Source organism: Manis pentadactyla, chromosome 12 (genome assembly GCF_030020395.1).
Source record: "Manis pentadactyla isolate mManPen7 chromosome 12, mManPen7.hap1, whole genome shotgun sequence".
In the NCBI taxonomy this organism is placed as follows: Eukaryota; Metazoa; Chordata; class Mammalia; order Pholidota; family Manidae; genus Manis; species Manis pentadactyla.
Window position 1 is genome coordinate 17,828,703 of NC_080030.1, and position 68,144 is coordinate 17,896,846.

Here is a 68,144-nt window from a genome sequence, read left to right on the forward strand (position 1 = left end):
CCCTGAAGAGTCCCTAAACGCGGTGGGGCCACGCCTGGCGCATAGCAGGCACCCGATAAATGACCCCTTTCTGCGAAGGGGAAGCCGCACCCCGTGGTGGGAAGGTGGCCCCTTCACACCTCCCAGGCTGCAATCTCACCTCCCTCGGGTCTTATGCGAGGAGGAGGTTCTTCTGCCAGTGGGTCCTGAACCCAGCACCCCTCGTTCCTGCCACCTCTCAGCGTGTCTTTTCCGTAGACGGAGACCCTGGTGTCTTGGGCAGATGTCGGGACCCTCCGTCCCTATCGTCCACACACTGGGCCACAGTTCTTAAAACTCAGATCCTGTCAGTCTCCTGCTCCAAACTCTCCCATGGCTCCCTATTTTGCTCAGAGTAAATGCCCAAGTCCTCACCACCACCCACAAGGCCCTGGAGGGTCTCTTCTCTTCTCCATTCTCCCCCTGACTTCCTTCCTTCCAGCCCCACTGGCCTCCTCCCCCATTCCTCACACACTTTCAGACCTTTGCACTTGGGGATCACTTTGCCTGCAACACCCTTCCCCAACCCATCCTGGTGGGTCACCTCTTCAGGGAAGCCTTCCCTGATCTGTTCCTCTCCTCCCCAGTCTCAAATGGCAGTTGGTACCATCTGGGATTACTGTGATCATTCGTTCATGGGGTCAGTTGTGTGTCTGTCCCCAGGTCTAGGAAGGCTGAGACCCTCTCTGTCCTGCCCAGACCTCATGGGAACGTTAAGGGCTTGGAGTCTGGAGGCAGGCTCAGCTATTTTGTAGTCTAGAACTCTGGGCAAGTAACTGCTTCCCCTCTGGGCTCAGCAGCCCCATCTGTAAACTAGAGCAAGGACATACGGTGAGCACTCAATAAATGTTAGCATCTGTGCTGTTGGTCAACAGTGTGTCCCCACAGAGGGATTAGGGGGAGACTCAGCTCAGGCCCTATGGGTCCCAGGCAGCCCCCCCAGCTCACTCCCACCCCTGTCCTCCCAGCCAAACCTGGTCTCTTCCCAGGGGAAGGGCACCCCTGGCTTCCCACTCCTGTCACAGCTCGCCTGCCTGATGCATGCCTGGGCCAGCACACCTGCCTGGCAGGTTCTGCTGCCAGGGCCCTCGCCCACAGGGGTTGCCCCACCTGGTCTGCGCCCACTCTCAGAGCTGCATCAGCACAAATGAAGGCACAAAAATGCCTCCCATGGTCCCCTCAGACCCCCACCCACCTACAGAGGCAGAGGACTACAGCAAGTCTTCCAAGGCCCCCCTCCATCCTCTTTGGCCCGATCTGGAGGCATGAATGTGGCTGCAGGGAGGTGCGAAGCGGACTGATAACTTTTCTATGGCCAGAGACCAGAGTAGTTGTGGTTTGTGGGGGAGGGCAGAAACTGAAGGTCCTGACGGCCACCACATAAGGCTTGTTTGCTTAGCTCAGAGGTTTGCCATTCAAACACTGTACTTTAGTTAGTGAATTTGTTTCTCACAAGAGTACAGGTTAACAATCCTGGAATGAATTATATTCTAGCATTGAGTAAATAAGTACACATTTGTAGATATTGACAGCCAGGTCTCACACTATTGCAGAAGGAAGTTACAAATAAGCATTGTGGCTCTGGACTGGAGATATCAGTAAGAAATATTAATTTCAATAACTAGATATGAAAATAAATATAGATACGTGTGTATGCATGGGTTAGTACACACCTATTTCCTAGCTCTGGCTGTGAAGAGCTCAGAAGCAGTGACACCCCGATAAAAATGAGCATACTCAGCACCCAGATCTTGGTTTCTAAATACCTTTTCCAATATAAAGATCCAGGGTTCATCAAAGCAATGGCTTATTCTAGGGCTGGAGCAGAGAAAATACAAAGCAAGTCTGGAGTATCTTTCAGGGCCAGAAGGTGCTAAAAAAAATAAAAAGGCAAAACAAAATCTCCAGAGGACACATGAAACAATTTGAGAACAAAATAAATAGCAATGGCTTTGGATATAACCCAGAGAATAAAATATATGTCCACAAGTCCATACTGATAAAAATGCATGAGTAAATCAATTTTAAAATGCGGAAGAGGGGGCAAATCTTGACAGAAGAATTCCAATTAATAAACACCGAATGAATGCTGAAAATAGAAAATCATTGCTGCAGGCAGCATCCCATGACAGATGAGAACAATGGGCAAACTTTTTGCATCCAGACAGTGGAATATTATTCAGTGCTGAAAAAAGATGAGCTGTCAAGCTATGAAAAGACATGGAGGACCCTTGAATGAATATTACTAAGTGAAAGATGCCAATCTGGAAAGGCTACATATTGTGTGATTCCAACACTATGACATTCTGGAAAAGCCAAAAATGTGGGGGGAGTAAAAAGATCAGTGGCTGTCAGGGGTTAAAGGGTGGGAGGAGGGATGAGTAGGTGGAGCACAGAGAATTTTTAGGGAAGGGAAACTACTCTGTGTGATATTGTAGTGGTGGATACATATCTATACATTTGTCCAAACCTGTAGCATGTACAACAACATGCGTGACCCCTAATGGAAACTACGGACTTGGGGGGGTAATGCTGTGTCACTGTAGATTCACCAGTTCTACCAAAGGTACCACTGTGATGTGGGATGCCCGAAATGGGAGAGGTCGTGGTGGACAGAGCAGTGGATTTATGGGAACTCTCTGTACTTTGCAATTAATTTTGCTATGAGCCGAAAACTGCTCTAAAAAATAACGTTTATTTATTTAAAAAAAGAAAAGTAAAAAAGCATCTGCCTGAGAAATGCCTAAGATCTGCTCCCCAGAGGGCAGATGTTCCCCAGCCACACCACCTGGCGGCTTTGGACATTTATGTTGCCAGCCTGGCCCGTGAAGATAGATCAGTTTGAGACCCCGGCTGTGATGGCAGGAGTGCGGATTTTAGAGCAGGCAGATGGCAGGCTGACTTTCGGGTGTCTAAATGTCCTTGAGCTTCAGTTTCCTTATCTGCAAATAGAGACACACACTGTGCCCTGCCCACTAGGGGCTTACATTTTAGTGGGGGACAAAAAAAACCCATATACAAATGAATAAGATAATTCCAACTCTACAAGAAGATATATCAAAGAAATAATCAATCTTCCCATGTTTTCTTCCGCCTGCTACTTCTATAGCTTTTCTTCTTCCTTCCTAATTACAACCCTTAAATAGAATTCGTGCCTCATATCAAATTTACCGAGTATCATAATTCTTCCAAGTGGTAAAGATACCTCAAGACAAATGCTGGGCATAGAAGCCACAGGGCATAAATATGCAAAGAAGTAAAAAGCTAACTTTTTCAAACAATAAGGCTTCTCTCTCACTTACCAACTTCACATTTCCCTGTATGGCCCCGGAAGATGACTGGTTAGCCAGAGACGGGTAAGATTCCTCAAGGGAGGAACAACCTAAGACAGGCACAGTCGCAGGGGGGCCATCAGGTGAGAAATTGGGGATCAACAGAGGTGAGGCTTAGAACCTCACCCCCCCGTTCTGAGAGAAATCTTCTGTATACGTGGATGTTTTATTGCCCTGGTCTAGCTTGGATTAACACATAGTCTACAGGCACACACCTGATCATCTACATGTGCTCTCTTACAACACTAAACTATGTTTTCTACCTTTATCTTGTATCTACCTACCACTTCAGCATTTTATTAAAAATAATAATAATAAAGAGAGAAATGTGGTATCCACATATAAATCAAGTATAAAAACCAAATGAGTATTCATATTTGAACTGACTGTTTAGAGTTCATAATGCATGAGCAAAACCGAAAGTTTCTGTGATGACTGCCCTTGTACTGTTCACTATGTAACTTATTCATTATGTAAGAATTTGTTCTACATGTAAAAACTTGTTTGTTATGCCTCAGAAGATTGGAGACTGACAAAAATTAGGCTTGGGGTGGAATAATGATTGTGCATTGAGCATTGACTCCCCTATACAGAATTTTATTGTCGTTAACAACCATTTGATCAATAAATATGAGAGATGCCCTCACAAAAAAAAAAAAAAAAAAAAAGAAGGACAGACTTCCAATGGTAAAATAAATTAGTAACCGGGATGTAATGTATAGCATAAGGAATATAGTCAAGATATTGTAACAGCCTGGTAGGGTGATAGCTGGAACCTAGAATTATGTATATAAATGTTCTACCACTGTGTTGTACACTTGAAACTCATGTAATGTAATACTGTGTGTCAACTACCCTTCAATAAAAAATAATTATTAAAAAAAAAAATTGAGAAGAATAAAACAATAGCAAAAATCAAAAAAAAAAAAAAAAGATAATTCCACCTAGTGATGTGTGCTGTACACAAATAAAATATCACAGTGTGATGCTAGAACAACTGGAGGCGATTTTAGATTCGGAGGGCAGGAAACACCCCGTTGAGGAGGTGAAGTGAGCTGAAGCCAGAGCAGCAAGAGGGCAGCGGGGGAGGGTGTTCCTGGCAGAGGAACCATCCTTTGACTTTATGTTTTAAAATTGAGGGGATAGTAAAATTAGCCATTTTGAAGGAATAGCTCAGTGTCACTGTGAGCACATTCGCAAGGGTATGCAACCACCACCTTGAGCTAGTTTCAAGACATTTCCATCTGCTCCAAAGGAAACCCCATTCTCATTAAGCAACCACTGCCCGTTCCCCTTCCCCCACCCCAGGCAACCACCAGGCTGTGCTCCGTCTGTACGGATTTACCTATTCTGGACATTTCAGATAAGTGGAGTCGTACACTGTGTGGCTTTTTGCATCTGAAATTGTTGCCCTCAGCATGTTTTGGAGGTTCTTCCCTGTAGCAGCAGACATCAGAACTTTATGCGTGTTTTACTGCTAAATAGCGTTCTTTGTATCAGTGTACTTCTTTTTTTAATTGACGTATAGCTGGCATTATATCGGTATTAGGTGTACAACCTGTGATTCGACAATTATATATGTTACTAAATGCACCCCGTGAAAAGTGTGGTTCCAGTCTGTCACAGTACAAAGATACCATAATATTATTGACTGTATCCCCTACTTTTCATCCCCCTGACTTATTTATTTTAAAACTGGAAGTTTGTACCTCTGATCCCCTTCACCTATCCCCCCACCCACCTAAAGGTTCTAAAAGGCTCCAAAGAAGAGGCTTTGGGCTGGGGAGAAGAAGGCAGCTTGGTGGGGGAAGATTACCTTGTCCCAGGGTACTGGGCAGATGCACATCTCTCATCTCCCCACCTGCTCACCCCAGGCCTGGCCAACTGCCTAGGGGAGAAGAGGACCTCATCCTCCTCCCCGCACACGTGCACACATGTCTCCAATTACAGCTTAGGTTAAACCCAGGCCAGGGATTCCAAAAGCTGTCGAAGTGGGTCAGGGGCCACATCCCCGAGATGCAGAAGAGGCAGACCCCCATCTTTTCCTACAAGCAGCCCCTGCAGGTGCCCTGCTCCCTGAACACCCTCACTTCCCAAGCTTTAGGCTTGCAGCCTTGGAGTCAGCCATTCCTCTTTGTTGCTCGCCCCCTCACACTTAGACATTAATTTCACAGACTATATGGGAGGGGATTGCAAAGAACAGCTGGACAGAGGGATTAGGTCAGCACCTGCAAAGGCCTGGAGGCTGGAAAGAATGTGTGTGTAAAAGAAACAGAAATCATGTCAGTGGAGCCAGAGCTTGGCTTAAGGGGAGGAAAGGCGGGGTGTGGGAAACTAGGGGTGGCAAGGGGCAGGTCTGGTGGGGCTCCTATGCCAGACCTCCAGTGTCAGGCCATTGCCCTGCTGTGTGACTTGTTCAACCTCCCTAGTCTCAGTCCCCCTACCTGTAAAACGGACTCTCTTTCTCACAGTGACCTTGTAGGTACAAATGCAATCATTGGTGTGAGAAGTTAGCACATTGCCTGGTGCAGTTAACCACTTGATAAATGTCAGCTGTAATTTTTTAACAGCTTTATTGAGGCATCATTCACATACCATACAATTCACCCACTTAAAGTACACATTTCTACTGGTTCTTAGGGTACTCACAGAGTTGTGTAACTATTGCCACAATCCATTTTAGAACATTTCTTCACTCAAAAAGGAAACCTCATAGCCACTGACAATCACTTCCATTTCTCCCTTCCCTCCAGCCCCTGGAAACCGCTAATCTACTTTCTGCCTCTCTGCATTTGTCTATGCTGGACATTTCTTATGAATGGAATCATACACTGTGTGGTCTTTTGTGTCTGGCTTCTTTCACTTGGTTGAATGTTTTCAAGGTTCATCCCCCATCATAGGATGAATCAGTTTGTCATTCCTTTTTATGGCTGAATTACCTTGCCTGGTATAGACGTACCATATTTTATTTATCCATTCATCAGCTGATGGACACTTGGGTTATTACCACTTTATCGGTTGTATCCAGAAAAGCTGCTATGAGCCATTATGTGCCAGATTTTTGTGCAGACATGTAATTTCACAAAATTAGATCTCTACCTAGGAGGGGAACTGCTAGGTCATGTGGTAACCCTGTGTCTAACATTTTGCAGGCCTGCTGCCGTTTTCCAAAGTGATTGCACTATTTTACATTTCCACCTACAGTATGTAAGGGCTCTGATTTCCCCCCGTCCTTGCTAACACTTGTTATTTTCTGCCCTTTTTTATTACAGCCATCCTCCTAGGGGTGAAGGATTATTGTGTTGTGGTCTTAGTAATTATTACCTTTTGTTACTATATTTATTTGATTCCACTGCCCACACTGCAATCCATCCTTCCTCTTGTCCTTCCCCAGCTCACAACCTCCATAATTCCTTGGTGTCCTTTAAAGAAAGTTCAAGAGCCCTGGCCATTGACACCTGGCTCTTGGCTCCCCTCCCACTTCCCCCATACCTTACCTCCTGCCTCTGGCAACTGCTGGTCATGGTCAAAGAGAGGCACGCTCTGAGGTCAGACAGACATGGGTTGGAATCCTGATTCTGATGATCTTGGGCAGGTGGATTCACCTCTGTGAGTCTCAGTTTGCTCAGCAGTTAAATGGGAATCATGATTATTCCCTCTATCATAGCGTTCAGTGAGACAGTTCATATAATCTCTTAAGTGCAATGCCTGGCATTGAGTAGGGGTTGTATTAGTCAGGATTTGCTCAGTTTGAAGTTCCAGAAAAACAAAAACAAAACTAACTTCAACTAAAAAAAAAATTCTCAAATTGGTGTGAGGAAAAGAAAATAAACTGGCCCATAAAACTGAAAATCTAGGGATTGAGGAGTTGTTTTGCCTTCAGGCATAGCTGGATCAAGAAGCCCCATTGTCAACTAACTCGCTGTCTCTTGGCTTGGCTGGGCTTTCATCTCATCAAGTTCCCCTGTGGGTGACAGAGATTCTGCCTGGCACTGTAGATCCATTATACCCACTCAGTAGCCATTTGGAAAGAAATACCCAGAATTTCAACATTAGTCCAGCACTGGATTTCATTTGTCCAGCTATGATCACGCATCACAACCAAGCCAATCACCTGGCCTGGGGGATGGATTGTTCTGAGCATCCAGGTTGGAGAATGTGGGAGGGGTCATCTTACATTGGTCTGAGCACCTTTATCTGGGCCACTATGAGTCCCCAAACCTTGGCAGGTTGTGTTTCAAGGTGGGAAGGCCATAGAGCTGGAGGAAAGGTCAGGAGTTAAATTTGGGGAGCTCAGTTTGGGACCAGTTGAGTCTGAGATGCCTCCCAGCCATCACACTGTGCCACTGAGTCATCAACTGGATATGAGACATGCATATGCCTGGTGTCTCGGTGACTTACATTCTTTTTATTGCTTTTATGGAAATATAATTTCATTTCCTTCTGAAGGATTCAATTTAGAAGTGTCATTATTATGGTATACAGTTTCTTCACCTGGAGGTAATTGCCTATTTCTTTTTTTACTTAGCTGTCTTTCTTAGACATGCTGGTAGTGCATCTCAATTAATCTTTCCAAATGATCACATCTGCCAGATAATCTATAGGTAGCATTCTGCTTTTCCTGGGATCTTTCTGTTGGGGAATTCTTCTTGCCACACTCCTGGGAGTTTTCTTCAACTTTCTCCTTTGTTGGGACCCCTGTTTCTCCAATCTCATGGTTTCTTTTTTTCTTGGTTTGCCCCCTTGTTTTGGTGGAGTACATCCTGCAGTAACTTTCTGAGAACATAGGAGCATGTGAGAGAATATTTTTGACCCCTTCTGTGTTTTAAAATGTCTTTACTACCATTTGCAACAACATGGATGGAGCTAGAGGGTATTATGCTTAGTGAAATAAGCCAGGCAGAGAAAGACAAGTACCAAATGATTTCACTCATCTGTGGAGCATAACAACAAAGCAAAAACTGAAGGAACGAAACAGCAGCAGACTCACAGAACCCAAAAATGGACTAACAGTTACCAAAGGGAAAGGAACTGGGGAGGGTGGGGAGGAAGGGAGGCATAAAGGGATTAAAGGGCATTATGAGTAGCACACATAAAGTAGGGGGTGGGCATGGGGAGGGCTGTACAACACAGAGAAGACAAGTAGTGACTCAATAGCATCTTACTATGCTGATGGACAGTGACTGTAATGGGGTATGTGGTGGGGACTTGATAATGGGGGGAATCTAGTAACCACAATGTTGCTCATGTGATTGTATATTAATAATATCATAATAAAAATAAATAAATAAAGACATAAAATGTCTTTACTTGCGCCTAACATTTGATCAATATTTTGGCTGGAAATAGGAGTCTGGGTAAAAAATCCTTTTCTGTAAGAATTTTGAATCCATAGCCCCATTGTCTCTTTGCTGCCAGTGTCTTCAAATACATTGTTCGTTCTGTCAGGAATGCACTTTCTTCCTCTCTTTCTCTAGCTAATTCCTACTCATCCTTTAGATCCCATGATGGACATTTCTCTGATAAACCAATGTTCACTGAATGAAAAACTACTCTTTGCAATTAGCTGGCTCCCTTGACTAATTCTGATCATTGAAATGTGAGTGTAAAGGACATACATCCCTTATGTATGTCAGCCACTTCTCTGCGCAGGGGCATTGTAAGCCCACATATGTTTCTCTAGTTTCCCTCTTGTTCCTCTGTGGCACCTGAAGCAGTGAGTTCCCTAGGGGGCAGCTCCAAGATGGTAGTTGCTCCATTAGCCTGGGCCCTTGCATGATTATGTGGAGCTGAGACTTTGAGATCCCATGCAGGATGGGTGACATGAGGCAGAAATAAATTTTGGTTGTGTTAAACCACTGAACTCTTGACTTGTTTGTTACTGCAGTGAAACTTGACCTATTCTGACTAACACAGGGTTCATCTTAAATGTAGATTCCTCAGAGAAGTCTTCCCAGATCACAGACCCCAAACTAGATTATTTCCCCCCTATTATAAGCTTGTATTTTCCTACATGACACTCACTGCAATCATAACTATGTAATTATTTGTATAATGGGTTCATCTTTCTCCCATATCCCACCTCCAAGAACCCAAGAGAACACAACAATATTTGTGTATTTGGTCATTGCTGCAGCTCTGAATGTAGCAGAGCCTGGCACACAGTAGATGCTCAGGACATGTTTGTTGAATGAAAGAAGTTTTGCATTCTTGCAGCCAAAAAGGCAGCAATGAGCAGAGTTCACTTCTAGAGCATTCTCTCATGCAATTCTCGATATAGTAGATCTGTGAGAGATGGGACAGGATGGCCTCAAGGAAGCAAGCAAGGAAGTTTGGCAAGGAGAGTGATCTATCGTGAGAAAGCATTTCTCTGCATATTTATGTTTTCTTCAAGAGCGTGTAATTTATTCTAACAACTTTTAGCCTGAGAGGGATTTCCAGGGAGTAGTTTATTTCACGAAGGGACATGGGAACTGGGTGGAAAGGCACGGAAACATTCTTGGAATTGCTGAGACCCATGATAAAATTCATGCATTGACGCCAAAATACAGTCACCAGAAGACAATCCTACCTTCCCAAATTCCACTCGAATGCAATTTTGCGTTTGTGTCCTGATGTTGCCATACGGACTTACTTTTTCAACTTTATTATATGTATCACTGACATACAACAAACTGCATGTACTTCATATGTTCTAGTTTCTCTACATCTTTGCCAGCACTTGGTAGGGTCAGTCTTTTTCATTTTAGCTGTTCTGGTGGGTTTGAAGTGGTATTTGATTGTCATGCTAGTGTGCATTTCCCTGATGGCTCATGATGATTTTCATGTGTTCATTTATCTTCTTTCATGAAGAGTCTGTTTAAATCTTTTGTATGTGTTTTTATTGGGTTGCTTTCTGAGTTTTAAAAGCATGGTGACTAGGAAGATTACCTCTGGGGATGAGAGCAGCTCCCCTACTGTATGACCTCTATGTCTGAGCCTCTATTTTGTCGGCTGGAAAATGGGGATAATCATTGTACCTACCTTACAGGGTCATGCTGAAGATGAAGTGGCTTAAGACAGGTAAAGTCAGTAGGGCAGAGCTTGAGGGAATTGATCTGGAGCCCTGGAGAAACCAAATGGGTAACTTCAGGAACAGTTAGGAGGAAGCTTTGAGGATGGCTAAGTTCTGTAATCAATCATCTAGTCATTCAACAAACAGTTACTGTGTATCTCATATTCCAACATGAGAGGCACAAGGGAGCAGAGATGGCTGGTTCTCTCTCATCGTTGCTGGCCATTGATGTGGGCATGCTATAAGTGATGATAGATGTTCTGGAAGGAATAATGCTCAGGACAGTTGTAGCTCTTGTCGTTGTGGGGGTGTTTGCCATTACATGGGACACCGGGATTAATAAGCAATAACACAGTTGATTAGGGATTATTACAGTTGTGATCAGGGGGAGACTGAGGGCCCATGAAGGGTGGCTAGCCAAGTGGAGGTCAGGTCAGGCCCTCTCGAAGCAGGGGATGGGCAAGCCGGGCTTTGAAGGTGGGAGGCATGCACAGGCTGTATTAGTGCCCCACAGCTACTGTAACAAATCGCCACAAGCCGCAACAATCGTATTCGGAACAGAAATGCTTCTCTCACAGTTCCAGAAGCCAGAAGTGCCAAGTCAAGGTGTCAGCAGGGCCGTGCTCTCTCTGAAGGCTCTGGGAGAGGGGAGGTGTCCTTCCTTGCCTCTTTCCCAGCTTCTGGTGGATACCAACATTCTTTGGTCTGTAGCTGAATGACCTCAATCTCTGCCTCCATGGTCACCTGACCTTCTTCCTGCGAGTCTCTCTCTGTCTTCTCTTCTAATGAGGGCACCCTAACCCAGGATGACCTCCTCTTCACTCATTACAGCGGCAAAGACCCCATTTCCAAATAAGGCCACAGCCACAGGCACCTGGGATTAGGACTTGAGCATACCTTTTCCGGAGAACCAACTCAGCCCACAAGGCAGGCTGGCCTGTGATGATGACTGGTCCTTGGAATTTAAAGTTGTGGCCACATTTGGGACCAGACGAGCCTAGGCCATCCCAGAAAGGGGGTTCCCAGGGTGGGGGGTGCCTGGCAGCTGGTTTCCTTAAGGGGTGGGGCCTTGCCCAAGAAGGAGAAGGAAGAGAAGAGGAGGGAAGAAGGGGTTGGAATTGCAGGGTGGACACCCATGGAGAGAGGGAATGGGAGCTCAGCAGCTCAAAGCGGTCAACCCCGATTCAGGCAAAGGTTATCTGAGGACAAGGGAGGACAGACCCACGGGGCCGACTGCAGCTGGGATCTTGACGTGGGCAGTGGTCGTATTTCCCATACTGTCTGGTACGGTAGCCATTAGCCACATGGAGCTATTGGACACTCTGAAATGTGGCCAGTCGAAATTGAAATGTGCTATGAGTATAAAATATGCACTGGATATCAGAGACAGTTTAAAAAAAGGTAAAATAGCTCAATAATTATTGCAGACTGATTACATGCTGAAGTGACATTATTTTGTACTTAGTGAGTTAAATAAAAATCATTATTAAAATTAATTCCATCTGTTTCTTTTTATTCATTTTAACTGAGATATCATTGACACAAAATATGGTATCAATTTTAGGTGTACAACACAATGATTTGATGTATGTATATATTGTGAAATGCTCACCACAGTAAGTTCAGTTAAAATCAATTACCTCACAGAGTTACAAGGGTTTTTTTCTTGTGGATGAAAATTTTAATATTTATTCACCGAGCAACCTTCGAATAGACAGTATAGTATTGTGAGCTATAGTCACTGTGTTACACATTACATCTCCAGGAATTATTTGTCTTACAACTGGAAGTTTGTATCTTTTGACCCCCTTCACATTTTGCCCCCTGCAACCACCAATCTGTTCTCTGTATCTGAGTTTTGTTTTGTTTTTCACTTCCACATATAAATAAAGTGGTGACTGCTTTGCACCAGGTAGTGTTCTAAGCATATTGCATATTCATTTCATCTTTCTCCCAAACCCTAAGAAATACACTACTACTACCCATTTGGCAGATGAGGAAACTGAGATGTAGAGAGACAAAGTCATCTGTCCAAGACATCTGGCTGTAGCATCTGCCCAGGTGGCTGTGACAATTGTGCCACTTTGGAGGTATGGGGACAACTGGGGACAGATTAACAGGTGGACAGACTAGTAAGGGACGCAATGGAGGCTGGGGTGGAGGTGGAGGTGAGGTCATGGAAGGAAAAGTCAGTGAGGGTAAAAGTCAGGACCAATTAGAGAGTCAGGGGACACCCCAGGGGGCCACACAGATGGCAGCTAGACCCTGAGCTGGGGACAGAGACCTAGGTGGGGAGCTGATGTGGCTGTACTCACTGGGGAGGGTGGTGAAGGGCAAGAAATCCAGAGCTGCACCATAAAACACCCCCCTCCTGGAGGGAGGAACCAGTGGTGGCCATGGGGAGGTGGTCAGCCACCAGATCAAACAGAAGGAGGTCACATGGATGCCAGGGTTCTTGTTCGTGGAGCTGAAGAATGAACTTAGCAAACACTCAAGGTAGGAGAGCCAGGTCGAGGCTTTTATTGTGAGATACAGTGAGAGGACAGAGCTCCCAGCTCATGCCAGGAGGGGACAAGAGAGCCTGGGGTGGTGCGTGGTCTAGGGGTTTTACAGGTGGTTGAGGATTTTTGGGAATGGGCTTAGGGTGTGAACTTGTACCACCTGCCCCCACCCTCAAGGTGGGCTAGGTTGTTGTCTGTTTGCTAGGACTGTTTACAATGAAGTCACAGGTTATACCAGATACCTTCTTTATTTGCGGAACACCCAAACATTCCAGGCCAAGTTGCTCCTGGCCTTTTGAGCTTTAACTGATCTCACTGAAGATGTCTATATTCCTAGTCTGGTATCTTTACCCTAGAGAATTAGTGTGACCTTAACTTTGCATAATGCTGAACACAGTTTCGATAGGGACTTCTTTGCACATTGTTAGTCACACTGCTCTGACTGTAAATATCCTGCCTTGCTTTTTCCAAAGGCCCTCACCTTATTCTGTCTAAGCCCATGGTCCCTGTCTCACATGGGGCTCCCAGAGCCCATCTGTCCCCTGTGAAGCTGTAAGTTCTCCTTCAGTTGTCTGTTGCACTTACTGTGTCATCGAGCACCTACTGTGTGCCAACCCACATGCTTAGTGTTAAGGATCCAGCAGTGACCAAGATGGACAGAGACCCCTGCCTTTGTGACATACTGGGGACAGAGTAATAAACACAGAAATATAATCAGGGCAATGGCCTAAATGTTTGTGTCCCCCCCACCCAATTTTTTTTTTTTTGAGAGGGCATCTCTCATATTTATTGATCAAATGGTTGTTAACAACAATAAAATTCTGTATAGGGGACTCAATGCACAATCATTAATCAACCCCAAGCCTAATTCTCAACAGTCTCCAATCTTCTGAAGCATAATGAACAAGTTCTTACATAGTGAATAAGTTCTTACGTGGTGAATAAGTTCTTACATGGTGAACAGTGCAAGGGCAGTCATATCACAGAAACTTTCGGTTTTGATCATGCATCATGAACTATAAACAATCCGGTCAGATATGATTATTCGTTTGATTTTTATACTTGATTTATATGTGAATCCCACATTTCTCCCTTATTTATTTATTTATTTAAATAAAATGCTGAAGTGGTAGGTAGATGCAAGATAAAGGTAGAAAACATAATTTAGTGCTGTAAGAGGGCAAATGTAGATGATCAGGTCTGTGCCTATAGACTAAGTATTAATCCAAGCTAGACAAGGGCAACAAAACATCCACGGATGCAGAAGATTTCTCTCAAAATGGGGGGTGAGGTTCTAAGCCTCACCTCTGTTGATACCCAGTTTCTCACCTGATGGCTCCCCTGCGACTGTGCCTGTCTTAGGTTGTTCCGCCCCCCACCCAATTTATATGTTGAAATCCTAAGCACCAATGTGATGGCATTGAGAGTTAGGGCCTTCAGGAGGTGAGTTGGGTTAGATGAGATCATGAGGGTGGGCACCCTCATGATGAGATAGACCTTATAGAAAGAGGAAGAGACCAAGATCTCTCTGTGCGCACTTGCACCTAAGAAAGGTCATGTGAGGTCGAAAGCAGGGAGATTCCCGGCTGTTGTGGCACCCTGATCTTGGGCTTCCATTCTCCAGAACTGTGAGAAATAAATGTCTGTTGTGTAAGCCGCTCAGCCGGCAGTATTTGTTACAATAGCCCAAGCAGAATCAGACAGTCGGGCTGTGGGAACTGCTCTGAAACAATATATAGCAAAGAAGGGGGAAGGAACCCATGAACGTGGGTGTGGGGGTCACCCCATAGGGGGGACTGTTTAATAAAATCCTGGGGAGGTTGAGGGGGAGCCATACATCTGTCTCAGGGAAGAGAGGGCTACACAGAGGGAATGGCAAGCGCGCAGGTCCTGAGGTGGGACTTTCAGGTTTGAAGAAGGAGGCAGGTATGGCTGCAGGGAAGTGGGCCCGGGCAGAGCCAGAGGAGGGTTTTCTCCTTCACATTCCACACCCGCATCTAAATCTTCATCTGCTGAGGACAGTCGCCCTTGGGCTGGCCGCTAGAGTCCATTCTCTGGGACTTAACGGGGTCACTACACGGTCATCCAGCCTTTGATTTTGTGGGTGTCTTTCCCCCCAGCCCTCACTGTACCTCAAATGCCACGCTACCGCGCTTTACCCGGATGACCTCATTTCATCTTCCCAGCGTTCCTCAGTCAGATGCAGTGACTTTTTTTTTTTACAACTTTATTGAGGTGTAACTGACATACAATAAACCACACACATTAAAAGTTACAATCCGATGCGTTTTTACATCCTGGAAGCCACCAACCCAATCAATATCCACCGTCCCAGAAAGTATATTCTAGCCCTTTTTTCTCCGTCCTTGTCGCCTCTCCCCACCCCACCCCCAGGCAACCTCTGATCTGCTTTCGGTGGCTATAGATGAGGTTGCATTTTCTGGAGTTTTATATAGATAGGACCAGAGGATGTATATTCCTTTTTTTGTCTGGATTCTTTCCCTCCTCAAAATTGTTAGAAAGGTTTGTCTATGGTGCTGCTTGTATTTCATCTACCTTTTGCTCAGGAGGAAACTGAAGCACACAGAAGTGTGGCTTGGGGTCGGGTAAGGAGGGGGTGTCTTACGCATGTCTGGCCTGGATCCGAGGCGGGTCCGGGGAACGCGGCCCGCGGAGGGGCGCCCGGGTCAGGGGTGGAGCTGGGCAGGTGAACCGTACTCGGGTCCCGCAAGGTGCTGGTGGGCGGGGGCACGGGAGGGGCGGGGCCGATGGCAGGCCTGGTCGCTCCACGCCGGCGGGGGCGCGGCTTCTGGCTCTGGGGCCTCAGATAAGGGCCTGCAGGGGCTCGAACGCTCCTGGGCGTTGCGATAAGTCGGACGGGTGTGTGGGCCGAGGGGCGCCGCGGGCAGGAGCCGCGTCTACAGGCCCCCGCGCGGCCCGGAACCAGGCCCGCCGCCCCAGGCTGGGGGCCGGGCCAGGGCGGGGCGTCCGGCCGTGTCACGCCCGCCTCCCTCCCTGCCTCCCGGGGCCAGGCCCGCTAAAATGGCGGCGGCGGCGGCGACGGCGACGGCGACGGCGACGGCGACGACAGCGACCCATGCGAGGCCCGGGGACCTGGCCGCCGCGCCCGGGACCGACTAGCGCCTTCCTGCGCGCCCGCGTCCCGGCCGCGTCCCGGGCCCCGGGGGCGCTCGCGCGCGCTCCCCGGGCCGCCGGCCTCCCTCCCAGCGCGCCAATGAACTCCGTGTCGCCGGCCGCCGCGCAGTACCGCAGCGGGAGCCCGGAGGACGCGCGCCGGCCCGAGGCCCGTAGGCCACGAGCCGTCCGGGCCCCCGACCCCAACGGCCTGGCGCCCTCTGCAGCCGGTGGCCCCGCTCTCGGCTCGTCCAGGGCCGCCCCGGGGGAGCCGGACGAAATGAACAAGTTTAAGGCGAAGTTCCTGAGCGCCTGGAACAACGTCAAGTACGGTGAGGAGGGGGCCGGCCGGGTGGCTGGCTGCTGCAGGCGGGCGGCTTAGAGGTGGGTGGGGGTCGAGGGGAACCAGACCCTGCCCCCTCCGGCTATATTCCCCCGCTTGTTTTCCTTGTGAGTCACCGGTGGTTTCCCCGCCCTGCCCTGTCCAGCCCCGGGCAGACCTGTGGCAGGTCCACCCGGGAACGCATTTTCCAGTGTTGCCATTTCCCCCGTGACCTTGGGCAAGGTATTTTGTTTCTCTGTGCGTGTGTCCGTTTCCTTGCTCCGCAAAATGGGTACAATAATCAGACCTGATTTTCTGACTTAATTCATTGAGAATTAACAGCAGACACTGCCGTGGCTCTTCCCAGGAGCTCTGCCTCCATCTAAGAGGAATATGGCATGGATTTCCCACCCCTGAGATAGTAACTAGGATGGTCCCCATTTCGCAGTTGCAGGAATGGGAACGCTGGTGTCCTAGTGTTAGGTTGTGTGTCCGCCAAGCAAGTATTTCATCTCGCCGGGTGCTACTTCCTGTCTCCCTAGGTTGGGCGGTTAAAAGCCGGACCAGCTTTAGCAAGATCTCCAGTGTCCACCTCTGTGGCCGCCGCTACTGTTTCGAGGGCGAGGGTGAGCTGGCAGCCCCAGGCCAGGGTTGGGGGAGGCCCCTAGGGGTGTTGCTGGTAGCAGCTGACAAGCTTGTTCTGATAGGTGACATCCAGCGTTTTCAGCGGGATTTCATGTCTCTCCTGTGGCTCACATACCGCCGGGACTTCCCGCCCCTGGCTGGGGGCAGCCTGACCTCGGACTGCGGCTGGGGATGCATGTTACGCAGCGGACAAATGATGCTGGCACAGGGCTTGCTGCTGCATTTCCTGCCCAGAGGTGAGCGGGGGAGGGGGAGGGGCCGGCCGGGCGTCCAGCACCAACCACACAGGGCAGCAGTGTGAGCATTGCTGGCAGACCAGGAGTTGAAAGTTATGGTAGAATTGTGTGTGAAGTAGTTTTTGGGGGGAGTGAGAGTTGTTTTCTAAAATGTTTCAGGAATGTTGAAATGATTGTTAAACATGGGGTCTTGGGATCATGAGAATTTTGGGTAAAGCATGAGTAGATGGAACAGTGTCCCCCTCAACACACACCAGCAGTGTTTGACTGTGTACTCCATCCCCACCAGACTGGACGTGGGCTGGGGGCTCAAGCCTGGGCCCCCCTGAGCCATCAGGATTGGCCTCTTCCAACTGGTACCGTGGACCTGCCTGCTGGGTGCCCCCACGTTGGGCCAAGGGTACCCCTGAGCTGGAGCAGGAATACCAACACCGGCAGATTGTGTCCTGGTTTGCCGACCACCCGCAGGCTCCCTTCGGCCTACACCGACTTGTGGAGCTTGGGCAGAGCTCAGGCAAGAGGGCGGGTGACTGGTATGGGCCATCTCTGGTGGCACACATACTCAGGTGAGAGCTGCTGCAGGGGACACGGGAGCCATTGGGTACCCCTTGGAACTCAGGCCTTCTCTCCCGCCCCCAGGAAAGCTGTGGAGAGCTGCTCAGAGGTCACCCACCTGGTTGTATACGTTTCTCAGGACTGCACAGGTGAGGGCCTAGGAATCATGGTCACAGGGTTCTTGACCTGAGCCAGACACTAACTCCTTCAGCTGCCTCTTCGGACCCTTCCTCAGAGGCTGAAACAAGTCTGGGCAGAAGAACCCTTGGAAAGGATTAAGGCTCACACAGTGCAGGTGCTCAGGATCCCTCTACCCAGGAGAGAAACCCCACGGTTCTTCCCCCACAGTGGTAGAGTTAAGGACATAAGTATTTCCCTCTCTCAGGGCCTGTTTCACTCTTACTCTATAAACAGTTCTAACATGTATGAAAGTCCAGTCTCCTCTGCCTCATGGGGTTGTCATGAGGATTAAATGAGGCACCAATCCAAGGTTAAAGGCGGTGCTGGGCACAAAGTATGTGCTCACGTGTTTTTGAACACTGTTATTATTATTCCCTGCCACCTTCCAAGTCAGTTCAGCAGTGGTCTCAATTAACAGGTGCCTCCATGAATTGGTATTAGGAAATCTACAAAACCTGTACATTTTCATGGAAAATAGTAGCGATTTGGGGGCAAGGGTCTATTTTCATGGACAGCCATTATCTTAGTCCATTCTGGCTGCTGTAACAAAAATACCACAGACTGCGTGGCTTGTAAACAATAGGCATTTATTTCTCACAGTTCTGGAGATTGGGAAATCCAAGATCAAGACACTGGCTGATTAGGTGTCTGGTGGAGGCCCACTTCTCTTGTTCATTTTGCCACGTCCTCAAAAGGGACAAGGAGCTCTCTTTTGTAAGGGCACTGGTCCCATTCATGAGGGCCCCACCCCGAGGACCTAATCACCTCCCAAAGGCCCCACCTCCAAACATCATCCCCTTGGGGTTTAGGATTTCAACATAGGAATTTTGGAGGGACACAAGCATTCAGACTGTAACAGCTGTGTCTCCAGGAAGGGCTGAATCCACTTTTGAGGGAGCCAGGAGGAGGCAAGGGAGGAGTTGGGAGAATGGAGACCAGCAGGGACTCCACTGAGGAGGGACACGCAGGAGTGCTCAGCTGAGGGGCAAACTGTTCGGTGCTCCCACTTCCATATTGGCAAAGCCAGGCACTGATCAGTGGGGACCAGTCAGGCCCTGGGCTGGGGAGGTGTCCAGGCTGCAGGGAACGCGCTCTGCCTCCCCTTGCTTTATGCTCCTCATCTAAATCTCAGGGTCTTGGTTGTTCTGCATATAAAATGAGGATGTCCACACCTGCCTGGAGGCCCTGGGATTATCTGAGGGAACTTGGCTCGGGGAGCCCACTGGAAAGACATCCTTCTCCCCTGGTAACAGGAGTGTCACCCCAAGAGGCAGTTGGACCCCTGGGGATGGGGGACTACATTCTGAGACAAGGGTGAGCAAGAATGTGACCTGCTGCCCTGTCCTTCCAGTGTATAAGGCGGATGTGGCACGCCTGGTGGCCAGGCCAGACCCCACAGCTGAGTGGAAGTCTGTGGTCATCCTGGTGCCAGTGCGGCTGGGTGGTGAGACTCTCAACCCCGTGTACGTGCCCTGCGTGAAGGTAGGTTTGGCCAGAGTCTGCCAAGCCTCCGTTGGGTGTGAGGTGTTTATGCTTCCTTCATCCTGTCATGTTTATTCAGTAGTTTATGTGCAAAGCAGTCCTGGCTGCTGGGTATTCAGAGATGAACAGGCCAACATTCAGGCCCTCTGGGAGCAGATACTCTACCAGGATTGGCAGGCAGTGGAGCTGGACCCACACTGACAGCTGTGGCATACAACTTGGACTCTATGGGAAGCAAAACTGACACGATGAAGGGCTGATTGGGGTGGCTGCACAGCCTGGGGAAGCCCCTCTCCAGCCAGGGCAAGTGAGGGGCCAGAATAGTGCTCCAGGCACAAGGAACAGCAAGGCTGGGAAGACCCTAGTGTGCTTACACTCAGAATAAAGGCCAGAGTTCCCCCCACAGCTTACAAGGCCTGGCACCCCGTCCCTGTCCCTTCCTTGACCTTATCTGCCCACACCCGTCTCGCCTCATTGGGCTCCAGCCAGGCTGCCTTAGTGCTCCGGGAGCGTGTTTGCCTCTGGGCCTTGGCACTGTCTCCATCAGCTTGGAGTGCCCTTTCCCTGGAGGTGTACTCCTCAGGCCCTCTCCTCCCCACTTCAGGTCTTTGACAGAACATCACCTCTTGGAGAGGCCTTTGCTGTCTGCCTTACTGAAAATTCCAAAGCCCCTTCTCCCGTATTCTCTGTGGTATCACCTTCTGACTCATAACATAACTCACTCATCTTGTTCCTACTTTGTGTCCTCAGCTACAATGTCAGCTTCCCCAACAGGTGTTGTCTGGGCATTGCTGCCCCCCAGGGCCCAGTGCAGAGCTGAATTTGCACACATTGGGCATTGCTGTTTGTTGAATGACTGTCAGACAGCACCTGCCCTGACTACTTTCCTCCGCCCACTCCCCTTCCCACAGGAGCTCCTGCGGTCAGAGCTGTGCCTGGGCATCATGGGGGGCAAGCCTCGGCACTCACTGTACTTCATTGGCTACCAGGGTAGGTGTGCCCCATCTGTCCCTTTACCCTTCCCCACCCCCTCCACTCATGACTCAACCCTGCAGATGACTTCCTGCTCTACCTGGACCCCCACTACTGCCAGCCCACTGTGGATGTCAGCCAGGCTGACTTCCCCCTGGAGGTGAGCTGGGATCCCCAATGGGGTGGGGTCACGGAAAGGGAGCTGGGACCTCCTGAGCTTCCCTCCTGTGTCTGCCCCAGTCCTTCCATTGTACCTCACCCCGAAAGATGGCCTTCACCAAGATGGACCCGAGCTGCACTGTGGGGTTCTATGCTGGGGACAGGAAGGAGTTTGAGACACTTTGTTCAGAGCTGACCAGGGTGAGCAAGGAGTGGGGGCGGGGCAGGGAGGGGCTGGAAGAGGAACTGTGGTCTGGAGTCCCGCAGACCCCAGCATCTTCTTCCCTGCTGTGCTGGCAAGATTAGCACCCTGGCCACAAGCTGCAAAAGCCTAGCTCTAGCCGGTTCCACCAAAAAGGGCATAAAATGAAAAGTTAGAGCATCACTCCCATGGGGGACAGCTACATCCAGGGCCCTACTGTCCCATCAGGGCTTTACCCTTATGGGGGCAAGAGGCAGCCACCGGACTCTGGGGAAAGGGCAGGGGTGTGGGGTGTGGTCTGCTCTCCCAGATGCAGCATCAGTTCATTGCTTGGCCTGGGTCATATGCTCAGACCGAGCCAATTGCGGTGGCCAGTGGGGGGGGTGGCGGGAGTGGAAGGTGCTGACTGGCTGGACCGGGTCACTGCCTGGAGGGCAGTTGAGATCCTGAAGCACCCGATAAATACACCTATTAGGCTACTTATACCTACAAGGTAATTAGCGTGGCCTGGAACCGTGCCACTCTCTCCCTCCTCCCACCAGGTCCTCAGCTGCTCTTCAGTCACGGAGCGCTACCCCATGTTCACCTTGGCCGAGGGCCACGCTCAGGACCACAGCCTGGATGACCTCTGCTCCCAGCCCACCCTGCAGCTCCCTCGCTTGGGGCGGCACCTCAAGGCCAAACGCCCAAGCTCTGAGGACTTTGTGTTTTTATAGAGGGTGGGAAAGGGGAAGATGATGAGACACTATTTATTTTTTTATTTATGTCACACTGGGTGTGGGAGCTTGAACTCCGGGAACAGGGACCTTCCCATTTTGCCTTGACAAGCGCAGCTGAGACCAGTCCAGGAAACCTCTGGCCGGGGCGTGTGGCCAGGGGCAGCGCCTGCTCCTGGGCCTCTCCTCCTGGGGGCAGGGAGGGAGGGCCCCCGGGCACCCACTCAGGGCCTGACTCAAGTACTGTAGTTTGCACTGGACCTCTGAGGCCACTCACTGGTCCCCAAGCCCCTGTCTTGCCAAGGACTGGTGGCAGTAGGGGGATCCATGGCCACTGGAGGCTAATAAAACCATTTGACTTGACTGTGGCTCTGGATGGGCCAGAACTTGAGCGATGGGGTCCAGGGAAGCTTAAGTAGGCCTCAGCTTCCACACCTGTAAGATGGGAAAACTCCCTCGCCCACAGGTAGACAGGATTATACAGTCAACAGGAGAAGGCACCCAGGGGCTTGACTGAGGGGGAGAGCGCCAAGGACCCTGCCTGCTACCTCGAGCTCAGGGACGGCTCTTGGGCCCCCGGTGCTTCCTCTGTTGCCGGCCCAGCTGGCGGAAGTGCAGCCGTTTGGGGTTGAGGCCAAAGGCTTGCAGCCTCTGGTGGCTGAACTCACGTCCACTAAGAGTCACCGTGGGGCCCAGGAGACGGGCCTTCTTGCCCCTCCTCTGTCTCTGAGGGTCTGGCTTGGTGTGTGACACAGAGGCCACCTCTTCCTGTGCCAGGGGGCTCTCAGGCTGGGGCTGCTTCCTGCAGGCCACATCGGGTGCCAGCAGCTGCCTCTGCGGGCTTGCTTTGTCTCTCTGTGGCTTCTGTGTGGCTTCCGTGGGCATCTCTGTCCTAAGGGAGAAAGCTGGGACTCAGCCTGTTCCTGAGCACATGTCCCCCATTTTACAGATGAGGAAAGGGGAGGCTCAGACGGCAGTGCAACAATTCAGGGACCAGCCTGGGATTCAAACCACAGTCTGACAACAAAAAGGCTTTCCTACTGAACCCCGAGCTTGGACTGTGTGGCTGATAATTCTGGTATCTGAGCCTGGGTCAACACTAAGCTGTTTGCATAAAGTAATTTATTCAGCTTTTGAAAAACTCCATGAGCTTCTATCAACCTCTGCTTTACTGATCAGGAAATACACCTACCAGGCTTTTACTGTTTCAAGTGCTTTCCATTAATTTACCTAATCCTCAAAAACCCAACACAAAAAGGGCCATCTTTATTAACCCCCAATTTACAGATGAGGAAAAAAATCCAGGGAGGGGATGTGACTTGCCTCAGTCACACAGCTATGGCCCAGCCAGGATCTGAAGCCAGGTATCAGAGAAGGGAAGCCCCCTTCCCAAGGTCACACAACAAATGGCTGACAGACGTAAACTAACCCAGCCCACCCTCCCCTGGCCCTAGTGACACTTACTCCTCTGGGCAGAGCGACTTGAAGATCTGCCTCTTTTTCCACAAGTTCTGGGCCTTCTGGCTGTACACTCTCTTGTCCTGTAGCTCCTCGTGCTCTGACCTGTGGGTGCCCAGCACACACGCCGCTGGGGCCTCTGGGAGGTGCCTGGGCTGACCTGCCTGCCTCTCCTCCTCTGGGACACCTGGCCTGACCCCACCCCATCACCTGTACATGCAGGTCTTCTTCAGCGAGCACCACCGGTTCAGCTCCTTGTCGTCAGCAGCGAGGATCTGCACAGGAAGGGGGATCTGCTGTTACTGCCTGGTCTGTCAAGCAGGGGTAGACAGGAGCTCATGGAGTGCATTTAAAGCTGAAGAAGTTAATTTACGTGAATGGCTGAGTGTAGGCCAGCCTCCCTCTAAGCCTCAGTCCCCTCATCAGCCAATGCAGAGTCACGCTAGTACCACTCGGCAAGGAGCCACAGCAGCTGGAGTGAACTGCTCTCTGCAGAGGCCACTGGATGATTTTGGCAAGGGGCACTGGATGGGGAAACTGAGGCTCAGAGAGAATCCTTGCCCCAGTCACATGGCCAGGAAGCGGCTGGTTTCAGATTCCAGTTTCAGCCCAGAGGCCCTGGAATCTCACAACAGGGCAGGGCGTCTCCGCTCCCAACTTCAGGCCTCAGTTTCTTCATGTATGAGGCGGGCATCCTTCTCTCAGAAACTACTGGAAGGTCATCAGGAAGACTGAGTGAATGCAGATGGTATAATCTCAGTAAAATACCACCTATTCTTACTGTGAGGAGTGAAGCACCCACAGCTATCATGGTGAAGGGACAAGTGCCAGCCAAAGAGCCACACACATTCCTTTCAGCCCCACAGCCATGAGGTAGGAGCCACTACCAGGCCTGTTTGACAGGCTGGGGAACTAAGGCATGCAGGAGCATTAAGTCACATATCCTACGTTACACAGTTGGTGAGTGGCCAGGGCAGGATTTGAACCCAGGTCATCTGGTTCCAAAGCCCAGTAAGTCTTAAAGGTCCCCCAGCTGCAGATACACAATAATCAAATTTAAAATAATGTCTGGGCAAAGCACTGCTTAAAGCCCCCTGCCTCACAGAAGCCCTTGAAGGCAAGGAACGTCAGTAGTATGGTCATTGGCACCATTCATCCGGATATTTTCGAGATGAGGAGACAGGCCGAGTGGCAGCATCTGCTGGCTCTGTGTCCCCTCGTGCCTACTGGGTGCCCCCTGGGGTCCTGTGCCCGCCCGGGGCCCCCACCTCCTCGGTGCTCAGCCCAAAGTCGCAGGGCACCACGCTACGGTACTTGAAGCGACAGGGCAGGTCATCGATGACGTCCTCGTAGTCGAGCCGGTAATACTCATCCAGGTACTCCTCAAACGACGTGTCCCCTGCTTGGGGACAAAGCTAGGCTGCCGGGCTGTGCCGGGCCCTACAGAGCCCCAGCCCACCCTTGACCACCCATGGGGACCTCACCTGGGTCGAACACGGGCTTTGCCTGCCCCACAGCTGTGGCGAAGGGCGACCTGCGCTTCTTCTTGCCCATCGACGGGGCCTCATGCTGCTTCCTCTGTGGCTGGCTGGGGTCATAGTCGGCATCCATCTGCCAGATGGCAGGTCAGGCTGGCCCTCGCCTCCTCCCCATTCCCTGCCCCCCTGGGGCCCTTGCCCATGGCACCTACATTGAAATTGGGGTCCTCACAGTGCAGCTCCCGCTGGCTCCAAGCCCTGGCCTGCTCAGGCCCAGCCCACGTGTCCCAGTTCCAGTCATCTGGTTCCAGAAGACAGGCGGGTAGGGCAGGGGTCTGGGTGGGACCTTGGGCTTTGGACCCAGCCACCCCCCACCCCAAGTGGGGTACCCCAGGGACCTCACCCTCAAACCCTTCCTCTTCTTCAAATTGGGGTTTCTCCTCCTCCACGGTGCCATAGTACTCATCTCCGAAGAATTTCTGCAGGGTGGTCATGGGGCAGGGTCAGCAGGGCCACTCCCCTGACCGCTGTACTCCTGCGCCTGACCTGGCTCCTGGGGTTGGAGGGAACCCTTGTGTGTTCAGGCTCTCCAGCCTCCCACTACACTGGCCACCATTCAGGACTGAGGCCCTAATAGGACTCCCACCAGGTGCACCTACTCCCTCTTTGAACAGCTAGCTGCTCAGCTCAGGCTTCTGGTCTTAGCTTGGCTACCAGCCTCAACCCACTCATGCCTGACAAAGCCAGTCGGGGCTCCTCCAGGACCCCACCTCCCCCCGTGTGTCCCCATCACCACTCTCATCCCTGGGGGTTGTAACTGTACAGTTAAGCACCTGCTACTGGGGGCTCTGGGAGCGGAGGGACTGCTATGCTACCAGGTGCTTGGCAAACAGGTGTTCAATGAATGTGAGACAGGTTCTTGCACCTCCATGAGCCCCAAGAGGGCTGAGACTGTGTTGGGCCCTTGCTGGAACCCCAGCATCCAGCGGGGGCCTGGCAAAGGCAGAAATTGGTAACGGTGCCATTTGTTAAGCACCTACGACATGCCCAATGCTGAGCTGCATCTCACAGAGTTCTCACAAACACCCCAGAGATAGAAACCACTTCTATCCTTTGAGGAACTGAAGCTCAGATCTGAGAAGCTTCTAGAAAGTGGAAGCTGAACTCCAACCACACAGCATCCACCTACTCCATTTCACTAGGCCCACCTATGCATCCTCAGTCTCCCCTGACCTCCCAGCTTGTCAGGAACTTCTTCGGGCTTCCACGGTCCCCACTGCTTTTCCCAGACAGCTCTTGCCGCCTGTTTCCATGGCCTGATGCTGTTTCCCCCCCCAATACAACAATAAACAGCTCAATAAATGACTTTAAAGGAACTACAGCAGCCCACTGTTCTTGAGCACCTACCAACTTAATTTTCACGTGGACTCCCCACAGGCTACGCTGACAACAGCCCAGAGATAGATGTGACGGTTGGACCCACTTTACAGACAGGGACACAGGCTCAGAGAAGTCAAGTCACTTCCCTGAGGCCACACAGTCAAGAAACGACCACTGGTTTTAGAGCCACGGTCCCGAGCACGGGGCTGCATGGCTGGGGCAGGGTGCAGGGGCCTCACCTGCATGACCTGGTCATGCCGGGTGGGGTCAAAGTCGTCCTCGAGGTCCCGCTCCTCAAAGCCCAGTGTCTCATTGCCCGTGACCTGCCGCAGCCTCTCCAACTTGGCCAGAATCTCCTTCCTCTTCAGGTTCTTCAGCTGTTTGAGCTCCTCCCGCTTCTTGGCTTTCTCCTACAGGGGGCAGGCAGGGGTGAGAGGGCGGGAGTAGGCCCTTCCTGCTGGCGGACAGGCCTCCAGCCCGCTGCCCCCACACGGACCCTCCTCTTGCGCTCCCGAGTTGCCTCCCTCCTCTCCTTCCTGCGCTCCTCCTTGCGGCGCACCGAGGACGCGATGCTTCGAGGGTAGGTCTTGACCTGTGGGCAGCAGGGCAGCCCAGGAGGGCCACAGAGATGATTCCGGGCCCTCCCGGCCGGGGCCCCGTGGGCTGGACCCTCCCCGGCCCCGGCTCTGGCTACGCACCGAGGCTGCGTCCGGCTCCTCAAATCGGAAGTTGTATTTGTGTTCAAAGTCCTCCTGCTTCTTCAGAAATAGCTCCCCCTCGTCTGAGGAGTCATTCACCACCAGCTGAACTGGGGGGCCGGGGACACTACTGGGCAGGGCGAGGGGTCAGCCAGGGTCCTGCGGGCCAGTGGACCGGCCGTACCAACTCACTCAACCCTCACCAGGACCCTGCAGCTGGGTGCTTGTGACCCTGATTCTGCAAGTGGGGAAGCTGAGGCACAGAAGTCTAGCAGCAGGGCCACCTGGCTCTAGGGCCTGCTCACCTCTGCTCTTCCTCTGGGAAAACTAACTGTACCGTCCATGTGAAAAAGCAACCCCCTGGGGCCCTTTGCTTTCTGGCCAGTGTTGATGTCAGGCCCCTGGGGGAACATGGCCACTCACCCTGCCACCTCCTCCTCCTCTTCTTCCTCCTCCTCCTCCTCATAGTGTTTGTTGAGGATATAATCCCGCAGGAACTGCTCCCCTTCATCCAGCTCTGGGTTGTTCCAGTATTCCTTGAGGTGGGTCTGGGGGTGAGGGGGTGACGACCTGGGTCAGGAACTCGGGGCAAGGATGGAGGGCGGACAAGGGCACTAAGTGGACGTCACTGAAACTTCACAGCCGGCCCATAAGAGTAGGCGGGAGAATCCATTTTACAGACTTAGAAACTGAGGCCCCAAGAGGAGCACCCCCCGTCTTCCGGGTGTGTGCTCTTGGCCGCCCCTTCAAGGTCTCCGGAAAAAGGTTGGATGGAGGCAAAACAAGCAATTTAGTCCTTCATGGCCCATGCCTGGGGACTCACCAGTTCCTTCAGGGTGTCAGGGTTTTCCATCTCCTTCTGCCCCTTCAGCCATTCCAGGTAGCTGGCATCCTCCTGGGCCTGGGGGAAGGCCAGGTGGAGGGTTGTGGGGAGCCCCAGCACCCCCTCCCCACCACCAGCCCCAGGCCAGCGGGGTCCCAGCACCCACCTTCTCCTCCCTGGTTTTAGGACATTTCTGCAGTAACCCAGAGCCGCCTTCCCTGGCACTGTCCTCATCCTCACTGTCATCTACAAATGCCCGGAAGCTGCCGAGAGAACAAGCCTCAGGATAGGCAGGCTGGCCCCCGCCCACTGCCCCAAGATTAACCCATTTACCAAGCCCCAAGCTCTCCTCAAAAAGTTTGGTGCAGGGCTGCGACACACAGGGCATTATCAACCCCATTTAACAGAGGAGGAAACTGAGGCATGGAGAAAGCAAGTGGCCTACCCAATGACCTGTCCTCCCCAGAGCCTCCAGTCCTACACTCTGGCCGCTCACCCTGCTCAGGCTCACCTTTCTTTGAGCTGCTTCTGTTCTTCCACGTAACTTTTCGAGATCTGCCATAGAGAGAGAGTGTCGTGGGCACCAGGCCCAGCCCTGGGCCCCTCAGCCCTCCAACCCACCCTCCACACCACCCACCTGGCATGTCTGGTTGGAGTTCTCCCCGTCTGAATTATCCTCATCGACATATTTGCTGTGCAAGGAAGGATGGGGGCTCAGAATAGACTCCCCACAGCTGATCTGTCCCCATGGGGTGGGGAGCCATTACCAGCAGCTGGTGGGCATGGGGGGGGCAATGAGGCACAGATGGGCCACCAAGGCTTTCTCTGGGATTCCCTCAATCCTGGTGAGTCACCGGCTTCTTCCCACCCCTGCCCATAGGTTCCCAATGTGTCTGCCTGCGCTGGGAAGAAGGGGGTGCCGGGCTGTCAGCTTCTTCCTCACCCTCCTTTCTCCAAGATAACCTTCCTCTCATAGTCCTTCAAGTACATGCGCTGCACCTTCTTCGGCTTCTCCTCGGTTGCCGGCTGCTCCTCGCTCTCTGAGGATGGTGCTGTGGGGCCACCAGAAGACACCTGCCATCACCCACAACCCCCTTCCTTCCACAGGCAGAGAATCCAGCAAGGCAGGGCCAGGGTCACACTGAGGTTTCAAATCCCCAAGCCACCAGGTCCCAGGTGTAAAACAGGTATCCCATTTGCTACTACGTGACTGTGATTGCCAGTGAGTAATTCGTGCTCCGAACAGTGTGGCGCACAGTCATTACTAACTAGCAGGCAATAACCTACGGCGCTGTGCTAAGCACTTCTGACATACACGACAATTAAATAGCCACAACAACCTGTAAGCTGGTGAGGAACCTGAGCGTCAGGAAGGGGAAGCCCCACACCTGTTCTGTGATAGAAGGTGGCATCTTTCTGATAAATGCGAGGGTCCTTCTTCTTCAACAAGGAGAGAGTCCTGTAAAAGTCACAGTCCTGCTGGGGGTCAAATTCCTAGGTCATGAAAAAGATTGGGGACAGCCTTTCAGAAGGGTGGTGGTGTGAGCCCTGGTGGGGGGCTGGGTGCAAGGCCGGCAGGAAACAGCATGACAGGTGGACTGAGACGGTGTGGAAATCAGGGCGGAGGGACAGGGAAGGCACTCGAGGCCTGAAGGTGGGTGGCTGGAGGAGGGCTGGAGGAGTGATCAAACAGGTGGTGGAGGGAGCAGGATGGGCCACACATCAGGCCTGATGCTGTGTGCCCCATGTGACAGAGTGATACCCTACTTCAGGGACAGAGTCGCACACTGAGAAATGGTTAGACTCTTGGGGGAGCAGAGGGCAGGGCGGTCGCACCTCCCAACAACAAGATGGGCAGGTGGCTCCGTGGGGTGAGGGGAAGTAGGGGGAACTGTCCACCCCCTGGGGATGGGGAGGGCGCTGTGTGTCCCTCACTGGAGCAGGGGGTGAGGGTTGGACTCTCCCGATGCGGTGGGGGTTAGCCATCCCCTAGGTCGGGTCAGGAGGCGGTGGGGGGCCTGGATGTGCGGGGCGCCGGGGCGAGGAAGCTCACCACGCGCTCGTTGCTGGAGTCTGACTCGGAGCTGGAGTCGCCGCCGCTGTCCGGGTCCCCGTAGCGATCTTTCACTGCGGGGCACGGAGGGGAGCCCCCCCAGATCAGCCTGGGAGGCCATATCTACCCCTCTAGCACCAGACCGCCCGGCACGCGCCGACGCCCCGCGCGCATGCGTCCCGCACTCACGCCGCTGCAGCTCCTCGCGCTCCCGGTAGCGGCCGTACCGCGCGGCGAAGGCCGCGTTCACCCGCAGGGGTGACGACCCGCGAGGTTCCCTCATGGCGGCCCTGCGGCCCACCGCGCACGCGTAGGGCAACCGCCCCAGGAGGCGGGGCTACCCACGGCCTGCCCTCCGAGAGCTTTAAAGAAGGCGGGGCCTTGCGGGCCGTATCTAGCCCCGCCCTCGGCCTGTCCGGGATTCCGGCCACTCCGCTACTGCAATCCCCGCCCACCGGTCCCGCCCCTGCGGGGAAGGCTGCAACCAACGCCCCCCCATCCTCCCCACCCCCGGGGCTCCAGGCACCCAGCTGACATCTGGGGGCCCTTTCTCCACTCGCGGTTTCCTGCCTCCCTTCCGTTCCGCAGCGTAAACCACTGCCCCACCCAGCTCTCTCGTCTCCGGCACCCTGGGAATTACCACTCGCTCCCCTCCCTCAAAACACCCTTGACGGCGACCCCCGTGCCCACCCGGACAAACGTCCTGGAGGCGCGACTCTCCATCGCAGACTAAAAAATCAGAAGCCACCAGCTCTGTGATCGTGCACAAATCTTAATTTAATAGGTAAAAACATTAAATTATTACACACAACAATTTTTTCACAAAGCTTAATAAATAGAATATTTTTTTAAAAACGCTGTACAAGAGACTGGAAAACAAGCTTCCAAGAAATGTGAATGAACTTATACTACCCCTTTTATTGATTTGGAACACTCCCCCCTCCCCCCATGTCTGAAAGCAGTGCGCACACTTAAGGTCTCTCTCTGGGTGCAGCCGGCCAAGGTCGCCAGGTTCCAGGAGCCCTGGAAGCGATGACCTCACCCGGACTGGGACTTTTAAACGCTCTGTCCTTGGGACTCGTCTGCAGCCCCAGCAGTCTGGGGCGTGGAGGAAACCGAACCGTTTAGGTGGCTGTTGCCTGCAGGAGCCCTTCTCTGCCCTGACACACCAACAGGGGTGAGAAAAACAAATGAAAAATGTCCCTCAAACACACACACCCCAGAAATCAACACCAACAAGCCACAAACTGGGGCCCCTCCCTCTTCGGCGGTGGGCAGGGGAAGCGAGGGGAGAAAGTGTTCTTCCCTCCTTTTAACACAGAACCCAGCCGGGTCCTGTTGCTGGAATAGGTGGCCCCGGGTCACAGCGGTGCCACCGTGTGCCCCTTAAGTATGTCCATGAGATCCTGAGCCCTCCTCCCCTGTGCCAGCTCCCAGGGGAGTGAGGCCCCTGGCATGCCTGTGGAGAAGATCAGATTCAGGAGCCAGGAAGCTGACCACCGCGGTGTGGCCCTCTCGCACTGCCAAATGGATGGGGAGCGCCCCGGTGCCATCAGGAACGTTGACATCAGCGCCATGCTCTACCAAAACTTTCAGGGTGTCAAGAAATCCAGTTCGCGCTGCATCATGGGCTGGAGTGGTGCCAGAGGCATCCTGGACGTTGGGGCTGGCTCCTTGCTTCAATAGCTCCAAAGCAATGATGGGGCTGCCAAACATCATAACCTGTTGTGGGGGCAGAGGGTAGGGGTCCTTAAGGGAAGGATTCCAGGAAAAAGGGTCACTGGTGAGAGGGATCATTCAGAAATAGGGAATTCCAGAAGAGGTCCTCTAGAGCATGGCGAGACCCCAGGGAACACAAGCCCCCAGGAAGCTGTTTGAGACACCAGGGAACTAGGCTTCCTGGGAATAGGGACCCCCAAGAAAATGGTTATCCCCAAATGATAAATGCCCCCAGGGAACCATTAAGACCCTCCCCAAGGAACCGGAGACGACCCCCCTTCTCCCCAGATATGGGAAATCACCAAGAAATATAAACCCCCCCTACCAGGAAATAGGCTTCATAGAATGAAAATGTCCCCAAAGAGACTGAGTCCCGTCGAGGGAAAGGAGATGCCCAGGAAATTTGAAACCCCTTCTCCAAGGAATAGCCCCTCCCATATAATGGGGATGCTCCCAGGGCACTTGACCCCCCTCAAGAAATGCGGTTCCTCTGTAAAATGCCCCCCAGGTAATAAGGATTCCCACGCAATCTGTAACTGTTCCCCTATTCCCCTATTGGAACACCCCATAATATACCAGGAATCTAAAAAAAAACCAAAAACCCAGGAATGTAATTTCTCCCCAAGTAACTGGATATTTCAGAAAATCCTCCAGAAAATGGGGACCCTCCTGGAGACATGAATCCCTCTTTCCAGAGATCGGATCCCATATAGAAGCCCCCCAAGCAACCGGAGCCAACCCTATAACCGGGATCCGAACAAGCTGGGCCCTCACCCATGAAAAATGAATCCTTCACAGCCAGAGAACAAGGAATCTTCCAGAGAAGATGGAAAGCCCTGCCCTCCCCCATCCACTACCTACCTACGAGAGGGAACATTAGGGAGCAACGTCAGCCCAGAGGAGGAAGCCCGGACCCCAGCGGGCCACCGCCGGGGCCAAGAAACGAGAGGGAAGGAGTCTGGGGTCCCGGTCCTCGCCCTAGACGTGGGTCGGCCGGGCCTCACCTGCAGCGCCGTCTTGCCGAAGCGGTTCAGGACGTCGGGGTGCACCAGCTCGTGGTGCAGAAGGCGGCGCACCTCCTGCACGTCGCCTCGGGCCGCGGCCCCGCTCAGCCGGTCGCCAGCGCGGACCTCCTCCAGCAGCATGTCGACACTGGCGGCCTGCGAAGACCCCGCCCCAACCCGGAGCGGTCAGTACGGGGCAGCCCGCTGGCGCTGGCCCGAACGGCCCTCCCGTGGCGAGACGGGCCTGCGCGACGCTCCCGGCTCGGCTCGCCAGTCAGGGCCAAGGCGCGACCCCCTCCCTCCCCGGCTGGCTCCTCCCTCTGTCAGCCGGTGGGTCGCGAGGGGCTGAGCACCGCCCAACCCCCGGATGCCGGCAGGGCCCTGCCCGGCCCCCGCCCCTTGGGGGCCGGCTCTCCCCCCAACTCACCCTCCCTCCTCTTCGACGGGCGGGGTCTGTTTTGAGCCGGCGCCGCAGCAGCTGCGGAGTCAGCAGGCAGGGGACCGAGCCAGCACGCTCGAGGCCCCGCCCACGAACGCCACGGATTTGTTTTCTTATGAACTCGCTACGTTGTAGCCCAGCCGCGCTGCCCCGGGCCAGACCCTGCGGCACCTCGCCCACCATGCCAGCGCAGCCAATGGGCATGAGTCTCCGAGGAACGTAAGCGCGTCGGAGCGGACGGAGCCGCTCCTGATTGGCCGAGCCGCCGCGACCGGTGGACTGCCAGCAATGGCGGGGTTTTCAGTTTTCAAATGCGCCGGGCGGGCGGGAAAGGCGGACGATTTAACTGACCCGGAGGAGAAAGGTCAGGGGCAGGGAAGCGTGGGCTGATCCAGGATCTCGGCACCTCCGGGAGGAAGGGAGGCAGGGGTGGGGCCACCCAGTCGGAGATTCTACCGTCCCGTAACGAGAGCAGCATTTACCTTTACTGTACGCCCAGCGCTTAATTTCATTTATCCGCCCACTGTGTGCTGGAACCGATACCCGCGCACGGAACGGCACACTCGGGGCCACTAAATAATTTTAGATAGCATTAAGCACCTAGAAAAAAATAAAACGGGGAAATGGGTTGGTGAGAAGGAATCACGTTCTGGCTCAGACTGGCCTGCCCTGGCAATGCAAATGCAAGGGCGTGAGGGAAAGTGCACGGTGTAGCTGCCACGTGGTGAGCCTGGGAACGAGAGTTGCGGTTGGAGGCTGCTCTTCCAGAAGCCTACACTCAAATATTTACTGAGCACCTACTGTGTACTGGGCACCCAACTGGAAAGAGAACCAGCTGGATGGCTCCTGCTACAGCATGCCTACTGATTAGGGCGGGAGATGATAGATCTTTTCCCAATGTTAAACTCTATGGAGATGATAAAACACTCACTGTGATAGTCTCGGAAAAGGGAGGCCTTTGGAGCAGAGGTCAGGGAGGGTCACCTTTAAGTGACATTTGATTAGAGACCTGGGTGAGAGGAGCTGTGTGGGTATCGGGAAAAGCATGCCAGGTGGAGGCCGCTGCAGATGCACAGGGAGGTGGGTGTTGGGAATGTGTCTGGGGCGTACAGGATGGTGACTGGGAAGAGGTGAGGGCAGGCTGCTGGGGGGAGGGGTCGTGCAAATCAGGCTGGTGGGCGCGGTGGGCCCCCGACTTTCACTTTTAACAAGGTTCTGAGCAGAGGAGGCGCCATGATAGGACTTAGCCTCTGGTGGCGGCAAGGGGCACTGACTTGTTGGGGAGCCAGGCGGATGCTGGGGGAGCAAAGGCTGGGGTTGGGAGGCAACTGCCTTGGCCCAGATGATCCACTGATTCATGACTAGGGCTGAGGTGTTGCCCACCTCCATCCCAGCACTTCAGGTACTTCCCTGGCATCCCCAGTCATCAGCCAAGAAGCACATACACAGCAGCTAGATTCATCTTTTTAATGCCATAAAACTCAGAGGAATGGGCCAATGGGCCAACAGGACCTCTGGGCTCAGCAACTGTGAAGGAGGGGCCCCCTGACACCCCCTAAGGCAGGTCACTGCAAAAAGGCACTCATGAGGGGGACTTCAAGCCCCCCTGTATTACTTCATATAAAATTAGAGCTGGGAGAGCCCAGAGGGAGGCAGGGAGACCATCCCTCCCATACTATGGATAGAGGAAAGGTGGGGAGCAGTCAGATGCTGGGAGCAGGAAATTGCTAAGACAGGTGCCTACCCTCACACACGCACCTCCCATCTCCCACCCCCAAAGTCTGCAATCCAGGCCTGGGGAGAGGGAAGGCCCCACATTCAAGCCCCCACCTCTTCTCCCTTCTAGCTGGTTCGAAGTTGATAATCTGCAGGGATAAAAAAAGATCAGGAACAGTCTCAGAACTGGGGAAAAGGGACAGATGGAAAACTCCCCACCCCCCCAAAAAAACCAACCCATCCCCTGCCCCAGTGCCCATGATCAGCCCCATGAATATGTGACAAGGATAAGGATGGCATTAAACAGGGCAGAACCACAGCAACAAGTCTGTTTCCAGGCAGATGGGGATGCCACGCGGTCAGATCCTTGTCCAAGCCCCACCACTACACTAGAGCTGGCAACTGCCCCATTTTAAAGATGGCCAAACCAAGGCTCAGGGTAGCATGGTGACAAAAATGGGGTGGGCCCTGAGTTGAGTTTCGGAATTCTCCAAACCCAAATACAGCCAAAGCCCCGAGACCATCCCTTCATCTCCTTGACCCTGTTGCCCCAGCGTGCCAGCTGCCTTACCGCCACTCTGGGTAATGTAACGAACCCAGGGCAGGGCCTGGTAACCGCTTTTCTCGATGATCTTCATGTATCGGACCTGGAAGGGCATGGAAGCAGGTGGTCCGTGCTGGAGGGAGGGAACGGGACTGGCCAGGGCCAGGGGAATACATGTGACGCAGCTTGGGGGAATAAGACGACAGAGGCTGGGAGGAATGAGGTGACATGGCTTGGGGCAAATATTTGGCATGGGCAGTGGGGGGGCAAGGCATGGGAAGAGGCAGCACAGTGTAAGGGAAGGCAGTTTGGGGGGGGGGCATGAGATGGCACAGGCCAAGAGACTGGTGAACAGCTTGTGGGCAGGGGACACAGAATCAACGGGCTCGTTAGTGGGAACAAAGCAGTACAGAGGTCAAGGAAAAAGCCACCATCCCACCTCCCTTACCTGAATGCCAGAGATGGTGAGATAAGGCAAGGGTGGGGAAGGAACTTGAACCTGGGCTGGTTTCCCAAGACCTGGGAGGTGGGGGACTTAGCCACCATGCGAGCCTGGTTTTTAGCTTTATTGCCCCCAAAGGATAACTATATGCAGGCATATATGTGGGTCTCTGCTCTTTTTTTTATACCACCCACAACGAGGCTCAGAGAAATGGTGCCCTCCAGCCCTTCCCAGACCCTACCACCCTCAAAGTCTGAGGGAGGTTGGGGAGAGCCCTGGGGCTCTGCTCCCACCTTTCCCTGGTGGGTAGGTTCTCTGGAACCTTGAGGCCATGCCAGGCTGGGTGCAGCCTGACCTGCAGCCATGGCCTGACAAGGCAAGTGTCTGAGGTGCACCTGGGTGGGCAGCAGTGGAGATGACTCAGGCCAGGGAACAGAGACCCAAGTGAAGGGATGGCAGAGAGGGGACTCCAATGAGGTCAAGGAAAAAGCCACCATCCCACTTCCCTTACCTGAATGCCAGAGACGGTGAAATAAGGGATCTCAAACTTGACTCCGATGGGCGGCTGCCCTTCCACCTCCTCCTTCTCCACACTGGGGAGGCCAAAGTGGGCACGCATCAGGTACTCCTTGCCCCCCTGCGGGCACATGGGGGCATTAGACACACCAAGGGGCCCCTATTCACCCCAAACCATCCTCACAGCAGCCGTCTGAGCAGGCTCTGCTCTGCCCATTTCACAGACAAGAAAGTAAAGGCTCCAGGCGAAGACTCTGCTGAAGCTTCTAACTGCAAAACCTAGTTGGTAAGGCTTCTAATGACCATCTCCCATTGTCCAGGCCCCTCTGAACTCCCACAGGTCCCAGGAGCTGACCAAATCTTCCAACGGCCCAAGGTATTAACATAATCCTACCTATTTCACAGATAGATAAACTGGGACTCCATCAAGGAAAGTGGGTTTCCAAAGGCTGTCTAGCTTAGAGAGGCAAGGGTGGGGAAGGAACTTGAACCTGGGCTGGTTTTCCAAGACTTTGTGGCTGGGGAACTTAACCACCATGCAAGCCTGGTTTTTAGCTTTATTGCCCCCAAAGGGTAACTATGTGCATGCATATATGTGGGTCTCTGATTTATTCCCACCATGCCCCAAGCAGTGGACACAGGTCCCCCCCACCCCACCCTACACACACACACACACACACACGCATATATGTGGGTCTCTGATTTATTCCCACCATGCCCCAAGCAGTGGACACAGGTCCACCCCACCCCCCCCCCCCCCCCACACACACACACCCTACCCCCAGTGCTCACCGGGAAAGACTTAATACTCCAAATAACAACATTCTTCTCTGGCACATACTTGGCACTGCCCACACTGGTCTTGAAGCGTGGGGAGTCAGCATCGCTAGGGACAGGCACGGATATCTCCACGCCGTTGGCCACTGACTGCTTCTTAAACTGCCCCTTGGCCTGCCAGAAGGGAGAGCATGGGACATGAATAGAGATGCCAAGGCATTTTCCTGGAAACACACAGCCAACAAGTGGCAGAGCTTAGGTCCACACCCATGAGAAACCCGAGGCCTTGCTCTTGGTGCCTGCCCTTTGGAAAGAGTCCCAGGCTTCTGCCTGATTCGAAATGACGCCCCTGAGCCCATCACAGAGGAGTTTCATTTGATAGCTAACATTTACTGAGCCCTTTCCAGGGCTGGGCCCTGTGCCAAGCACTCAGCCCTCTTAGTGAGTCTCTAAAGTAGGAGCCATTCCTAAGGTCCACTATACAGATGAGGAGACTCAGGCACGGAAGAGAAAGCGCATTTTGCCCAAGTCACGGGGCTGGTAACTGGCACGGTAGGGATTCAAACTGAGCTTGTGCTCAACCATCACATGCCCTCCCCTTAGGATAAATGAGTAAGTTACATTATATCTGGCACCGTGTGACATGGGACAAGCTTTTAACATGAGGAGGGATATTCGAGAAGTGGGGGTCAGGGGCAGAGGACCTGGAGGTAAACCAGGGATGGACAGGGGTTGTTTTTTCTGGAAGGCACCAGCATTAATGGCCCTTTCCCCTTTCCCTGCCTGCAGAGACTGGGACGTTGAGGACCATCAAGATTCTCCCTGCTGACCATCAACCCTGCAACCCAGCTCCCCCAAGACCAGGGAACAAAGTCAAATCTAAGAACACAGACTCTTAAGCCAGTTTCAGTGTGAGGTGCCCCCCCCCTTTCCTAGATACATGACATCTTATCCCTCTGACCTCAGTTTCCCCATCAATAAGAGAGCGCTAACTGTAAGCTCTAGAGAAATTCTTGGAGGAAGGTATGAACAGAACTGTCCATGGCAACACACAGCAGTTGAGAACTGAAAATACCCCATGTGAGTGAATGGACAAATAGGGAAGATTCCCGTAGTGGAAGAATATTCTATAGCTATGGAAATGGATGAGCTAAGCACCACTCCTGGGATTCACTTAAAATCAACCTTAATGAACAAAAAGCAAGTCATGCAAAATCACACAGCCCGAGTCCACGCATCTGAAGATCAGAAACCAGCAGAACAAAATATTTATGGTTACAAATGAGGGTGGCAAAGTATAGACAAAAGCAAATAAATAGTTTACATCAAGTTCAAGATTGTGAGTACCTTGGTCCGGCAGGGAACAGTAACTGGAAGGACATAAAGAGGTTCAGAGGCTCTGGTCAAGCATGTCTGAATAAGTGGGGTACCTTGCTTTTAAACCATATAATTATATTTGTGTGTGTGTCTATGATGTGAAAATAAGTAAAACAATATGTCAGATGGTGATGTGTAGTAGGGAAAAACAGAGCAAAGAAGGGAGGTGGGGAATGCTAGGCAGCTGACATTTTAAATAAATGGGGACATCAGGGAAGGCCTCTCTGAGGAGGTGACATTTAGCTAGGCACTGAAGGAGATGAGGGAAGGAGCCATGTGACTTAGGAGAAAGGAACAGCCAGTGGAAAGGCCCTGGGTGGTGGTGGTGGGGATGGGACTGTGCCTGGCATGACTGAGAACCAGCCAGGAGACCAGCGTGGCTCGAGGGAAGTGAGGAGCTGAGGGACACGAGAGATGAGGCTGGATTGGTGATCAACCAGATCAAGCACGGTATCTGTTCCCCGAGGCCCACCTTGACCATGATCTCCACGCGGCTGTGGGAGAACTTCTCAATGACAGATTCAATCCAGATCAGCGGCTTGACCTGCAGGCAGAGGAACGGGAAGTTCTCAGTTACTCTGGGCTCAGCTCTTGCCCACCCCTTACCATGGGGTTTGACCCTGACTGACCTGGGTGCTGAGGCGGTAGGACATGAGCTCGAAGTCACCGTCAGGAGGGATGAAGGAGATGGTGCGGTCATTGTCAAAGCGAGACAGCCGCACACACTGGTGGAATTTCACATCCTCTAACTCTACAGACTTGTTCTTGCTCCCTGAAACGCAGAGCAAAGTATGCGGGGTGGCCCTGGGGGCCTGGAGCCAGGGCAGGCTCTCTAGCCCTACCTTTTCTGCCTACCACCACCATCACCCCTATTTTATAGATGAGGAAACTGAGGCCCAGAGAGGGTGAGTAATTTACCCAGGGTTACCCAGCTGTCTATGAGCAGAGCTAGGATCTGGTTCTTGCTGTCAGGTTTGTAAACCCGATACTATCCTGTCGCCCACGCGCACTAGCCTATCAGCTCCACGAGGGCAGGAATTTGTCTTTTTCTTCACTGTGGTGTCTTAGCATCTGGCGCTCAATAACGAAACCGCGTTTGTGTCATGAACCAGCCGTTGCGGTACTGGTCATGACCAGAAGAGGGCGAGCGAGCGCTTATTTCAGAACCAGCGGCAATTCTCTGGGTTCCCACACGGGCGGGTCCGGCTCTCCCCAAGACGCTTACGGCCAGTGAGCTCAAAGAGCACGCGGTCGTTAAGGCCAAGCCGCAGCTCTGGCATTCCCGACAGAAACACCTTGAGCTTGATGGTGCCCACGATGTCACTCAGCAGGACACTGCCATTGGCACTGACCTGAGGATGCACACATGGGGGGTGGTCAACAGGCACAACAGGGCTCCCCTCCTACCTCCAGGCAGTCGCAGGGGTGGAGTGGAGGTATGGGGAGGGCTCACCAGCAGGTTGACAGACTCTATGACATCGATGAAGACCTCGTTCTTCTTGTACTTGATGCCCTCAGAGCGCCAGGACACAGCATTGGTGACGGTGGGGGGCACCCGCGACTTGCCAGTCTCCAGCTTGTTGCCCTGCTGTGTGATGTACCTAGCAGGAGGGCAGGGGGGATGAGCCGCTGGGCTCAGGGACACTTCCCGGCCCTCCCCCACTTCTTTCCGCCCGTGGCCCACCCTGTGGCTGTCCCCCGGGCCCACGTACTCCTGCAGGATCTTGCTGTCGGTGGTCTGGGGGAAGCCAAAGTCCATGAGCTCATCCAGAAGTTCATACACGATGACAAAATTGTCTCGGATGCTCTCCTCCTCCAGCTCCTTGAAGTACTCGGAGAACACCTGGGCAGTGTGGAGAGACAGACACCCACGGAGGTGTGGCTGGTGTAGCTGTGGCTGTGGGCTGGGTCTGCACTCATCCAGCCATCCAACACGCAGCTATTGAGCACCAACTATGTATCGGCGGCAGGACATTAATGGTGAACAAAGCCAACGGCATCCACGCCCTCAGAGAATCAGTGGGGAAAATGGACTGGTCATGGGACCAATATAATCCAACACGGAGGCAGCAATAATGGAGAAAACACAAGCAAAGTAGAATCCCTGAGGTGGAAGGTCAGGGAAGACTTCATGAAAGAGGGATTTGAAGAGCTCAGAACCATTTTTTGTGGCCCATGGGTCCCTGTGTATCTGGTGATGCTTATGGAGCCACCTCAGAATAAAGTTTGTAAATGCACAAAATAAAATACACAGGGTGGCAATCTATTATATAGAAACATGTCTAAGTTCACTGAATAAGGGACTCCCTGAATTCGACCCAAGGCCCCTTGGGGGTTTGAGACCCCCACCTTCAGAGCCCCTGAGGACTAGGATAATCTCCTTGAAAGAAACGATCAGTCTCCTTCATGCAATTTAACTCCACAGGACAGCCAGGGACCATGCCTGGTGTGTACATAGCTGCATCCCCCGTTTGCCTGGCACAGAGAAGATAAACTGATATTTCTGGTTGAGAAGTATTTGCTGGTCAGTTTCTCAGTCACTGAGAATGGCATGGAGTTAGCTCTCAATACATTTTCGTATGATTTTATAACATTAGTGATAATGCTAACAATAACATCAAACTTTAACTGAATACTTACTGCATACTGAGCACTGTTTTAAGCATTTTGCAGGTATGAATTTGATTAATTTGTACAACAGCCCTAAGGCGGGCCTTGTTGTAACCCCCAGTTTAAATACACAGAGAGAAGTGACTCACTCAAGGTCACACAGCCAGGAAATGGGGGAGCTGGGATTGGAACCCAGTTCCTTGTGGCTCACATCTGAGCAGCACACCCTCTTGGAGTCTCCTTGGTCCCTGCCCTACAGGGACAGAAGATCCCCATAAGCAGCTAATGAAAACACGGTGATGGGGCTTTGACGGGGCACCCCCAGGGAGGTCAGGGAAAGCTTCCTAGGAGAGATGGATCCAGAGAGAGAGGCAGGCAAAACAGATGGACAGACACACCAGCCGACCAATGGGAAGCCAGGACTTACCTCCACGGTCTTGTAGAGGAAGGAGTATACCAGGGAGGCATTGGCGTTCTTCAGCGTGGTGGCCACCACTGTGGGCAGCCAGGTTAAGGAAAAGGTGCCACTTTGGAAGGCTCAAATGGAGCACAGACCCTGAACCCCCACTCTGTCCCCCCTCCATCCCCACCTCCTAGCCTGAGCCTCTGGTGTGCTTTGCAACCTCTGTCCTCAGCCCACCCTCTCTGGACCTGAGCTACCACCACCCCAGGTGCCCAGGGTGGCAGGATACAGTAGAGGTTGCTGTGTTTGATCCATAGGAAGTGGACCTTGCCATGGCTCAGCAGCGGGGCCAGGGCGCCCTCCTCCTCCCGCTGCATGAGCAGAGGCAGGAAGTGTTCGATCTCACTCATGGCTACATCGCCCTTGTAGTTGCGGCTGATCAGGGGCTAAGGGTTGGCAGAGAAGGCCTGGTCACCCCTGGCATCCGGAGGCATCAGAGTGCCTGGTTCTCACCCTGCTTCTCGGAGGCGCGTGGCAGCTCTGCGTTTCAGTTCCCCCCTCTGTTAAATGGGCACATGGTAACAACAGCTATGGGGTTTAGAGCCCTCACTGAGGCCCAGGCCGAGTTCTACTAAAGACTGGTTGTTTGCTAATTGCTTGTGTTCTCGGCACAACCTTGGGAAGCAGGTGTTACAGTTACTCCCATTTGACAAATGGGGAAACAGGTGCGAACCCTGCGTGTAAGTGAGGAATCAAATCAAGGGACCCTGGCTCCAGAATTCCTGCTCTGGCCATGGCTTCATATACACCAAACTGCTGAGCTAGGGTTGACAGAAGGAACTTAGGGAAGGAAGCAAACATTCAGAAAGAATGAGAAAGATTCCTTCTAGCTCAGAGAGCTCTGCCTAGCAGGCAGTAACAGTCAGTAATAATAGTGCCTACTTCGAAAGGTTGTTTAGTCCGGTGTTTAGAAGCAGGAGGGCACATGGCAGGTACTCAGAAACCTTAGCTCTCCTATTATTTTCAGGAATATAACTTTTCCGACCCGCTGTTTTTATCGATATTAAATGACAAGACACATGAGAAGGGACTTCAGGAGGGTACGCAGCTCCAGGCGGTACGAGGGCCTCCAGTCCCCTACCCCGGTGTCTCCCCCAGATAGTCCTCTTGGGGTTGATGACGGCGATAGAAAGAACAATTTGAATTGACTGACCGCCTAACGTTGCTGCAGGACTTCTGCGCTCGGGGTTTTAGGCGGATTGGGTGTATTAACCCTTACCGGGTGGACACCTGTGCTGCTCCCACTTTTAGGGACGGAGGCTGCGGCTCGGAGAGGCGAGGGCCCTTCCCCCCCTGGCGGCAGGTAAACCAGTGGGGGTGGGATTCAACCCGGGACTCCCAGGGCTGGGGGGAGGGTGTTCCCACGCCCACAGGGTTTCTGGGGCCTCCCCGCGAACAGACGCTGCCCCTGGGTCCGGGGTATCGCAGCCTCCATATCGGTCCCCATCCCCTGTGCCCAGCCTCACCTTGCCCTTGACGTCGAGGATGAAGACAGCCGAGGCGGACATGGTGGCGGCCGGCGGACCCGGGAGGAGGGGAAGGAGCGCACGGGGGCGACGGGGGCGTGGCTTCCTTCTTCCTGCGGAAGCGCCCGCGCGCAGGTGAGCCGCCAGGTGAGCGCGCCTTAAAGGGGAGGCCTCCAGGTGAACGGCGCTGTCGGCCGACCAGAAGGTGCTTCCGGGCAGAGGAGGGAGGGGAAGGAACCCCGCCCTTCCTCCCGCCGCCCCAGCCCGGAGGGCGCGCTCAGGCTTCTGCTAAAGGCGCTTCCAGCACCACGAGGCGGTTTGGCCCCGGGCTGGCGTGTCGGCTCAGACTCCTGACGCTTAGTGGTACAGGGGCTCTCCGAAATGTAGGGTTTTTTTTTTCTTTTCTTTAACCGGAGGCTTTTGGCCTCATCAACTTAAGGAGAAAATGAAGTTCTTGCTTATAGCTTCTAAACATCACTGTTCTGGAGCACAGTCAAGGGAAAAGTATGAAAGATAACAGTCTTCAGACAGGTTTTGGAATTCAGGCTGGGGCATGTGTAACTGCTGTAAAAGGCGTTACTGCCATGCGTTTCAAGTGCCTCCCCGCGCCTTCCTCTTTTCCCCCCATTTTTGCGTCGTTAATCAAACATATCCCTATTCTACTTTAGCTTACTAGTTTAATCCTGACCCAAAAGTTTCTTTTTAAGCAGTATGCTTTGAACTGTGTATTCATTTTCCTAGACAAATAGAATGCCTGTTCAGTTTTCAAGCCAAACCACTAATACTTTGATGCAGCGTCATGATCACCTAATAAATGGCCACAACCAAACCCCCTGTGTAATCTTTCTGTCTTGAAATAAATTCGGAGTGTTTGTGTTGAATGCCTGGAACATACAACCTTTCAGCAGGATGAACACTGTTTCTCTAGGTTTAAACGATAGGCACCTCCTGCCCTTGTCACAGAGCCCTCTGAATTAAGCATTATAAGTGGGCACCTAATTACCAGGACGCCAAGGTGAAAAACTGTGGCTAACAAGGGCGGGTGGCATGGAGAGTGTCTTCGGAATGCACAGTCCCATCTGTTCTTAGGCTACATTGTTTTCTTGCTTTTCTGCCTCCCCATCTGTTGCCTGCTTGCAGGGCTTTTCTTTTTCTTTGACTATACTACTGTAGAATTGTCTTCACTCCTTTATTTGGTCTCTGAAGCCAAAACAACTTTTTTTCCATTGGAAAAGTAGCGCTCCTAATATTTCCTGCTCTCCTTTTTTTGTCCTTTCTTAGACCCTGTGAGAAAATATATGCTGTTTTGTGCGCACCCCCATTCCCCTACCATGGTGGTAATAAAGGTGGAACTGAGACAGGGACCGTGGGTGTTGTCAGAGTTAAGTGAGGGCCTCTGGAAAAAGACCCCTACCAAAACTCCGTATTAAATAATTAAGCAAAGTCAGAGCCACATTAATTCTCTGAAGTAAAATATCAAACTAAGAATATAAGCATTCTTCAATAACGGTTAAAAAGCCAGGAATAACCCGGCCAGGAATGTTTGAACACCCCCCAGATAAGAAAATACCTCAGCATAGCCCAGGTCTTGTTTGTGTCAATTAAATGAGGCTATTGTAAAATTTACTTTAGCCTGCTAAAAAGCCCAGTTTATCTTTAACTTTACCCAAATGCTGCTTTTCCTCCTCCAGCCCTAATCAAGTCAATAACTCAGCTCACCTTGAAATCAAGACAAGCAGCCTTGATTGATACGCTCCCAAACCAAGAAACTGCTACTCTGAGAAAGGATCAAAGCAGTAAATTTCTTATGTTAACTGTGCAAAATAGTCCAGAAAACTGATAAGAAACTTAGTGTGTCTTCAAAGATAAACATTAGGAGACCATGTGGTGGGTCTGGATCCCTGCCCTTTGTCTCTCAACTGCCTTAAATCCCCTAGACGATGCACCACCCTTGGCTCTCCTGTCCTCTCACTGTCTCTCTCAATAAAAGTCTCCCTGGCTCTCTCTCCTACCTTGACTGTTTGCTAAGTTTGTTCTTCGACTCCGCAAACAAGAACCCCAGCATCAGAACAAGTGAACTGGGTTAAAGTGAAATTGCTTTGCAAAATATTTTTAGGTTATTTATTCTGGAGTTTTCACTGGTGCTGGGATTCTAAATGGAGGGGGGGTGGTGCATAAATGTACCTGCTCAAAGAGTATCTAGGAGACTCATAGCTGGTGCAGATTGTTTGACAACAAAGTACTCAGAATCCTCTGGCATTTACCCCTGTCTGCCCCAAAGTGACCCAAGGGCAGGTGGATTCTATTATGGAGCCGGATCCAGGTGGTAACACAAAGGAGAGGTGAAATTCCAAGCAGTTGCAGTAGTAGGAGAAAGGAAGCTCTTTTGGCCATTATCTATTCTTTGTATGCTTGTCTTTAGCTTTCATTGCATTCATTTCTTCAACACCATCTTGTATATACTATGCATGACCCTGGTTTCTTGGCCTACAGTTTTCTGCTTGTCCTTGAACACTTCATAATCTTACCCAGCAGGTGTCCCACATCATCCATAAACTTTTCTACAGTTAAGGCAGTCAGTTTTTATCTCTTTTCTAAGCTTGGGTAGTTTAAGAGCGTGCATCAAGCAATTTAGCTATTGGGGCTCTGACACTGTTCTCTAAGAGTTTTGTATGTCAGTGTCATGTCCCAGCGTGCTATGCAGCCTTTTGAGGGCAAGGACCCTTACCAGCCTCCTTTTGTGCCTATCATCGTCTTTAACAACAAAACTGATCGACTTTTATGCTGTCTTTTGTATATGACATTTGTTCTGCCTGAAGATGTCCTCACTCTACTCCACTTTGCAAACACCAATTTCAAAATTTAGTTCAAGTATTAGAAAGGGTCAACTTTATCTTCCTCTGTCATCTGTCATCCCACAGTGTCTTCAATTTCTTTATGGGTTTGGTTCTCCCGTTGTACCAGGAACTTTGAATTGGGAACTTTTTGTGTTCCTAGTGTTTGTAATTCCTGGAACATTCGGAGTGTACAGTTAATGCTGGGAATTCACCGTGTGTGTTGGGAATGCATGATATACATGTGGATTGTTATTTCTAAGCTTTGTACTCATAATTTCCTTGTGCTATTTCATAGTTACTCTGCACTGACTTTTTGTTTTATGCCTCATTTAATTGTGTATCCCCAGGGAGTACTGAGTACATCTGTTAATTTGAATAAATTATTCAGCTTTCTCTTGGTTCATTTAGTTTTTAGTTATTACAGAGGAATGCTGTGCAAATATTTGGGTGCTTATGGTTTACATAAAACTCAAAAAGTGCTACGATGAAGGGAGGAGGAGGTCAGGCTGGCCTAGTCTTTTGATCAGTTGAGACTCTAAAGAAATGTATATTTCTTTGTAAATTATGTTCTGATTCACCTTTCAAGCAAACTAATCCCTTCCCCCCCATGGTAAATGCTCGATGCAATGGCTTATTTTCTTGAAATTTGACACCTACATAATGCCTTAAACTTTGTTTTTATTCTGACCATTTTAATTTAGACCTTAGTGCCCTTGAGTGGCATTGCTCAGTTAACTGTTTATGACAGAAAAATGGGTTGCTTAAAAAATGCTCTGATATCAGAGAAAGTAATACTAACTTGTGTTAGTATCTATGGCTCATACCCATGAAGAGGAAAGGACTTTCTATGTAGGTTAATAGCGTGAGCCCAGTCTCAAAACATAATGTGGTTTATGTGGGATTGATTAAAAAACTTTTGCCTAATTTGGGGAAATGCGGAGGTATCTTTTGTTCATGCAATAATAATTATTGACTACCTGCTATATACTGGCCATGGGCTAAAGGTCACTAGGGATACAGTGTTGGGGAGATAGACATAGTTCTTGTCCTTAGTATATGGAGGAGGACAGGTGAGAATAGCTGCATAATGTATGCAGTGTGTGCGGTGGGCAATAGGAAGTTCAGGGTGCCATGGATCTACATAACCTTACATACTGGTGATGGAGGTGGGGGTTGGACTTTTCAGAGTTTACAAACCAGTAGATGCTTGTAGGCCGGGTTGCATTTGAATCTTGAAAGAAGGTCAAAAGACCTAGTATAGAACTGGAACCTGAGAAAAGTGAGGTGAAACTGGAAAAGCCTAGTAAGTGGTGTTTAGTATTAAGGAATTTATCCTGAGGGCATCTGGAAGCTATTTATCTTTAGAAATAGAAAATACAGATTAACAGAGGAAATTATGCCATATTATGGAATAGTTTTGTTGCAAAAGAAAATAGTGATAATCATGGAAAGTTTGAAAAAAAATTGACATGGCATAATATAAAGAATTCTAGTAGGGTGCTTTATCTCATAGTTTTTGTGAGAATTAAAGAAGACAGTACATCAAAAAAGTACCAAAAGAATATCTTCATCCATAAGTTCTTTTATTTGATTAAATTAAAATTCCAAACTCCTATTTTCAGCAGATAACACTAAAGCATTCTTAAACATCTGTAACAATCAACTTAAGGTTTCTGCATAATATAAGTAACTTAAAACACTGCATTACCTAGTTACTTAACCTTTAATGAACTGTTGGGGAGTGGTTGTGTGCAGTACAAAAAATAGTGAATTAGGTTTTGTATATTGTTCTAACTGTAGAGAGTGTGTACTAGTAAATAAATGAGCAAAGAGATTGTATGTTTAAATATAATACCTGTTTGGATCTAAGTTGGTAGGGCCTTCAGGTATCTGGTAGAAGCAGAGGATGAGGAAGATGTTACCAATAATTTGAATAGAAGGGCACTGGATGTGACCCTGGAGGGAGAATTGAGATAGGATTGCAGCTCACTTTACATTCTCTTGCTTGGATTTTGTGCACTAGTTTAACTGTTTTCAAGATACGTGAATGTAGATTGAATAGCACTTTTTGGTTTGGATAGTGACTTTTGAGTTAATTATTTAGCAAAATGTTCATGTACTATATTAAATAATGATATGTGTTTGTGTGTATTAAATCATATATATAGGTTGCTTATATGTAAAGCTTTGTTTCAGTAAGAATATGAAGAAACGGGTAACCATGGATGACTGGGGGATAATGTGGGAGAGGACTCTTTGACAATCTACCTTTTTGTAGACTTTTTTGCTTTATATTTTTATTTTGCCATAATTACAGATACACAAGAAGTGGCAAAACTAATGGAGAATCCTTATATACCTTTTACCCACCTTCCCACAATGCTAACATCTCAAATAACTACAGTTCTTTATGGACTTTTGAATTTTGTACTGTCTGCTTCTATATTTTAAGTAATGTCTTAAGAGCCTTAAAGATTATTAGTAGTAAATATTATTTTGATATTGTTGGATGACAAGTGACTTGGCCTCTATACATATGCTTTTCAATTCAGTAAACTTGGAATTTCAATTATTAGTATATTTTTGAATAGTATTTCAAATTAAATATCTGGTTAAAAAAATCTTTAGACCTTGGATTGTAGAACGAGAGATGATTCGCCTTAAGTCAAGTTGTTGATATGTTCTGATTTTAAATTTTGGGGAAATTTTAAATTACATTATAAATTTAAATTTATTTGGAATTGGAAGCAGGAATTTGTGATGTGATAAGAGTCCCAAATAAGTTTTGATATAACGTTGCCTTACAATGTTATTGGCTATGGCCTTTGGTTAGCCTTACATAGGCTTGTCTCATATATTGCAATAACTAAGTCTCTCTAGTAGGGAATCTAAGATGGACCCTATATTAAACCGGCTTCTGTATTTCTTTAAATAGAAGTTAATTGACTTAATCACAATAGTAAATAAGTAGTACAACATTAAACTTTGGGATCTTTTATTTTTAAAAGTCATGATTTCAAAGCACCAATGTTAGAGTTTAAAATTCTTACTGACTTTTCTTTCTTACAGGAGCTTTGAACTGTTTACTGTTTGTTCACCAGTTAGCAGAAGAGTGGAGGACAGATGCTTATGAGAGTAAGTGTTGGAGTCATCAAAAAGAAGCATAAACAGACTGCAGCAAAGGTGAAATCCTACTTTCTTTTCTTGAGCAACAATTAACTTAAAAAGTATCACCTGGTTCACCAGCTCCGCCTGATTTAGATTCCTTGCTCAGCTTTGTTAACTGGATTGATGTTCTTGTTTTCATGCTAGTGGATTTTAATTATGGAGTTAGATTTTTTTTTACATGTATATTATAGATTACTGATAGACTCATGGCCACTGGTTTATCACCATTTAGGGGCAAATGAATGTTTGCTGTCTGATATGTAGTAGGCTGTAATGTACAAAAGGTTTATCACCTTGAAATTTATCAAAACTTTATTCTTGATCATTAGTTTTCCTAATCACCTAAGTACTTGTTTTTCTAACTTTGTGTTTGAGATTTGAGAGACTTATAAATCAAATCTCTCAATAAGCAGAGGAGATGGCTTCTCACTGGTGTTTCTTTATGATGTAAGAATTTTTTCCAAATACATTCCCCAAATTATTTCCACTTGATGTTAATAGATGTCCCATCACGAAAAGCTTTGGGGGTCAGATTAGATACCATACTATGCTTCCTTGAATAGTCTCAATGTATTATATATAAAGAGCTTGTTTCTGTAAGAATATGGAAGAAATTGGCAACCATGATTTACTTGGGGATGATATGGAAGAGACATTTTATCAGTCTCTTTGTAGAGTTTTATTATTTTTTCATTTTGAAATAATTATAGGCATGCAGGAGGTGCAAAAATACAGTTCCCGTGCACCTTTATCAGCTTCCCACAATGCTAGTATCTGTTGTTCTGTAACTATAATTATGTGAAGTTATGAAAGGTTATGAGAAGTATAGCAGTAAAGAAACTTGTTGAACTTCGTTTAGTTTAGCATTTGAAAGCTTTGAGTATGTAAAGCACCTATCATTCATTATGTAGAGCAGAGAAGTAGTAACCTAGGGTACAGACCTATTTTTATTTTTGGTGGCCTCTGTGGAAGCCTAGAAATGTGCGTGACCTGGCATTTTTTTAGGGGTTATAAATTTGTCTTGCACTAGTAAGCATCCTAAGAAATTTCTAAGTCAATTTAAGTATTTTTCTGCAGGTAATGCAACCGCTTAAGAACTTGAAGTGTGTATGTGTATATTTTAAATTTAGGGTTTGTTCGGTTTTATTAATAAATTATAGGCATAGCCGCGGACCGCCCCGCGTCCCCCTCCCCCGGGCCCTCCGCTCCCGGGGACCTGCCCTAAGAGGCGAGCGGGGGGTAGGGTCGGGTCCGGGGGCTGCGAATTTGGGCGAGCGAGCTCCGGTCTGCAGGGCGGGCCACCTCCGCAGCCCTCCGCCCGGCCCCGGAGGCCAGGCTTCATCTGCCCTCAGGCCCGGGAGCCACTGCCCTCGCCGACGGGCCCATCCCCGGGCCTGCGGAGCGTGGAGGTGCGGACGCCGGGCGCGGGGGTCTGCCAAGAAAGCCTTTCCTTGTGGGTCCTCAGCGACTCTCTTCCGCACATTCAATGTCTCAAGTATCCGAGTCTGGCACCGTTGGTCAATCACATCTTCTTGGACGCCAGATCGATTCCTTTGGAGCAGTTCCTGAAAGTGGAAGTCTCAGATCTCCACACAAGAACATTAAGCTTTGATACTTCTAAAATGAACCGACCTGACAGCAGTGTGGATGAAGGTGAATCGTCTTTCGGGAGACGAAATGACCCATTTACAAATGTGACTGCTTCATTACCCACAAAATTTGCAACACTGCCAACGAAGAAAAATCCATTTGAAGAAAGCAGTGAATCATGGGAGAGCAGCATGAATTTATTTACAAAATCAGTTGAAGTCAGGACAGAAAATAAGAGAGAGAAAAGGGAGAAAGCCCCTTTGAAAGTGTGACTGGGAAAAAAAGATAGCAGAAGATCTGTAAACTTAACAATGGGGGATCCGATAGCTCTTGTGACTTGAAATCACCCAAAGCATTTAGTGAAAATCAGCAGGACTATTTTGGTGATGAGTGAACTAATCCGTTTACAGCAAAATTCAGGGCTGCAAATATAATGCCACCTTCAAGTTTTCATATGAATCTGACAAGTCATGAAGACCTCAGGAAAATCCCGGACAGCAACCCTTTTGATGCCACTGCAGGGTACAGTAGTCTGACCTATGAGGAGGCACTACAGGAACTAGTGAAGCACAAAGAGCTTCTTAGGAGGGAGGACACCCACATCCGGGAACTCGAGGACATAGACAACCTCCTCCTAAGGAGGAACTGAAGTCTGTAAAAACAAGATTTTGAGCCTACTTATCTTCAGAGCTTCCAGGTGCTTCATATTTCGAGGTACACTCTGACAGTCCAGCTTGGGTCAGGCCCATTCTGGTCCATCAACCGGGGGACAGGCAGATAACCATGGTACAAAATGACCAGCGAGGAGTATCTCTTACCTTACTCTGCAGAAAGATGAGGTTCACCTTAGTAACTTCTCCAGGGTCACATAACTTTTAAGGGAAGGTAGGAGCTGAGATTTGGAATGTAGGTCTATTGGACTGCAAAGCTCATGCACCATCAATGATGCGCATCCTTGGAGATACTGTTTAACAAACCTAGGTCTACACGTAACTGATCTTAAGCATCTGAAAAGGAGTTACACTTATGTCTGTAAATGTTAGAACTAGGGCTATTCAGAGTGATAGACTTTTCCTCGGTTAAGGGAGGAGGAAAAATAACACTACAAAACTTGTCCAAACAGAACAGTTCTCAAATTCTTTTGCTGTTTTAAGCACTATTATATGGTCAAATGAACCATATGGGATGGATGATTATAAAGCTTGAAGTTTAATTCAAAGTGGCATCTTTTGTCCCAGTCATACAAATATGAAAAAAAGAAAGTTAAGAATTAAATTAGATTTTTAGCTAAGTAGATTGATAATTTTTCAAGAAGAAATATATCATTAAGCACTTATTTTTTTATTAAGGTATTATTGATATACACTTTTATGAATGTTTCACACGAAAAACAATGTGGTTACTACATTCACCGGTATTATCAAGGGTTCCTCCCCCCATACCCCATTGCAGTCACTGTCCATCAGTGTAGTAAGATGCCACAGATACACTATTTGCCTTCTCTATGCTACACTATCTTGCCCGTGACCCCTCACACCATGTGTACTAAACATAATACCCCACAATCCCCTTCTCCCTCCCTCCCCACCCCTCCCCTTTGGTAACCGCTAGTCCCTTCTTAGAGGCTGTGAGTCTGCTGCTGTTTTGGTCCTTCAGTTTTGCTTCGTTGTTATACTCCACGAATGAGGGAAATCATTTGGCACTTGTCTTTCTCTGCCTGGCTTATTTCACTGAGCATAATGCCCTATAGCTCCATCCATGTGGTTGCACATGGTAGGATTTGTTTCTTTCTTATGGCTGAGTAGTATTCCGTTGTGTATATGTACCACCTCTTCTTTATCCATTCATATACCGATGGACAGTTAGGTTGCTTCCATACCTTAGCTATCTTAAGTAGTGCTGCAATAAACATAGGGGTATATGTGTTTTTGAAGCTGAGACATTATATTCTTTGGGTAAATTCCTAGGAGTGGAATTCCTGGGTCAAATGGTATTTTTATTTTTAGTTTTTTGAGGAACCTCCATATTGCTTTCCACAATGGTTAAATTAGCTTATATTCCCACCAGCAGTGTAGAAGGCTTCCCCTTTCTCCACATGCTCACCAGCATTTTTTGCTTAGTCTTTTGTATACTGGCCATCCTAACTGGTGTTAGGTGATATCTCATTGTGGGTTTTATTTGCATTTCCCTGATTATTAGTGATGTGGAGTATCTTTTCATGTCCCTGTTGGCCATCTGAATTTCTTCTTGGGAGAATTGTTCGTATCCTCCGCCCATTTTTTAATCGAGTTATTTGCTTTTTGGGTGTTGAGGTGTGTGAGTTCTTTATACATTGTGGATGTTAACCCCTTGTCGGATAGGTCATTTACAAATATATTCTCCCATGCTGTAGGATGCCTTTTTGTTCTGTTGATGGTGTCCTTTACTGTACAGAAGCTTTTAAGTTTGATGTAGTCCCATGTTTTCATTTTTGCTTTTGTTTCCCTTGCTCGAGGAGATGCATTCAGAAAAAAGTTGCTTATGTTTATATTCAAGAGATTTTTGCCTATGTTATCTTCTAAGAGTTTTATGGTTTCATGACTTACATTCAGGTCTTTGGTCCATTTTGAGTTTGCTTTTGTGTATGGGGATAGACAATAATCCAGTTTCATTCCCTTGCATGGAACTGTCCGGTTTTGCCAACACCAGCTGTTGAAGAGGCTTTCATTTACCCATTGTATGTCCATGGCTCCTTTATCGTATATTAATTGACCATATATGCTTGTGTTAATATCTGGACTCTCAATTCTGTTCCCCTGGTCTATGGGTCTGTTCTTGTGTCAGCACAAAATTGTCTTGATTACTGTGGCTTTGTAGTAGAGCTTGAAGTTGGGAAGCAATATTCCGCCTGCTTTATTCTTCCTTCTGAGGATTGCTTTGGCTAGTCTGGGTCTGTTGTGTTTGCATATGAATTTTTGAACTATTTGTTCCAGTTCGTTGAAGAATGCTGTTCGTATTTTGATAGGGATTGCATTGAATCTGTTGACTGCTTTAGTCAGGATGGCTATTTTGACAATATTAATTCTTCCTACCCAAGAGCATGGGATGAGTTTCCATTTATTAGTGTCCTCTTGATTTCTGTTTAGAGTGTCTTCTAGTTTTCAGGGTACAGGGCTTTCACTTCATTTGTTAGGTTGATTCCTAAGCATTTTATTCTTTTTGATGCAATTGTGAATGGAATTGATTTCCTGATTTCTTTCTCCTAGTTCATCATTAGTGTATACGAATGCAACAGATTTCTATGTATTAATTTTGTATCCTGCAAGTTTGCTGAATTCAGAGATTAGTTCTAGTAGTTTTGGAATGGATCCTTTATGTTTTTTTATGTACAATATCATGTCATCTGCAAACAGTGTCAGTTTAACTTCTTCCTTACCAATCTGGATGCTTTTTATTTCTTTGTGTTGTTTGCTTGCTGTGGCTAGGAAGTCCAGAACTGTGTTGAATAAAAGTGGGGAGAGTGGGCATCCTTGTCTTATTCGTGATCTTAAAGGAAAAGCCTTCAGCTTCTCTCTGTTAAGTATGATGTTGGCTGTGGGTTTGTCATATATGGCCTTCATATGTTGAGGTACTTGCCCTCTATACCCAATTCGTTGAGAGTTTTTATCACGAATGGATTTTGAGTTTTGTTGAATATTTTTTCAACATCTATGGTGATGATCATGTGGTTTTTGTACTTTTTGTTGATGTGGTGGATGATGCTGATGGATTTTCAAATGTTGTACTATCCTTGCAATTCTGGAATAAACCTATATGATCATGATGGGTGATCTTTCTGATGTATTTTGAATTTGGTTTGGAGTATTTTGTTGAGTATTTTTGCATGTATGTTCATCAGGGATATTGGCTTGTAATTTTCTTTTTTTGTGATGTCATTGCCTGGTTTTGGCATTGGAGTGATGCTGGCCTCATAGAATGAGCATAAGTCCCTCCTCTTCTACTTTTTGGAAAAGTTTAAGCAGGATGGGTATTAGGTCTTCACTACATGTTTGATAAAATTCAGCAGTGAAGCCATGTAATCCAGGGGTTTTTTTCTTAGGTAGTTTGTTGATCACGAATTCAGTTTTTGTTACTGGTAACTGGACTGTTCAGATTTTCTGTTTCTCCCTGGGTCAGCCTTGCTAGGTTGTATTTTTCTAGAAAGTTGTCCATTTCTTCTAGGATATGCAGTTTGTTAGCATATAATTTTTCATAGTGTTCTCTAATAATTTTTTTTCCTGTGGCATCTGTAGTGATTTTCCATTTCTCATTTCTGATTTTGTTTATGTGTGTAGATTTTCTTTTTTGTTGATAAGTCTGGCTAGGAGTTTATTTATTTTATTTTCTCGAAGAACCAGCTCCTGCTTTCATTGATTTCTTTCTACTGTTTTATTTTTCTCAATTACATCTTTTTCTGCTCCAAGCTTTATTATGTCCCTCCTTCTGACTTTGGGCCTCAATTTTTCTTCTTTTTTATTTTCATGAATTGTGAGTTTAGACTGTTCATATGGGATTGTTCTTCTTTCCTGAGGTAGGCTTTTATTGCAATATACTTGCCTTTGCTGCACCCAACACAGAGTTTTGTGGTGTTGAATTATTGTTGTCATTTGTCTCCATATATTGCTTGTTCTCTGTTTTTATTTGGTCATGGATCCATTGGTTGTTTAGGAGCATGTTGCTGATCCTGCATGTGTTTGTGGGCTTTTTCATTTTCTTTGCATAATTTACTTCTTCTTTCATACCTTTGTGGTCTGAGTAGGTGTTTGGTACAATTTCAATCTTTTTGAATTTATGGAGGCTCTTTTTGTTGCCTAGGATATGATGTATTCTTGAAAATGTTCCATGTGCACTTGAGAAGAATGTGTATCCTGCAGTTTTGGGTGTAGAGTTCTGTAGATGTCTGTTAGATCCATCTGTTCTAGGGTGTCATTCAGTGCCTCTGTGTCCTTACTTATTTTCTGTCTGGTTGATCTGCCTTTGAGTGGTGTGTTGACGTCTCCTAAAATGAATGCATTGCATTCTATTTCCCCCTTTAATTCTGTTAGTGTTTGTTTCACATATGTAGGTGCTCCTGTGTTGGGTGCATAGATATTTTAAATGGTTGTATCCTCTTGTTGGACTGACCCCTTTATCATTATGGAATGTCCTTCTTTCTCTCTTGTTGCTTTCTTTGTTTTGAAGTCTATTTTGTGTGATACAGGTACTGCATCTCCTGATTTTTTTCTCCCTATTGTTTGCATGAAACATGTTTTTCCATCCCTTCACTTTTGGTCTTTGTATGTCTTTGGGTTTGAAGTAGTCTCTTGTAGGCAGCATATAGATGGGTATTGCTTTTTTATCCACTGTGTAACTCTGTGTCTTTTGGTTGGTGCATTCAGTCCGTTTACATTTAGGGTGATTATTGATATGTGCCTACTACCATTACAGGCTTTGGATTTGTGGTCACCAAAGGGTCAAGGGCAGCAGTACCTGCAGGGCCTGCTGCACGTCCCTAGGGGGCGAGGCGGTGCAGGAAGCCGCCCTGGCCGGCTGGTCCGTCCGAAATTCCTAGTGGGCGGGTCAGCGAGTTAGGAAACAGGCGAGGGGGTGGGGGCGGGGCGCGGGGCCGCGAGCCTCCTCCCCTCGGCCAATCAGCAGCTTCAGCAGCCCCTGGGAGGGCGCACTTTCTTCTCTGCACCCGGCGAGGAGGAGGACGGCAGCGGCGTCTCCTCAACTGCAGGCGGACTCCTCAGGAGCCGCGGCGCGGCCCTGGCGCTGGCTGCGGGGCCGCCGAAGGCGTTCTGACGGAAATTTCCCTGCTTACAACTTCGCCGCCGCCGCCGCGCTCCTGGAGGCCCGCCGCTGCCTGATAACGGCCGCTCTGCTGCACCGTGGCGCCCGAGAGCCCGGCCAAAGTTGAGCGCAGGCCGGCGGCGCGGGTGGTGGCCGCTCCGGACGCTCCAGCTGCACTTGCTCCAGGCGCTGGTTCAAGGTAGGAGGGGGCGCTGGCGCGGGGTCCCCTGAGGAGCGGGCCAGTGGTGCGCGTGGCCCCCTGAGGAGGGGGCTGGTGGGGGTGGGGGGTGTATTGGGATGTGGCCGCCAGGCATGGGTGCTCTGTGAGTCTGCTGCTGTTTTGTTCCTTCATTTTTTCTTTGTTGTTACACTTCACAAATGAGGGAAATCATTTGGTACTTGTCTGTGTCCGCCTGGCTTATTTCACTGAGCATAATACCCTCTAGCTCCATCTATGTTGTTGCAAATGATAGGATTTGTTTCTTATGGCTGAGTAGTGTTCAATTCTGTATATTTACCACCTCTTCTTTTATCCATTCATTCATCTACTGATGGACACTTAGGTTGCTTCCATATCTCGGCTCTTGTAAATAGTGCTGCAGTAAACATAGGGGTGGCACATGTCTTTTTGAATCTGAGAAGTTGTTTTCTTTGGGCAAATTCCTAGCAGTGGAATTCCTGGGTCAAATGGTATTTCTATTTTTAGTTTTTTGAGGAACCTCCATATTGCTTTCCACAATGGTTGAACTAGTTTACATTCCCACTAGCAGTGTAGGAGGGTTCCCTTTTCTCCACATCCTCGCCAGCATTTGTTGTTCTTAGTCTTTTGGATGCTGACCATCCTAACTGGTGTGAGGTGTGTTGGGAGCGAGCCTATGGACTTTAAGCAATACTAGTTATGTAAGTCTTAAGACAACAGCAATCATTTCTGCAGTAAGGCAAAGCTGCTCTCCTAGCCAAATCAATATAGATCTTGCGGTCAGATTGCTAAGCAACGTTTCCCCTATTCTTTCCACCGGCCTTCTAACCCTGCCAACATCCTGCTTCTCAAGAACACCCGCTGCCCCAGGGGAAAACCCACCCTTAAACCTCCCCCCCAAGGGCCCCCACCCACAAGATGGCGAACTTCCTGCTTCTCTTCGAGGGGGGTCCTCGGTTCCCGCCGGCGCCACCTGAAGCCCAATCACCTCTTTACATATATTTTCGTCACAACCTATATAAATTGAGCCTGAGAAAAATAAAATTTGTCAGCTTGATCAGACCTCCTGTCTTGCTGTCCGTTCTTTGTGTCTCTTGCCCCTTCATTCTCTCCTCCAGGTCGTCGAACCCCGTTGACTGTCCTGCGGGTCGGGACAACTGGCTCCCAACGTGGGGCCCGACAGACCAGAGAGGCGAGAACGTCGCCCCCAAGAGGGTGGGCCCACCCATGAAAGGAGGTGTCTGCAACGAGACCCTCGCCAGAGTCGCCACGTTCTGAACCCAGCGTGAGACAGACTCGTGTGTACTCAATCGGCGACGCATTTGAGAAGGTAAGTCATGGGGCAAGCATCCTCGCAGGAAGATTTGTTCATAGCCGGACTCAAAGAGTCCCTCAGGACACGAGGAACAAGGGTTAAGAAAAAAGATTTGAAACGTTTTTTGGTCTTTATTGAAGATGTGTGTCCCTGGTTCCTTCAAGAAGGAACCATTAGTGAAAAGAAATGGCAACGGGTAGGCGATTGCCTTCAAGACTATTACAGAGTTTTTGGTCCAGAAAAAGTACCTGTGTCAGCATTTAGCTATTGGAACCTTATTAATGATATCTTGCGCGTTCATCGCGAGTGGCCTGACTTGCAGAAAGTTGTCATTGAGGGAGAAAAAACCATGAGATCCCGTTCTTGTCCCCCCTCTGAGGCTTCCCGGCCAGCCTCCCCTTCTCTCAGAGAACATCCTTCAGATTCCACTGCAAACTCCTCTCAGATATCAGACAGACTCCCTCCCTTACCGACTGTCGAGTCTCTTTCCCGGTCACTGACGGACAAAGTTTCCTCCCCTAATTCCGCTGACTCCCAACACTCCCGTCCTCTCCCTGTTATCCCTCCCCCAAATATTTACCCTAGCCTCATCGACTTAAGTCCTGATGAGCCCCTTGATCCCGCTGATGAAGCCACTTTAGTAGAAGAGGAGGCAGCGCGTTATAACAATCCTGACTGGCCGCCTAAGGCCACTACCATAGCCCTTGCCTCTGCACCTCACCCTCAAGCAGTAACCTTACCACCCTTCATTCCTCCGCCACCTTACCACCCCCCTGTTCTTGACCAATGTTTCCCGCCTTCTCCTCTCTCTCCCGTGAGCACTTACATGCTGCCAATGACCTCTCAGTCCTCAGGCAGATGGTCAAAAATAGAAAAGAACAAATCCAACTCCTACAAGCCATTCGTGACCTAGATCAAGAGCTCTCCAAACTTACCCATTTAACCCACACCCCAAATTCTTCCTCTAAAAGTACTCCCCCTCCCTCGAAATCACTTTTTAACAAAACAAAAAAATCATCAAACCCTGACCTGACTTTTCCTGTCTCCCTACGTAGTGGAGTCTCTATTCCCCGGAGCCCCTCCCCTAGGTTATTTGACCCTGATAACCCTGAATAAGAGGGCACTGATCCTAATATGAGAGAAGAAGGTCCCGTGAGTACTACTCTTGATGATAGAGCCCAGAGAGATTCATGGCATGACGATAGAGATGACCATCTAAACGGTAGCCCTGAAGACGAGCCGAAAGAGGCCCGTGTCCTAGCGACAGGCCTCCAGTGATGAGAGACCCAGCCCATATAAAAAGAACATCCTTTTCACCCCTAGACATCCGAGCTCTAGAGAAGCGCAAGTCAGCTGTTTCCAGTTATGGGCCTACCGCCCCGTTTACTCTAGCTGTGCTAGAATCTATCACCAGTGATTGGCTTACCCCAAATGAATTCCATCAGCTTGCTTGTGCAGCCTTAAGCGGGGGAGACTTTGTTCTTTGGAAGGCCGAGCTTGCCGAATTCGCTAAAGAAATCGAAAGTAAAAATCTTACCCGACCCAGTTCCCGAGACTGGATGGCAAAAAGAATTTTAAGTGAAGCTCCTTATAACACTCTAGCAGTCCAAGCACGCTTTCCCACAGGCCTCCTGGCTCAAGTCAGACAAGCTGGCCTCGGAGCTTGGAAAAAGTTACCCCCAAAAGGAGCCGCTACTGCCGCTCTTACTAAGATACGGCAGGAAGCAGACGAGCCTTACAGCTCTTTCGTCAGCCGCCTTACGGAGGCAGCTGAGCGCATGTTCGGAATCCAAGAGCTCAACAACCCTTTTATTAAACAGCTGGCTTTTGAAAACGCTAATCCGGTCTGTCAAGACCTGCTTCGGCATCATCGCAAAGAGTCAGTGTCAGACTTCGTGCGTGTCTGCGCAGGCGCCGAAACTAGTCATGCCATTGGACTAGCTATCGGAGTTGCCTTGCAAAGGGCAGGTATTGGCTCAACGCAAAAAACTTGCTTTAATTGCAAGCAGCCTGGCCATTTTGCCAAAGATTGCCCACAGCCCCGAGTCCCTCGGCTCCCCAACCTTGACCCCAATCCACCCCCTTTTAATAGTCCTTGCAATACCCCCAGACCAGTTAATCCATTCCCCCCCTCCACCCCTTGCCCCAGATGCCAAAAAGGATATCACTGGGCCAAAGAATGCCGGTCAAAAACCGATATACAAGGTCTGCCCCTCCCTTTTAAGAACCAGGGAAACCCCTTCAGGGGCAGCCGCCGGCCCCCCTGCAGAAGATGAACCCTGGGGCAATTGGGTTCATCCCCTCGACAGTAACCCAAAATCAATTTCAGACCTCTGGAGAGCCACAAAAAACAGCCCAGGATTGGACCTCTGTTCCACCATCAGTACAATATTGACTCCAGAAGAAGGGACAAAGCTTCTACAGACGGGCATCCGAGGGCCCCTTCCTCCTAACACCTTTGGCTTAATTCTGGGACGCGCTTCAGCCTCCCTGAAAGGGCTTCAAATACACCCTGGAGTAATTGATCCAGATTTCAAAGGAGAACTTCAGATCCTAGCCTCTACTCTTAAAGGCCCTCTATATATTCCAGCAGAACATACTCTTGCCCAACTTCTTCTACCCCTTATCCCCTCCTCCAATAAGTGCCTTAAAGAGCACCGTGAAACGAGTGACATAGGCAGCACAGATGTCTATTGGACTCAACAAATTATGTGTGCCCGCCCTATGCTAACTCTGTCCTTAAATGGGAAAGCCTTTCAAGGCCTCCTAGACTCAGGGGCAGATGCCACTGTTATTGCCAAAGAGCAGTGGCCCCCTTCCTATCCTCTTACAAACTCCACCACCCACCTACAGGGAATCGGACAGTCACAAAACCCTCAAGAAGGGAATTCAGGGACAGTTATTCCTTTTGTAATTCCTAAGCTTCCAGTCAATCTGTGGGGACGAGACATTCTCTCTCAAATGAATATTATTATGTGTAGCCCAAACGAACTAGTGACCAAGCAAATGCTGACACAAGGCTACTTGCCTGGCCAAGGGTTAGGAAAGAATGCACAAGGCATTAAAACTCCTGTAACCATTGTATCAAATACTCAGAGAAAGGGACTAGGATCCCCTTTCTCCTAGAGGCCACAATCATGCCTGTACCCCAGCAACATGCTGATAAAATAACACGGAAAACTACCGAGCCTGTCTGGGTTGATCAGTGGCCACTGAATGCAGAAAAATTACATGCCGCCACGCACCTTGTACAGGAGCAACTGGCAGCAGGCCATATTGAGCCTTCCAGTTCTCCTTGGAATACCCCCATTTTCGTCATCACAAAAAAATCAGGCAAATGGAGGATCCTACAAGACCTTCGAGCCATTAATAAAGTTATGGTCCCTATGGGCGCCTTGCAGCCCGGCCTCCCGTCCCCTGCTGCTATACCCATAAACTATTATAAGATTGTTATAGACCTGCAAGACCTGCTTCTTTACTATTCCCCTCCACCCAGATGATTGTACCCATTTTGCCTTTAGCCTTCCCCAGATCAACTTTAATAAACCAACGCCTAGGTATCAATGGCGTGTTCTTCCCCAAGGTATGGCGAATAGCCCTACCTTAGCCCAAAAATTCATAGCCCGAATTCTAGACCCCGTTAGGAGACAATGGCCTCATATTTACTTCCTTCATTACATGGATAACATACTTATTGCTTCCTCCAATGAAGCTCAAGGCATTGCCTGTTTCCAACAACTCCTAGAAACCCTTGAAGCCTCCCACTTGAAAATCGCTCCCAATAAAATTCAGTTTTCTGAACCCTATACTTACCTAGGCTATAGCCTCCAAGCTCACCGAATTTTCACACCCAAAATACAGCTCCATACTTCTTCCCTTAAAACGCTGCATGACTTTCAAAAATTGCTAGGCAACCTACAGTTTTTAAGGCCATACCTGAAACTCCCCCCTGAAAGCTTAACTCCCTTAAACAATTTACTAGCAGGCGACTCGCATCCCCTCTCCCCCCGCACCCTAACGCCCCTAGCAGCTGCTGCTATAGAACAGATAAATCAAGCTATCTCTCTACAAACCTCCTTTCAGATTGACTACTCCTCTCCTTTATATCTTATCATTTGTGCCACCACCCATGCTCCAGTAGGAGTTTTTTGGCAGTCTACCAAGACCCCTGAACAACGAGGCAAGCCTCTTCTTTGGGTCTACCTCTCCAGCAAACCTGTGAAAGTTCTAACACCTTACTTTTCCCTAGCTGCCTCTGTTATTATAAAAGGAAGGAAACTGAGCAGACAGTATTTTGGTAAAGATCCCGATATCCTTGTTGTTCCATATACTACAGAGCAGATAGATTGGTTGCTACAAACCAACGATGACTGGGGCATTGCTTGTGCCTCCTTTGCTGGGACCATAGATAATCATTATCCCACTGACCCTTTAATCCAGTTTAGCAGAATACATCTCCTAGTTTTTCCCAAAGTTATCTCCCCTTCTCCTTTGCGAGAAGCCCTCCTCGTCTTCACAGACGGCTCAGCTACAGGGTGGGCGGCATATGTTATTCAAGATAAAACCCCATCTCCTTGCCCACCCCCTTTTCGTCCGCACAACTTGTTGAACTTTATGCAGTCCTCCAAGTGTTTCAATCACTCTCTAATACCCCTTTTACTCTCTATACAGATAGCTCTTACATAGCCCACTCAGTACCTCTCCTAGAAACCACCCCCTTTATTAAGCCTTCCTCCAACGCCGCTGATCTGTTTAGACAAATTGAATGTCTCATAATCCGACGCTCCAACCCCTTTTTCATTGGCTACTTGCGAGCTCACACAGGACTCCCCGGCCCTCTTTCGGCAGGCAATGCCTTTGCTAATCAAGCCACCCGTACCCTTCCCTTAATAGCGCTAGCCTTCAGCAGTACACCCCTAAGTCAAGCTCAGCATGCTCACTCCCTCCACCACCTTTCAGCGAATACTCTGCGACTCATGTTCAAAATTACCAGAGAGCAAGCCCGAGAAATTGTCAAAAGATGTAATGACTGTGCTCCACATCTTCCTGTTCCTCATTTAGGAGTGAACCCTCGGGGACTAATCCCGAATGAAATCTGGCAAATGGATGTCACTCATTTCACCCCCTTTAAGAAGATGAAGTATCTTCATGTTACTATAGATACCTTTAGTGGTTTTATCTTCGCGTCGCCCCTTACTGGAGAGGCTTCTAAAGATGTCATTACCCACACTTTGCGCTGTTTTACAGTGCTAGGCAAGCCAAAGATAATAAAAACCGACAATGGGCCAGGTTACACAGGGGCTAAATTCCAGCGCTTTTGCTCTGACTTCCAAATAAAACATATCACAGGCATCCCATATAATCCCCAAGGACAAGGAATTGTAGAGCGAGCTCATCAAACTCTTAAAAACACACTCTCCCGCCTCAAGAACAATGCCCTTCTCTATACAACTATCAGCCCCTACAATCAACTTAGCCACGCCCTGTTTGTCATTAACTTCTTGACGCTCGACTCCCACGGACGTTCAGCTGCTGATCGGTTATGGCACCCTAAAACCAATGAACTTCAAGCGTTAGTAAAATGGAAAGATCCACTGATCTTCGCATGGAAAGGTCCCGACCCCGTTATTATCTGGGGCTGAGGGTCCGTCTGCATTTATGACCAGCAAAACTCCGAGCCTTGATGGCTCCCTGAGAGGCTAGTTAAAACCGCTAACTTACCACAGTCCAGACTGGAGCTTCCATCTCTGCCTGAGACAAATTCTTTTTCCATTGCAGATGCAGTTGCCAAAAATCCTAATCCTCCTGATCATGACCACAGCTCTGAGCCATCCGCCGGTGCTGCAACCCATGAGATCCTGACACTTTCCTGGAACTACACCTGGATAGTGCTTTCTGAAAGAGGAGATGTTGTTTGGTCTCGTTCTCAAACCTCACCAGACGTCTGGTGGCCAAGCGTTTTACAACCTGACCTTTGTAAGCTGGCCCTGGGAGCCCCTTGGGGAGTAGAACATCTTTTCGAACAAAGTGAAGCACCTCTTATCTCTCATCCAGGTCTCGCCACCCCCGGTTACTCTGATGCGGGGCGCCGGTCAGTTCTTAGGTCATATTCCTTTTATGTTTGCCCCAGGCAGCACCAGCCTTGTAGCCTCCTTCATAAATGCGGAGGCAAGACAGACTATTATTGTGCGTCATGGGGGTGTGAGACCACGGGAGATACTTACTGGGGACCCTCCTCTTCCTGGGATTATATTACTGCCAAAGCCAATTATACCCACCACCCTTTTAAAGGGCAAAAATACCCTGAAACACTCCCAGAGTGCTTCCCTAGAAATATTACCAAAGGCGGGTGCAATCCTCTTTCTATCACACTCACCGAAGAAGGGAAAAAAGTCTCAGGTTGGATACAAGGATAATACACTTGGGGTCTTCGTTTATACAAAGAAAACTATGACGAAGGCATCACCTTTACTATTAAACTCCTTAAAGAGTTCCCTGCCACCCCTTCTGCCGCCATAGGTCCAAACAGTCTTAGGTGGGAAGCACCCTCTCCCACCGAAGCCTTCCGCCCCCTCGCCTAACCATAGCTTCACCACTAGCAGTCTTAAACCCTCCCCTACGCAGCCAGTGTCCGCCCTAGCGAGCTCTAAAGACCTTGTCCTCACCCTTATAAATCAAACCTTCCTTAGTCTTAATTCCACCACTCCTGAGCTTACCTCCGAATGTTGGTTATGTTACCACTCTTCCCCCCCTTTTTATGAAGGTGCCGCAATCCCTGGCAACTTCTCCACCTCCAATGATACCTACAACTGCCGTTGGGAATGTGCTAGTTGGGAGGGCCTAACCTTAGCCCAAGTAGTTGGTAACGGGACTTGTATAACTAACACTCCTCGAAAGATCCCTCATGAGTACACCCACCTCTGTTGAGAAATCTTCCCCATTGAACAGGGACCCCAATTTATAGTTCCCCCCAATGACACCTGGTGGGCCTGCTTAGATGGACTCACCCCCTGTGCCTACAATCCCATTTTACAAGAGCATGGATTTTGTGTTCTCGTAAAAGTTATACCCAGGCTCATTTACTACCAGCCTGATGAGTTCTTCCATATCTGGGAACAATCTTCAGACCCTTCCCTCCCTAAACGCTCCCGCCGAGAACCCATTACTGCTGTTGCTATCGCTGTTCTGCCCGGACTAGGGACTGTAGGCGCAGGCACAGGCATATCTTCTCTGCTTCTTTCTAACTCCCGCTATCACGAGCTCAGCGCTACTATAGATCAAGATATCCAAGAATTGCAGAAAGGAATCTCTGACCTGACATATTTGATCTCGTCCCTCGATGAAGTAGTTCTCCAAAACCGCAGAGGGCTAGACCTATTCTCTGCAGCAAGGCGGGCTTTGCGCCGCCCTGAAAGAAGAGTGCTGCTTCTATGCTGATAAAACAGGAGTAGTTAGAGATAGTATGAAAAGATAGAAAGAAAGAAAGAGAGCAAGATGAAAGTTGGTATAAAAATTGGTTTTCAGCCTCCCCATGGCTTACTACTCTCTTGCCGTCTCTCCTAGGCCCCCTCATAGGATTGATATTGCTCTTGTCTTTTGGCCCTTGGGCTCTTTAAACATTTGACGAGCCTAATAAAAAGACAAATAGATACCCTTGTTGGCAAACCTATTCAAGTCCACTATCACAAACTAGCTCACAAGAGTGATGACGACGATGAAGCACCCCCCTCTATCTCTTCTCAGCGAAAGTAAGCACCAGTGCGACCCTCCCAGGAGTCTGAGTGCCGGTTGAGTACTAAGGTGGATGCGAGGCAAAGCACTGCAAAGGAAAGGCTAACGCCTGCCCTGGGTTCCTTGAGGGACATACCTGATTGCATAGAGGTTTGTGTCCTGCATCCTTCTCTCCTCAGGAAAAAGACTCCTTGTGCCTAATAGAGAAACTCTTTCTCTTCAGCAGAGCCTGTAAGACTTAGAGTTCTCTTCATGCACCAGATATCCACTGAGGATTAGGCCCCTGTCCCCGCCCCTTAGCCTGCTCAACCAAAATCGTCCTAATTTTTAATAAAGAAAGGGAGAGATGTTGGGAGCAAGCCTATGGACTTTAAGCAATACTAGTTATGTAAGTCTTAAGACAACAGCAATCATTTCTGCAGTAAAGCAAAGCTGCTCTCCTAGCCAAATCAATATAGATTTTGTGGTCAGATTGCTAAGCAACATTTCCTCCTCTATTCTTTCCACTGGCCGCCTAACCCTGCCAACATCCTGCTTCGCAAGAACACCCGCTGCCCCAAGGGAAAACCCACCCTTAAACCTCCTCCCCAAGGGCCCCCACCCACAAGATTGCGAACTTCCTGCTTCTCTTCTGGGTCCTTGGTTCCCGCCGGCGCCACCTGAAGCCCAATCACCTCTTTACATATGTTTTCGTCACAACCTATATAAATTGAGCCTGAGAAAAATAAAATTTGTCAGCTTGATCGGACCTCCTGTCTTGCTGTCCATTCTTTGTGTCTCTTGCCCCTTCATTCTCTCCTCCAGGTCGTCGAACCCCGTTGACTGTCATGCACGTCGGGACAAGGTGATACCTCATTGTGGCTTCAATTTGAATTTCCCTTATTACTAGCAAGGTGGAGCATCTTTTCATGTGCCTGTTGACCATCTAAATTTATTCTTGAAGCGTCTGTTCAGATACTCTGCCCAATTTTTAATTGGATTATTTGCTTTTTGTTTGTTGAGGTGCGTGAGCTCTTTATATATTTTGGATGTCAACCCCTTATCGGATATGTCGTGAATATATTCTCCCATACTGTAGGATGTCTTTTTGTTCTACTGATGGTGTCCTTTGCTGTACAGAAGCTTCTTAGTTTGATATAGTGCCACTTGTTTAGTTTTGCTTTTGTTTCCCTTGCCCGGGGAGATATGTTCATGAAGAAATTCCTCATGTTTATGTCTAAGAGATTTTTGCCTGTGTTTTTTCCTAACAGTGCTATAGTTTCATGACTTAGATTCAGGTCTTTCTTTAATACATTTGAGTTTACTTTTGTATATGGGGTTAGACAATAATCCAGTTTCATTCTCTTACATGTAGCTGTCCAGTTTTGCCAACACCAGCTGTTGAAGAGGCTGTCAGTTCCCCATTGTGTATCCATGGCTCCTTTATCGTATATTAATTCACCATATATGCTTGCGTTAATATCTGGACTCTCAATTCTGTTCCCCTGGTCTATGGATCTGTTCTTGTGTCAGCACCAAATTGTCTTGGTTACTGTGGGTTTGTAGTAGAGCTTGAAGTTGGGAAGCAAGATTCCCCCTGCTTTATTCTTCCTTCTGAGGATTGCTTTGGCTAGTCTGGGTCTTTTGTGGTTGCATATGAATTTTTGAACTATTTGTTCCAGTTCATTGAAGAATGCTGTTGGTATTTTGATAGGGAATGCATTGAATCTGTAGATTACTTTAGTCAGGATGGCTATTTTGACAATATTAATTCTTCCTACCCAAGAGCATGGGATGAGTTTTTCCATTTATTAGTGTCCTCTTTAATTTCTGTTTAGAGTGTCTTGTAGTTTTCAGGGTACAGGCCTTTCACTTCATTTGTTAGGTTTATTCCTAGGCATTTTATTCTTTTTGATGCAATTGTGAATGGAGTTGTTTTCCTGATTACTCTTTCTGCTAGTTCATGGTTAGTGTACAGGAATGCAACAGATTTCTGTGTATTAACTTTGTATCCTGCAACTTTGCTGAATTCAGAGATTAGTTCTAGTAGTTTTGGAGTGGATTCTTTATGGCTTTTTATGTACAATATCATGTGATCTGCAAACAGGACAGTTCGACTTCTTCTTTACCAATCTGGATGCCTTGTATTTATTTGTTTTGTCTGATTGCCGTGGCGAGGACCTTCAGTAGTATGTTGAATAAAAGCAGGTAGAGTGGGCATCCTTGTCTTGTTCCCGATCTTAGAGGAAATGCTTTCAGCTTCTCATTGTTAAGTATGATGTTGGCTGTGGGATTGTCATAAATGGTCTTTATTATGTTGAGGTACTTGCCCTCTATACCCATTTTGTTGAGAGTTTTTATCACGAATGGATGTTGAATTTTGTTGAATGTGTTTTCAGCATCTGTGGAGATGATCATGTGGTTTTTGTCCTCCTTTTTGCTGATGTGGTGGATGATGTTGATGGATTTTCTAATACTGTACCATCCTTGCATCCCTGGAATAAATCCTGCTTGATCATGATGGATGATCTTTCTGATATATTTTTGAAGTCAGTTTGTTAATATTTTGTTGAGTAATTTTGCATCTATGTTCGTCAGGGATATTGGTCTGTAATTTTCTTTTTTTATTGTGTCTTTGCCTGGTTTTTGGTATTAGGGTGATGCAGGCCTCATAGAATGAGTTTGGAAGTATTCCTTCCTCTTCTACTTTTTGGAAAAGTTTGAGGAGGATGGCTATTAGATCTTCACTAAATGTTTGATAAAATTCAGCATTGAAGCCATCTGACTCAGGTGTTTTGTTCTTAGGTAGTTTTTTTATTACCAGTTCAATTTTGTTGCTAGTTATTGGTCTGTTCAGATTTTCTGTTCTGCCTGGGTTAGCCTTGGAAGGCTGTATTTTTCAAGAAAGTTGTCCATTTCTTCTAGGTTATCCAGTTTGTTAGCATATAATTTTTTGTAGTATTCTCTAATAATTCTTTGTATTTCTATGGTGTCTGTAGTGATTTTTCCATTCTCATTTCGTATTCTGTCTACGTGTGCAGAGTCTTTTTTTCTTGTTTAGTC

General features: G+C 49.1%; 4 protein-coding genes, 2 long non-coding RNA genes and 1 pseudogene across 15 annotated transcripts; 4 read left to right on the forward strand and 3 right to left on the reverse strand.

Moving 5' to 3' along the window:
• Positions 1-15,739: 15,739 nt before the first annotated feature.
• ATG4D (autophagy related 4D cysteine peptidase) lies at positions 15,740-21,872 on the forward strand. 3 transcript variants are annotated; one of them, XM_036876130.2, is made up of 10 exons: positions 15,745-16,372; positions 16,905-16,988; positions 17,070-17,243; positions 17,533-17,809; positions 17,883-17,947; positions 19,330-19,460; positions 20,372-20,450; positions 20,516-20,592; positions 20,673-20,792; positions 21,336-21,872. In XM_036876130.2, the coding sequence occupies exons 1-10, from the start codon at positions 16,003-16,005 to the stop codon at positions 21,507-21,509; spliced, it is 1,551 nt and encodes a 516-aa protein (XP_036732025.1). In that variant the 5' UTR covers positions 15,745-16,002; the 3' UTR covers positions 21,510-21,872. The 3 variants fall into 3 exon arrangements, with proteins under 3 accessions (XP_057346131.1, XP_057346130.1, XP_036732025.1); XM_057490147.1 differs by lacking the exons at positions 20,516-20,592; positions 20,673-20,792 and having other exon boundaries at positions 15,741-16,372; XM_057490148.1 differs by lacking the exons at positions 19,330-19,460; positions 20,516-20,592; positions 20,673-20,792 and having other exon boundaries at positions 15,740-16,372.
• Positions 21,537-29,745, reverse strand: KRI1 (KRI1 homolog). Of its 5 annotated transcripts, none has more exons than XM_036876086.2 (19): positions 29,589-29,745; positions 29,400-29,473; positions 28,735-28,840; positions 28,290-28,398; positions 27,984-28,038; positions 27,858-27,901; positions 27,513-27,609; positions 27,347-27,424; positions 26,947-27,071; positions 26,524-26,653; positions 26,322-26,417; positions 26,065-26,235; positions 24,849-24,924; positions 24,658-24,746; positions 24,452-24,578; positions 24,236-24,369; positions 23,178-23,242; positions 22,974-23,072; positions 21,537-22,401 (listed from the first exon to the last, which is right to left on the reverse strand). In XM_036876086.2, exons 1-19 carry the CDS (start codon positions 29,680-29,682, stop codon positions 22,065-22,067), a joined length of 2,106 nt encoding a protein of 701 aa, XP_036731981.2. In that variant the 5' UTR covers positions 29,683-29,745; the 3' UTR covers positions 21,537-22,064. The 5 variants fall into 5 exon arrangements, with proteins under 5 accessions (XP_036731981.2, XP_036731982.2, XP_036731980.2 ...); XM_036876087.2 differs by having other exon boundaries at positions 24,236-24,366; positions 29,589-29,744; XM_036876085.2 differs by having other exon boundaries at positions 24,658-24,924; positions 26,524-26,650.
• Positions 29,746-30,155: 410 nt separating this feature from the next.
• On the reverse strand, positions 30,156-32,765 carry CDKN2D (cyclin dependent kinase inhibitor 2D). The gene is made up of 3 exons (XM_036876155.2): positions 32,550-32,765; positions 32,123-32,278; positions 30,156-31,121 (listed from the first exon to the last, which is right to left on the reverse strand). The coding sequence occupies exons 1-3, from the start codon at positions 32,763-32,765 to the stop codon at positions 30,786-30,788; spliced, it is 708 nt and encodes a 235-aa protein (XP_036732050.2). The 3' UTR covers positions 30,156-30,785.
• Positions 32,766-32,851: 86 nt separating this feature from the next.
• On the forward strand, positions 32,852-37,852 carry LOC118907476 (uncharacterized). Its single transcript, XR_005022823.2, has 3 exons — positions 32,852-32,925; positions 36,004-36,065; positions 37,346-37,852. It is a non-coding gene; the product is annotated as an uncharacterized LOC118907476 (long non-coding RNA).
• Positions 34,015-42,629, reverse strand: AP1M2 (adaptor related protein complex 1 subunit mu 2). 4 transcript variants are annotated; one of them, XR_008993105.1, is made up of 12 exons: positions 42,473-42,629; positions 41,236-41,392; positions 40,971-41,038; positions 39,646-39,776; positions 39,387-39,534; positions 39,159-39,285; positions 38,563-38,705; positions 38,406-38,477; positions 36,621-36,730; positions 35,775-35,900; positions 34,849-34,924; positions 34,015-34,426 (listed from the first exon to the last, which is right to left on the reverse strand). XR_008993105.1 is itself a non-coding variant. In XM_036876136.2 (12 exons), exons 1-12 carry the CDS (start codon positions 42,512-42,514, stop codon positions 34,404-34,406), a joined length of 1,179 nt encoding a protein of 392 aa, XP_036732031.1. In that variant the 5' UTR covers positions 42,515-42,629; the 3' UTR covers positions 34,015-34,403. The 4 variants fall into 4 exon arrangements, 2 of the variants coding, with proteins under 2 accessions (XP_036732031.1, XP_036732030.1); XR_005022809.2 differs by having other exon boundaries at positions 35,775-35,856; positions 36,572-36,730; XM_036876136.2 differs by having other exon boundaries at positions 35,775-35,856.
• A 6,560-nt stretch (positions 42,630-49,189) lies between these two features.
• Positions 49,190-50,783, forward strand: LOC130679751 (rab11 family-interacting protein 2-like; annotated as a pseudogene).
• A 4,283-nt stretch (positions 50,784-55,066) lies between these two features.
• Positions 55,067-65,850, forward strand: LOC130680092 (uncharacterized). The gene is made up of 4 exons (XR_008993106.1): positions 55,067-56,056; positions 57,175-57,386; positions 63,150-63,347; positions 65,115-65,850. It is a non-coding gene; the product is annotated as an uncharacterized LOC130680092 (long non-coding RNA).
• The last annotated feature ends 2,294 nt before the right edge of the window (positions 65,851-68,144 follow it).

What these genes read in the sequence shown, in the direction of transcription:
- ATG4D (XM_036876130.2), top strand. Translation starts at nt 16,003, where the DNA reads ATGCGAGGCCCGGGGACCTGGCCGCCGCGCCCGGGACCGACTAGCGCC. An exon ending in CTACTGTTTCGAGGGCGAGG is followed by an intron (nt 16,989 to 17,069) that starts GTGAGCTGGCAG and finishes TTGTTCTGATAG; the next exon opens with GTGACATCCAGCGTTTTCAG. An exon ending in TGTACGTGCCCTGCGTGAAG is followed by an intron (nt 19,461 to 20,371) that starts GTAGGTTTGGCC and finishes CCCTTCCCACAG; the next exon opens with GAGCTCCTGCGGTCAGAGCT.
- KRI1 (XM_036876083.2), bottom strand. Translation starts at nt 29,682, where the DNA reads ATGAGGGAACCTCGCGGGTCGTCACCCCTGCGGGTGAACGCGGCCTTC. An exon ending in AAAGCCCGTGTTCGACCCAG is followed by an intron (nt 24,370 to 24,451) that starts GTGAGGTCCCCA and finishes TTTGTCCCCAAG; the next exon opens with CAGGGGACACGTCGTTTGAG. An exon ending in TTGGGCTGAGCACCGAGGAG is followed by an intron (nt 23,243 to 24,235) that starts GTGGGGGCCCCG and finishes CTTCCTGTGCAG; the next exon opens with ATCCTCGCTGCTGACGACAA.
- CDKN2D (XM_036876155.2), bottom strand. Translation starts at nt 32,765, where the DNA reads ATGCCCATTGGCTGCGCTGGCATGGTGGGCGAGGTGCCGCAGGGTCTG. An exon ending in CCCGTCGAAGAGGAGGGAGG is followed by an intron (nt 32,279 to 32,549) that starts GTGAGTTGGGGG and finishes GGGTCTTCGCAG; the next exon opens with GCCGCCAGTGTCGACATGCT. An exon ending in TCGGCAAGACGGCGCTGCAG is followed by an intron (nt 31,122 to 32,122) that starts GTGAGGCCCGGC and finishes CCCCCACAACAG; the next exon opens with GTTATGATGTTTGGCAGCCC.
- AP1M2 (XM_036876135.2), bottom strand. Translation starts at nt 42,514, where the DNA reads ATGTCCGCCTCGGCTGTCTTCATCCTCGACGTCAAGGGCAAG. An exon ending in TCCTCGACGTCAAGGGCAAG is followed by an intron (nt 41,393 to 42,472) that starts GTGAGGCTGGGC and finishes GCCAACCCTTAG; the next exon opens with CCCCTGATCAGCCGCAACTA. An exon ending in CCTACCGCCTCAGCACCCAG is followed by an intron (nt 38,478 to 38,562) that starts GTCAGTCAGGGT and finishes CTCTGCCTGCAG; the next exon opens with GTCAAGCCGCTGATCTGGAT.